Here is a 71,355-nt window from a genome sequence, read left to right on the forward strand (position 1 = left end):
GCCCGGGAGCAGGGCGCAAGCCGGGCCTGATGCATGGCCGGTACACGCCCTTGTGGGCAGACAGCTGTTCGAGACCGCTGCGAAGTCCAATTTTCCTTGGAGGCCCAGCTTGCTGGTCCTCAGCCCTGGTTCGGGCAGGAGATCAAAGCAGCTCTGGAAAATGGTCTCTGCGAGTGATCCAGAATTCATTCTCCTTCCCTGGGGGGACATCGGCTTCTGCTCAAGCCTGCCTTTCCCCATCATGACTTAGGGAACAGGTTGGTGGTAACAGCAAGTAGTGTTTATACTCACACTCAACAACAACCTCCAGCTCCCTCTGCTTTTCTCCGTGGTCTATTTTTTGACCTGTCATCTTTCTTAATGCCCATTTTGTGGGCGAGGAAAAAAAAAGTGTGATGGAAGAGAGGAAATTTAGGAGCAGGGAAGGCCTGGAAAACTGTCAAACTTCATATTTCCTCCTTATTTGAATCAACATTTATGTCCCTCGATGGGGTTTTCCTGCATATGCTTGTATAACTCCCTTTTAAAACAATTTTTGCTGTTTTTTCCTTTCCCTGCCCCTGGGTGAGTTATTCCAATGACTACTTTCCACCTCAAAAGAGGAGTCGTGGACAGGAAAAAAGTGGTCGTGTGGTCTGTTGGCTACAGCTCCAAGTGGAGCCAGGAGACTTTGGTTCTATTCTGAGCCTTTTTTGGGAACACGACGAAAGCGAGGGACAAGAGCCCTGCCCTTTTACGGGAGTTCCCGGGACCCTGTGCCAACAGGACGGAGTTGCTTCCTCCAGATCCAAAGGGGCTAGGAATTAGCATTTATGGAACACCTGCCCGGTGCTTGGAGGAGGAAACAGCAACCCACTCCAGTATTCCTGCCTGGAGAATCCATGGGGTCACAAAGAGGTGGACAGGACTGAACAGCTGAGCACATGCAATCAAGATAGGCCTCATGGAGGAAGTGATGTTTGAAGACCCAGAAGAGACATGAGAGGGACTTCCCTGACTGTCCAATGGTTAGGACTTCACACTTCCATAGCAGGAGCCAGGGTTTGATCCCTGGTTGGGGAATTAAGATCTCTCAAGCTGCATGGCCCAGCCAAAAAAAAAAAGAGAGAGATGTGAGAGTCAGATGGAGGAGGCTGATGTTTGAGGGAAGATTATTACTGTCAGAGGGAACAGTCAGGTTAGTGCAAAGGTCCTCTAAGGCCAGAGCTTGTCTAGCACATTTGAGGGGCAGCAGGGAGCCCACAGCGAATTTGAGATGTGTGATTTCTCTCCATACAGGGCCAAATAAACAACATCCAAAAGCGTGAGTGGAGAGGTCCGTTTATGAGGAGCTTCCAAACAAGCCAGCCAATTACAGAGTTTCCCCACAACCGCCCTCCTCTCAACCAGCTGTTTTGAACCCAAGGGTCCATGAACTTGGATGGGAAAAAAAATTATATCTTTTTTTTCACCAACCTCTTACTCGAATTTACCACTTCCTTCAATTATGAGTGTAGGCAACAAATCGAATAGTCTCAGCATGACCAGCTGTCGCCGCCACTGCTGCTCAATTGCTTCAGTCCTGCCTGACTCTGTGCAACCCCAGAGACGGCAGCCCACCAGGCTCCCCTGTCCCAGGGATTCTCCAGGCAAGAACACTGGAGTGGGTTGCCATTTCCTTCTCCAATGCATGAAAGTGAAAAGTGAAAGTGAAGTCGCTCAGTCGTGTCCGACTCTTCGAGACCCCATGGACTGCAGCCCACCAGGCTCCTCCGTCCATGGGATTTTCCAGGCAAGAGTACCAGCAACTGACACCAATAGGAATCATAGATATGTTCATTTCACGTAACAGGTGTTATAGATTATCCCCAAATGTCTTTGATGCTCATGACTTTGAACTAATGGTCATACAGAGCCTGCCACTAGCTCTTACGATTCATCGCAGTTACAAGCACATACGTTGTTGTTGTTCAGTTGCTAGTCATGTCTGACTCGCTGTGACCCCACCGACTGTAGCACGCCAGGCTTCCCTGTCCTTCACTGTCTCCTGGAGTTTGCTCACACGCATGTCCGTCACGCCGAGGATGCCATCCTCTGTCGCCCCCTTCTCTTCCCGCCTTCATCCTTCCCAGCATCAGGGTCTTTGCCAATGAGTCGACTCTCCGCATCAGGTGGCCAGAGGATTGGAGCTTCACCTTCAGCATCAGTCCTTCCAATGTTACTATAATACAAATGCAAATTTAAAACATCTTTTTTTTATTGTAGGATAATTGTTTTACAATGTTGTGTTGGTTTCTGCTGTACAATGAGAATCAGCTGTATATAAGTGTGTGTGTGTGTGTGTGTGTGTGTGTGTGTGTGTATATATATATATATATATAAAAGCTCCCCTGGTGGCTCAGACATTAAAGAATCTGCCTGCAATGTGGGAAACCTGGGTTTGATCCCTGGGTTGGGAGGGTCCCCTGGAGAAGGGAATGGCAGCCCATTCCACTCTTGCCTGGAGAATCCCATGGACAGAGGAGCCTGGCGGGCTGCAGTCCCCGGGGCCGCAAAGAGTGGGACACGGCTGAGCGACTGAGCACAGCATACATGTATACCCCCTCCCTCTCGAGGCTCTCTCCCACCCTCCCCACCAGCCCACCCTCTAGGTTATCACCGTGTGCTCGGCCGGGCTCCCGGTGCTGTGCGGCAGCTTTCCATTAGCTAGTCTACACACGGTGATGCTATATATCATCGCTGCTCTCTCGGTTTGTCCCACCCTCTTCTTGCCCTGCTGTGCCCACAGGACCGTCCTCTACATCTGTGTCTCTAATTAAAACATCTTTAATAATGATATTTCAATATATTTAGTTTCCTCTGTCATCCTACGCATTTCACTGTTTGTATCTCACATCATTCTGAGAAAGCCTGCATCAGCTGCCCTAAACTGCTAAAGGGGTTCAGGGCATAAAAGAGTTAAGACCCCTGATCTAAGTTGAATATCCTTGACAAGACAGGAAGCAAAAAAAAAAAAAAAAACAAATACATAAGTCACTACAGTTTCTTGACCCATGCCGGACCCATGCCAGGAACTTGTTGGACATTACCTCGTTTAGTTCCTACAGTTGCAAGGAGGATGTGGCTATTAATCCCATTTTAAAGTTGAAGAAATTGAGGTTCAAAGAGGTTAAAGTCACCCAGTTGGTCAGCAGGAAATCAGGCATTCAAACTCAGGGCTATTTCTAAAGTCTGTTAATTTCATCAAGACAAACTGCACAGTTACAGCCTAGACGCCCCTCTGAATCAGCTGTGTCATAGTCAAGCCGCAGTGTGGCGTTAGCTCGGAGTTTGGAGACTGGGGCTAGTCTCCTGGGCTCAAGTCCAGCCTGTGCTGCTTGTTTTACCTGTGACTTCAGGTAAATTATACTTAACCTGCCTTGGCCTTCACTTCCCTGTCTTTAAAATAAGGCACGATGGTGATAACAATACCACCAGCATAGACATGTTGTGGGGTAGCAAATGTCCAGGCGTACCCGGAATGTGGAAGGTGCTTGCTTTATGAGAATTTATTTTTATTAAGACCTCTGGCTCTAGAGAGAAATAGATTGGGTTTGAGTATTAGTACAACTAGCTGTGTGGTCTTGGCCAACTCATTTAACCTCTCGAGCTTCACTTCCTCCTTGTGTAAGTGGGGATCATATTATTTGCCTCATAGGGCAGATATAAGGATTAAATGAGATAATGAATATAGGATATTTAGATATTCACTGATCACTACAAGCAATCTCTAATAGCTACATCCTCAGTAAGTGCTCACATTAATTTATTTTTACTATTTTGTATTTCTTTTCAACCTCATCAATTCTCTCACTCCTTGTTCTTGTCTTTGTTAAGATTTCCTAGTCTCATTCCTTTACTCAAGGATTTCATGGGAAGTCTAACACAATCAACCTATTTATTAAGCTAAATTCAGACACGTATTACGCAAACATTTATTGAGCTATTACCATGTGCCAGAAGTGTCTGCTGCTGCTGCTGCTAAGTCGTTTCAGTCGTGTCCGACTCTGTGCGACCCCATAGACAGCAGCCGACCAGGCTCCCCCGTCCCTGGGATTCTCCAGGCAAAAACACTGGAGTGGGTCGCCATTTCCTTCGCCAGCCAGAAGTGTCTAGGCACATGGATACATCACTGAACGAGAGTCAAATGTCTTTACCCACAGCAGCTAGTATTCTAGAGTTTAGACATGCTGCCTCACATGAAATCCCCTTTACTGATTTGAAAGAAGGTGAGGTCGCTCAGTCGTGTCTGACTCTTTGCGACCCCATGGGCTGCAGCCTACCAGGCTCCTCTGTTGGTGAGATTTTCCAGGCAAGAGTACCAGAGTGGGTTGCCATTTCCTTCTCCAGAGGATCTTCCTGACCCAGGGATCGAATCCCGGTCTCCCGAATTCCAGGCAGATGCTTTACCGGCCGAGCCACAGGGAAGACCGCTTTGCTGATCGAGAGAGAATCAAATTAATATCTGACAATATTAACTTCATATCAGCCTATTGAACATAAGTCTGTGCTGCCTTCCTCTAGAAGACCCTCTCTAAGGTGGGCTCAGGGGCTCAGGGGCTCTCCCATCCCACCCCCGCCCCTGAGAACTATCTTCTCTCGACAGGCAATGCCCATTCACAGTTCCGTGCTTTTCACACGCTCGCCCCTTTCCAGCTGACAAACTCCTATTTGTTCTTTGGGGCCTGAGTCTAATGTTCACTTCTGACGAATACTGTATATCACTTATATATGGAATCTAAAAAGTACAACAGACCAGTGAATATAACAATAAGGAGGCAGACACAGATATAGAGGACAGACTAGGGTTACCAGTGGGAGGAGGGGAGGGGAGGTCAGTAAGGAGTACAAACGATTAGGTATAAAATAAGCTATAAGGACTTATTATGCAACACCAGGTATATAGTCCACAGTTTATAATAACTATAAATGGAGGATAAGCTTTGAAATTTGGGAATCACCATAGTCTGCAATTGTAACATATATATAATGTTCTACATGGGTTATACTTCAATTAAAAATATGTCCACTTCCTCCACGAAGCCTCCTTAGATTTCCCCATGGTAGCTGCCTACTCCACTTGAGCCCTCCAGGGGACATCTGCTCATTTTGCTGATCAGCCCCAATGTCTTAGTTGTCCTTTTGGGAGTCATCCCCTCTTTGCTTTCAGTCCAGTGGGCTGATCTTAACCCTACCTCACCCCTCATTCCAAGACTGAGCACATGATTAGGGCTAGCCAATCAGAGTATTCCATTCCCTTAGCCGCAGTCATTGGTTCAGGATGGACGTAACCCAAGCCGGACCAATGAGATTCAAGCCTGGGACTTTTTGTTTAAGCCAGCTCAAACTGGGTTTCTGTCCTTTGCAATCAAGACTTCTGCCTAGAACAAGCAATCTCTGAGTAGATTGTTTTCTCATCTCTCAGTTACCTTGTCTTTCACCCTACACTATGAAATAACCCAGGGCAAGGATAGGTTCTTTTTCATGAGATGAGCTGGGGTGCAAATCCCTTCAGACAAATGGCAGTTGACATAGTCCTGGGATGAGACTGTCAATAGATTCTTGTCTGTTCTATGTGAATGTGAACTGCTTGTGGCCCTTCTTCTTTTATTTATGTTTATTTATTTATTTGGTTGCACTGAGGCTCAGGGGCAGCTCATGGGCTGGGTTGATCTGAAGTATGTGGGATCTTAGTTCCCTGACCAGGGATCAAACTAGCATCCCCTGAATTGCAAGGCGGGTTCTTAACCACTGGACCACCAGGAAGGTCCCTGGCCTATCTTTCTGGGAAGGATGGAAAAAAACACATTTGCCAGACTCGTGACCCCAGACTGCGCCTCCGAGGCTGTGTTTATCGGCTGCAGCCACAGCCCCACCTCTGGCATAAAAGCTGCAGTTCGGTGCCACTCCTTGGTGAAGTCTGCAGGAGCCCAGAGTCACCTTCCAGGCTCTCTCTGGGTTTTGGAGAGAACACACTGGTGAGCTCACCCATCCCTGGAGATTAATCGCTCTCCGCTTCTCCTCGTCATTCTCTGTGCGTTGGTAGCTTCCAGCAACAGTGATCCCACTCCAAAATCTTTAAGACTCCTCGTATCCCATTCCAGTTCACTACCAGTGAAAAAATTCAAACCGCATCGTAATTGCACGCCAGAGGCGCCTGCTGCCCCACGGCCGCCACTGGCAGGGTGTTCGTTGCCAGGCAACTAAAGGGCGATCCAGGTCTAAAGTCCCATTTTCGTTTGCTTCCTGAGACCCCCTTCCAGGATCAACGGACCCAAGGCTGGGTTCTCTCTGAAGCGGATTCTAAGTCTGACATTTGCATGTAAGAAGTTTTGAGGAAAGAGGCTCTCAGGAACAAAGCCCACGAGCGAGAGGAACGGAACTGGGCAGAAGGAGAAGCTGCACTCCGATGAAACTGCTCGCAGGGCTGCAGCAGAGCCGCGGGGCGCTCCGGGGCGCAGCTGGGCCTTCCGACTGGCCCTGCCTTGAGGCGAGGGGCCTCAGGACTTACACTCCTTCCTGGATCGGTCACTGGATGCAAGATGCCTTTAGGAAGGGGGCTTGATCTTGGGCCAGGCACCACCCCGCCTGTCAATGTGCCATGATCCTGAACTGGGGGATTTGAGCCAACACCACTTCATCCTCTGTGGAGAGCCTGCATTTACATACGCGTGTGCCCATGCTCCATGCACACCTTACTCTTCACTTTTTATTTATTTTTCAATTTGAAGCACAGGTCATTTACAATGTTGTGTTGAGTTTCAAGTGTACAACAGAGTGATTCAGTTATACATAACTGAATATATACATAGATATATTCTTTTTCAGATGATTTTCCATTATAGGTCATTACAAGATATTGAGTATCATTCCCTGTGCTATACAATAGGTCCTAGCTGTTTACCTAGTTAAATTTTTTAAAATACTTATTTTTATTTATTTATTTGACTGCTCTCTCTGCTTAGTTGCTCTTTGCAACCCCATGGACTGTAGCCCACCAGGCTCCTCTGTCCATGGAATTCTCCTGGTGAGAATACTGGAGTGGGTTGCCATTTCCTTCTCCGTTATTTGATGGCAAGATCCAGCACTGTCTTAATTGCCGCAAGTGGGATCTTTTAGTTGCGGTGTGCGAACCCTTACTTATGGCCTGTAGGATCTGGTTCCCTGACCAGGAGTTGAACCCCTGACCACTGCATTGGGAGCAAGGAGTCCTAGCTACTGGGCCATCAGGGAAGTCCGGGCCTATTTTATACGTCGTGGCGCATGCATGTTAAGTTGCTTCAGTCGTGTCTGACTCTGTGTGGCCCCGTGGACTGTAGCCCCCCAGGCTCCTCCGTCCATGGGATTCTCCAGCAAGAATGCGGGAGTGGGATGCCATGCCTGCCTCCAGGGGAGCTTCCCGACCCAGGGATGCAAGGCTTGTCTCTTCTGCCTCCCGCACTGACAAGGTGGGTTCTTTACGAGTAGCGCTGCCTGGGAAGCCCATACATAGTAGTATGTATTTGTTAGTCTCAGACTCCTCGTTTCTCTCCTCCCATCACGTACATTTTAAATACTAGCCTCTTGTCATGTTTAGATGCTAAACATGTCTCCTTTCAGGCTGTCATCTATTAACTGTCCCAGTGTCATTTGTTGAGCAGGGTTCCTTAATCATGATATAACCAAACTAACAGATTGCCCTCCTTAAGGATTTGTCCTATTGCTTAGGTTAAAAAGATATTCTCTTACATTCTGCTTTTTCATTAATATATGTTGACCTTGACTGTTTAGTCCTTCCAGAGCCCACCGTGCACGTGGAGCAGGGTGTCGGCATCTTCTTTCTCCCTTTCCTTCTGTACAATGACAGCTTTCCCCACTCGTCTTGAACTCTCTGCTCTTCGGTTTCTGCTCTCACTGCGGTCTCAAGAGGCAACATCTGCAGAGATCACTGACCTCTTGCCATTTGTATTTCTTGGTTGTTGCAAAGTTTCCATTCAGCCGGCCTCTGTGAATCGCTAGGCAGTTTGGACCACCTCCTCCTCTTGCGGCTCTGTGTGTGCCCTTTCTAACTTATTATTTATCTATTCTTCCTCTGTCTCTTCCTCTTCGTTCATCCCTAGGGTTTCATTGACTTAACTTCCTCTTGCAGCCCCGTATAATTGGTGCAATTTAAGGCTCTATCCTGGTCTTTATGTTTATCCCTTGTAATTCCACGTTCTTTGAGAAATTCATCCATTTTCAAGATTTTAATACCTTCAAGTGGGTGAGACCCCTACTGGCAAATCCAGCCCTGACCTCTCTTGTGAATGCCAGTGACAAATTTCAAACTGAAAATTGGACTTTTCTTAGTCCATCTGAATTCAAATTAATCTTAAACATGAAAGTGATTTTATGTGATTTGCCTATATTTTATATGCTTCCAAATCCTCCAACATTCTGTCACAGTATCTTCCATAAACTAGGTCTTCACCATGTATTTATTCACTGCATAAGAGGATCTCTCATGTTTAGCTATCTTAAAAGTCAAAATTAAGTATTTTTATCCATGGTTCGAAAGATCAGAGTCACATAAACTTTCAGAGAAAAGCTCAGCCTCAAGTCAGCTTATCTCCTTCCTCTGGGACATGAGTGGCTGTCTCCTGGTTGATCACATCCTCCTATCTTTTTTTAAAAATTTACTTACTATTTTTTTGGCGTACTGGGTATTCTTTGCTGCATGAGGGCTTTCACTCGATGTGGTGAGCAGGGGCTACTCTCTAGCTGGGGCGCACAGGCTTCTCAGTGCGGCGGCTTCTCTTGTTGCAGAGCACGGGCCATCAGTGCTGTAACAGGCACTGCGCTGAATCTGTAGATTGCCTTGAGTTGCTCAGTGGCTCGGTCCCCAGCATTCCAACTCTTTCCGACCTCATGGAATGTAGCACCTCGGGCCTCCCTGTCCTTCACTATCTCCTGGAATTTGCTCAAACTCATGTCCATTGAGTCGGTGATGCCATCCAACCATCTCATCCTCTGTGGTCCCCTTCTCCTTCTGCCCTTAATCTTTCCCAACATCAGGGTCTTTTCTAATGAATCGTCTTTTCACATCAGGTGGCCAAAGTACTGGAGCTTCAGCTTCATCATCAGTCCTTCTGTTGAGTATTCAGGATTCATTTCCTTTAGGATGGACTGATTTGATCTCCTTGCGGTCCAAGGGACTCTCAAGAGTCTTCTCCAACACCACAGTTCAAAAACATCAATTCTTCAGCACTGTTTTCTTTGTGGTCCAACTCTCACATCTGCACATGACTCTTGGAAAAACCAGTTTTGACTAGATGGACCCTCGTCGGCAAAGTAATGTCTCTGCTTTTTAATATGCTGTCTAGGTTGGTCATAGCTTTCCTTCCAAGGGGAAAACGTCTTTTAATTTCATGACTGCAGTCACTGTCCACAGTGATTTTGGAGCCGAGGAAAATAAAATCTGTCACTGTTTTCATTTTCTCCCCATCTATTTGCCATGAAGTGATGGGACCAGATGCCATGATCTTAGTTTTTTGAGTTCTGAGTTTTAAGCCAGCTTTTTCACTCTCTTCTTTCCCCTTCACCAAGAGGCTCTTTAGTTCCTCTCCGCTTTCTGCCATAAGAGTGGTGTCATCTGCATATCTGAGGTTATTGGTATTTCTCCCGGCAATATTGATTCCAGCTTGTGCTTCATCCAGCTTGGCATTTCACATGATGTACTCTGCATAGAAGTTAAATAAGCAGGGTGACAATATACAGCCTTTATGTACTCCTTTCCCAATTTGGAACCAGTCCGTTGTTCCACATCTAGTTCTAATGGTTGCTTCTTGACCTGCATACAGGTTTCACAGGATACAGGTGGGTGGTATGGTATCTCCATATCTTTCAGAATTTTCCACAGTTTGTTGCAATCCACACAGTCAAAGGCTTTAGTGTAATCAATGAAGCAGAAGTACATGTTTTTTTTGGAATTCTCTTGCTTTTTCTATGATCCAACAGATGCTGGCAATTTGATCTCTGGTTCCTCTAGCTTTTCTAAATCCAGCTTGAACATCTGGAAGTTCTCAGTTCACATACTGTAGAAACCTAGCTTGGAGAATTTTGAGCATTACTTTACTAGCGTGTGAGATGAGTGCAATTGTTTGCCATTTCCTTTCATTGAGACTGGATTGAAAACTGACCTTTTCCAGTCCTGTGGCCACTGCTGAGTTTTCTAAATTTGCTGGCATACTGAGCACAGCACTTTCACAGCACCTTTTAGGATTTGAAAGAGCACAGCTGGAATTCCATCACCTCCATTAGCTTTGTTCATAGTGATGCTTCCTAAGACCCACTTGACTTCATATTCCAGGATGTCTGGCTCTAGGTGAGTGATCACACCATCGTGGTTATCTGGGTCGTGAAGATCTTTTTTGTACAGTTCTTTTGTGCATTCTTGCCACCTCTTCTTAGTATTTTCAGCTTCTGTTAGGTCCATATCATTTATGTCCTTTATGAGCCCATCTTTGGATGAAATGTTCCCTTGGTATCTCTAATTTTCTTGAAGAGATCTCTAGTCTTTCCCATTCTATTGTTTTCCTCAGTTTCTTTGCATTAGTCACTGAGGAAGGCTTTCTTATCTCTCCTTGTTATTCTTTGGAACTCTGCATTCAGGTGCTTATATCTCTCCTTTTCTCCTTTGCTTTATGCTTCTCTTCTTTTCTCAGCTATTTGTAAGGCCTCCCCAGACAGCCATTTTGCCTTTTTGCATTTCTTTTTCTTGAGGATGGTTTTGATCCCTGCCTCCTATTCAATGTCACGAACCTCCGACCGTAGTTCTTCTTTACAAATTAAGAATCCGAAGTGTCGAGTACCACCCTGAGGGCATCAAAGGAGCACTTTATAGTTGACAACAGCTCAGAACTCAGACTCTTCTGAAGGGAGGTTAGTTTTCACTTTTCAGATGAGGATTGAAGGAAAAAATGTCAAATGGGATCCATCCACCGTGAAGCCTTTCTATTTTTTAAGAAAAAGAAATTTATTTATTTGGCTGCACTGGGTATCAGTTGCGTCACACAGCAGCTTTGGTTCCAGTATGCGGGATATTGCTCCCTGATCAGGAATTGAACGCAGGCCCTCTGCCTTGGGAGTGTGGAGTCTTAGTCGCTAGACCGCCATAGAAGTCCATCCCAGCATGATGCTTTCAAGCGCCTGGGCCATATGTACACGCCGGCACAGGGATGAGACTCCACGCCGCCACAGCGCCCCGGTTTGCCTCGGGAGCCCTTCCAGACCCCTTGCTCGCGTCTTCTCCCTGCCGCTCCTCATTCAGACTCCCTCTGCTCCGTCCGGCCTCTTGCGATGTGCCCTCTCCTGCACTCGTCCCTCTGCTAGATGCCCCTCCAGACTCGACTCGCTCTCCCGGCCCTCGGCAACCTCACCAACCCAAGCCATGGCTTTGCCCTCGGCCCTTCCCTCTCCTGCCCTGCTCCAGGGGTAGGAAGTACCCCATCTGTGGGACGCTGGATGGGCCCCCCTTTCACCAGGACCGTGAGGGCCGTGGGGGCCGGCCAGGTTCAAGACGGCGGAGTAAAGCTGTTTCTCCCTACCCCATCTCTAAAAATCACTCAACAAGAAATGAAATGCAAGTGTGGCTTATGGAACCAGGAGACAACAGCAACCCCTAACCACACGAGGTGGAGTAGAAGCCAAGCACTCCAGCCGGTTCTGACCGCGGTGGACATCAGGTCGCTCTCTGAGAAGTATCAGGCTAGATCTTAACGACAGGGGGTTCCTCATATGCGTCTGTTTATTCCTGGAGCTTAGCATGGGACTGGCCAGGTCAACTCCTCTTAACACACTTGTTGAATGAATTACATCATTATATATATATATATATATATATATGTATGTATGTTTATCACGGGCTTTCCATAGGAGACACAGGTTTGATCCCTGGTCTGGGAAGTTCCCCTGGAAAAGGAAATGGCAACCCACTGCAGTATTCTTGCCTGGAAAAATTTCACGGACGGAGGAAGCTGGTGGGCTATACAGTCCATGGTGTTGCAGAGAATCGGACAAAACTTACTGAGCACAAATATATCATAAAAGCTATCAGCATGTGAAAGCATATTTTTCTCTAAAAAGAACTGTTAAGAAATGTTTACTACATTGCTGAGTAGTTTACATTGCTAACTGCCATTATTTCTATTAGCCAGAGGGCTCTTCTAAACCCACACATTAAGGAAAAGAACTGTAAGCAATTCCCTTGTCTTGATGCTCAGCGTTTCATTGCTTCAGGTATTTTTCAAAACTCATAAAATCTGCTCTTTCATCAGCTCGGTTTTAGTCTTTCATAATCTCGATATAGGAACTCAGTTCCTGCGGAGGTCAGGACTTGATCACTGCATTCAGCCCGTTGCAATCATTAGGAGCCAGGTAACAGCCCTGACGTTTAATATTTAATTGTTTTTGATCCATATTAATTAGTCACAGATGCACACTAGATTCCTATTTAATTAAATACTCTTGGGAACACATTGTGGGCTCAGGGATTCTAACCACATCAAAAAAGGAAATGTTCAAGTTTAAAAGTGGAGCCCTAGAGACATAGGCATCCATGGAAAGGAAATTCCAGATGTCTCACAACCTCTCTCTCTTCTCAGAATCAACCCTCCCACTTCCAGCCCCCTGGAATCTAAAAATCTTAGCATTTCTAATGAAAACTCCCAGACTGCAGCCTTCTCCACCGAGTATCTCTTGGAACGCCAGTTTGACCCGCTCTCCTGAATCATCCCTGTCCACACGCAAACATGAGTAACTTCTCCCAACCTAAGAAACCCGCCAGCAACTCCACCCCTTCTCAAGCTGTTGCTCCGTTCCTTTGTCCCTCCTTGGAGAGACGCCTTGAAAAGACAGCGTGCCCTTACTGTCTGCAATCCTCCCCCTTTTCTCTCTCAAATCCACCATCTTCACACTCTGGCTCCGGCTCCTCCGAGGAAATTGTCCTTGTCAATGTCATCAAAGCAACCCCCTGATGCTAAATCCAACGGCCAGTTCTTCATCTCCATTTGGCCCACTTAATCATGTTCTTTTTTCTTGAAACATTTCCCTCTGATTGGCTTCCAGAATACCGTTCTTTTTGGGTTTTCCCCCACTGACAGTTATTCCTTCTCATTCTTCTTTGCTGGTTCATCCTCAACTCCACAGCCTCTGTTAGAGTGTAGGGAGGGAGGGATAAATTGGTACACTGGGATTGAGACATACACACTACCATATACAGAATACATAACTAATAAGCACCTACTGTAGAGCACAGGGAACTCTGCTCAGGACTCTGAGATGATCTATATGGGAATAGAATCTAAAAAAGAGCACATATGTGTATATGTATAGCTGATTCACTTTGCTATATAGCAGAAGCTAACACAACAGTGTAAATCAATCAAAAATTATATGTACTCCAATAAAAAATTAATTCTGAAAAGGTGTTAAGAGTGCCACAAAGCTCAGTCCTTGGCTTTCCTTTCTCTCTGTCCATACTCTTTCCTTGGGTGATCGTAATTTTAAAAACAAAAAACAAAATTTTTTTTTTTTTTGCTACACCATGAAACTTGTGGGATTCTAGTCCCCCAGTGTTCTATTTCCAACACAATGATCAGAGTAGTCTTTGTCAGTCACAAATGAAATGGTGTCACTCCTCTTCTCAAACCTTCTATTGTCTTCCCAGCTCACTCAGAAGAAAACCAAAGTCCTTGCCACAGCCTACGAGGCTCTGTGCCCTCTGCTTCCACCCCCCTGATACCATCTCCTGTCTGCACACACTCTCCAGCCACACTGGGCCTCTCACAGGGTCACGCAGGCCCCCACCCCAGGGCCTTTGCACGTGCAGCTCTCTGTGGCTGCAAAACTCTCCCCACAGTTAACTTTCTGGTTTGATTCTCAGCCTTTCAGAGTCTTTAATGATGCTGGAGATGCCACCGTGCACTGGTGCCAAATTGAATTTCAGAAACAGAGTTTTGGATGAAGTAGAAAAGAATAGCTTTACTGCTTTGGCGGGGGCAAAGGGAAACACAGCAGGCTCCTGGCCCCCGGAAACTGTGTGTCCAAACTCCTGAGGATTTGATGAGGAGCTTTATAGCAACAGTTCAAGATCAGGGCATGTGCAGGGCCAGCCCTCCTCTCCTCTGGCCTCAGATCATCTTCTTGGCAAGCTTTTCTGCTTCCTTTAATTTTGCCTCAGGTAATTTCTTGACTGCTCCTCCCTTGATTTTGGGCTTTCCTCATAGCTTAGTCAGTAAAGAATCTGCCTGCAATGCAGGACACTTGGGTTTGACCCCCGGGTTGGGAAGATTCCCCTGGAGAAGGAAATGGCAACCCACTCCAGTATTCTTGCCTGGAGTGAACAGAGGAGCCTAGCAGGCTACAGTCCATGGGGTCGCAAGAGTTGGACATGACTTAGCAATGAAACCACCACCACCCTGGATTGGCAACTGTTTGAGTCTGCACTTTGGAACTCTGGGAAGGTCAAGAAGGCAGAAGGAAACCTATTTTCTACAAACAAGAAATGGGGGACTTGTATGCAGGAGGGCCCAACGTCCTGCTCTGTTTCAAACTTATGTGGGAGAGGAGCAAAGAGTTGAAGGGGACCGGAACCATTCTCAAATGGCTTTGAATGCAAAGTTAAGGAGCTAAGTGTTTATTCTACAGGCAAAGGTGTCCAAGTAAGAATCAAAGTCAAGTTTCCATTGAGAAATGTCTTCCAACCAGAACCTCTGAATCAGCATTTGCTCAGGGGGTCTAAATATGTCCACAATGGGAGCAAGAAAAACCAGCATTAAAAATATATATATTTATTTGTCTGTGTTGGGTCTTTGTTGCAGCCTTTGAACTCAGGTGTGGCATGTGGGGTCTAGTTCCCTGAGCAGGGATTGAACCCAGGCCCCCGGCATTGGGAGCACAGAGTCTTAGCCACTGGACCACCAGGAAAGTCCCAGAAACCAGCGTTGTGACAAAGGAGTGAAAAAGCTTAGAAAAATGTGTGTCCTTGAGAAGAATCTTCTAGGCCCTTTCAGGAAGTTGATGAGAGAAGGTGGTCTTCTCCAGAGTCTCTGCTTGAGAGCTTCTGTGCTTCATGATGTGGTAACTGGGGGGTTGAAAATGGGATTTGAAAACCAACAGGAAGAGCAGGGAAAAGTTGGCCTTCTCTTTTGGTGCTCTTGGGTCAACCCTACCTGGCTCAGCCTCTCCCATCTCTTGACAACCAATGTCGTGAGGTCAAGGAGGTCAGTGAATGTGGGAGCCACCACCCTCTGCTGGAGGGACTGGCCTCACCCCCAGTGCATCTCCAAATTCTGACCTGCATTTGGCTCCATGCCAAGAGTTCTTAGCCTTCTTTGAGAACCAGAAGAAAGCTACAGACTCAAAGGAAAAACAAGTGTACTCATACATAAAGATTTGCACAGAGTTTCAGGGATTCATAGAAAGACCCTTTGGTGAAACACAGCCATCAACCTCCCAGGTAAAGCTGTGCCTTTAGAAGCAGACACAGTGGGAGCGTATGCTGTGAGCTCAGTCGTGTCCCACTCTTTGCAATCCCCTGGACTGTAGCCTGCCAGGCTCTGTCCATGGGATTCTCCAGGCAAGAATAGTGGAGTGGGTTGCCATTTCTTCCTCCAGGGGATCTTCCCAACCCAGAGATCGAATCCGCATCTCTTGTTGTCTCCTGCACTGGCAGACAGATTCTTTACCACTGTGTCACTTGGGAAGCCCGGAACCTAAGAACCAATTTAGGGCTGAGACACTCTAGCTATGAAACAGGAGAGAAATTTAGAGGCTACCCAGTCTACTTTTTGTCAAAAATGCCCCCTTTCTCCCATTGTTTAGAAGTATTTTCTCTACCAAAGAGATTGCATTGATCAAGAAAGCCTTTATGCACTCCCTAATCTTTTTTTTTATTAACCCATAAAACAGACAAGTGATATCCAGTTACACAATAATGGATGCGTTCATATAATCCAGGTCAAAATCAAAGGGAACTTGACATTGAATTGGTCAGGGGAGCTCTGTTGTCGAAAGATGTTGGAATGATTTTGGTTGGTCCTTGAAATATTAATATTCAAGCTATGCTGATTACACCTATGCCAACAGTCACTCAGTTACATGCTTAAATCCAAACGAAATCGGTGATGCTATCTGTCTTAAATTCACGATCTCCTACACATTCATGTCAAATGCAGGTTATGGCAGAAAACGCACCTTCCATCACACGTTTTAAAACGTTCCTGCAGACTCACTCTAAGGTCAATTGAAAAAAATAATGAGCACAAAGCTGTGATTAAATCCGCCCTAGTTGTTATTCCTGGGCTTCACACTGGGAGCCTCTGGCCTTTAAGGCAGGACCATGTGAGAACATGGAGCACCAGCTGAGCACCTCTGAGCACCTGGTGTGGATAGTGTTGAGGAGGTAAGCATGGAAAAGGCTGCCTTCATTCACTCAAGAACTAGTCATCAGATGGCTCTAATGTAGGAGACGCGAGAAGAGAATGGCGACCCACTCCCGCGTCCTTGCCCAGAGAATCCCATGGACGGAGGAGCCTGGAGGGCTACAGTCCATGGGGTTGCAAAGACTCGGGCACGACTTAGTGACTCAACAACAGCAATGCACTGGCCACTGCAAGGGCACTGAGAACATAAATGATCATGAAACGAGGGAAGGCCCTGCTTTCGTGGAACTTACTATCTGGTGGGAGAAGCAGGGTTGGGTGATGGGGGCAGAGAAGGGAGAAGTAAATAAGCTCGGAAGGAAGCAAAGGAGGTGGGCAGAGTTAGGTAGAGAATGGAGGCTGGGCAAGGACCTCTCAGAGGTTTAGGATCAGGGTCCTGGCAGAAAACACATGGTCCATTCCAGCTGGGAAGTGGAGGAGAGTTTGTAAAGTTACTATTTACTAAGCGAGAGGACTGGTATAACACCCTGGGGTTAGCAGCAGTGGGAGCCCCCGCAAGCCTTAGGCCGAATGGTAAGAGCGGGAGAGAGCTGATGGGGACGGAGGCGCGCGTGCTGGGAGCTGCTGTGTCTACATGGTCTCCAGTTAGTGGCAGAGGAGCCTGGCATCCAGCTCTCACGATTCCCAATCTAGTGTATTTCCCTGCTAGTTTAGATTGCTAGGGGTGCTATAACAAAGAACCATAGGCTGGCTGGCCCCAAACAACAGGGATTTACTCTCCCTTAGGTCTGAGGGCTAGAACTAACTCAAGGTGTCAGCAGGGTTGGTTTCTTCTTGGAGACGCTGAGGTAGACTCTGTTCCACGCCTCTCTCCTAGCTTCTGGTGGTTGCTGGCAATCCTTGGCGCTCCTGGGCTTGCAGCAGAGAACTCTGATCTCGGCCTCCATCATCACATAGCCATCTTCCTTCTCTATCTACCTGTCGCTGTATATATCTCTCCCTCTTCTTATAAGGACACTAGTCATTTTAAATTTGGGGTTCCCCTTATCTCATTATGATCTGATGTTAACTAACAACATCTGCAATGATCCTGTTTGCAGATAAGGTCATATTCTGAGGTTCCAGGAAGGACATGAATGTGATGGGGAGACTATTCGTCCCAGTACACCTGCTTCGAAGGTAGAAAGCGTTAACTCTGCAAAGTGTCTCTGTCATCTTCTCTTCTCCTTCAGGGAACCCTTTCATTTAATTTGAAGCCCCCATTCCTGCTATATGTTCAGAACATATGGTCTGGGAGCTTAGTCGCTTAGAAAAGCAAGGATGACACCCATGAGGTGTCACTACACACCTACCAGACAGGCACGTGTTTTAGGGTATAACCTAGAAAATCAATTCTTGTGCCATGTAACCCAGCAATCACACTCTGCCACATATCCCGACAAAACTTTACTTCAAAAAGATACATGCACACCTATGCTCTTAACAGCACTATTCACAGCAGCCAGAACATGGAAGCAACCTACGTGTCCATCAACACATGAATGCATAAGGAAGGTCTAGTGTGCGCGCAATGGAATATTATTCAGCCCGCAGGAGAACCAAATAATGCCGTTTGCAGCAACATGGGTGAACCTAGAGATGACCATGCTAAGTGAAACAAGCCAGATAAAGACGAATATATATTACTCATATGTGGAATCTAAAAAGTGATACAAATGAACTTATTTCCAAAACATAGACTCGAAGATATAGAAAACAAACATATGGTTACCAAAGAGGAAAGTGGGGAGGGATAAATTGGGAACTTGGGATTAACAGAAACACACTACTATATATAAAACAGATAAACAACAAGGACCTACTATATAGTATAGGGAAGTATATTCAACATCTTATAATAACATAAAAGGGAAAATAATCTGAAAACAATTCATATATATATATATATATATATATATAATTCCAGCATATTCGCTTGTGATGGTTTAGCTGCTAAGTTGTGTCTGACTCTTGCAACCCCATGGACTGTTGCCCACCAGGCTCCTCTGTCCATGGGATTCTGCAGGCAAGGATACTGGAGTGGGTTGCCATTTCCTTCTCCAGGGAATCTTCACAACCCAGGAATTGAACCCGGGTCTCCTGCACTGCAGGCAGATTCTTTACCGACTGAGCTATCAGGGAAGCCCCAGGGTATTTATATACATATAACTCCAGGGACAGTTAGAACTGGACATGGAACAACAGACTGGTTCCAAATAGGAAAAGGAGTATGTCAAGGCTGTATATTGTCACCCTGCTTATTTAACTTCTATGCAGAGTACGTCATGAGAAACGCTGGGCTGGAAGAAGCACAAGCTGGAATCAAGATTGCCAGGAGAAATATCAATAACCTCAGATATGCAGATGACACCACCCTTATGGCAGAAAGTGAAGAGGAACTAAAAAGCCTCTTGATGAAAGTGAAAGAGGAGAGTGAAAAAGTTGGCTTAAAACTCAACATTCAGAAAACGAAGATCATGGCATCTGGTCCCATCACTTCATGGGAAATAGATGGGGAAACAGTGGAAACAGTGTCAGACTTTATTTTGGGGCTCCAAAATCACTGCAGATGGTGATTGCAGCCATGAAATTAAAAGACACTTACTCCTTGGAAGAAAAGTTATGACCAACCTAGACAGCATATTGAAAAGCAGAGACATTACTTTGCCAATGAAGGTCCGTCTAGTCAAGGCTATGGTTTTTCCTGTGGTCATGTATGGATGTGAGAGTTGGACTGTGAAGAAAGCTGAGTGCTGAAGAATTGATGCTTTTGAACTGTGGTGTTGGAGAAGACTCTTGAGAGTCCCTTGGAGTGCAAGGAGATCCAACGAGTCCATTCTGAAGGAGATCAATCCTGGGATTTCCTTGGAAGGAATGATGCTGAAGCTGAAACTCCAGTACTTTGGCCACCTCATGCGAAGAGTTGACTCATTGGAAAAGACTCTGATGCTGGGAGGGATTGGGGGCAGGAGGAGAAGGGGATGACAGAGGATGAGATGGCTGGATGGCATCACTGACTCGATGGACGTGAGTCTGGGTGAACTCTGGGAGCTGGTGATGGACAGGGAGGCTTGGCGTGCTGCGATTCATGGGGTTGCAAAGAGTTGGACACTACTGAGTGACTGAACTGAACTGAACTGAACTCCAGGGAAAGATTGAAGGCGGGAGGAGAAGGGGACGACAGAGGATGAAATGGTTGGATGGCATCACCAACACGATGGATATGAGTTTGAGTAGGCTCCAGTAGTTGGTGATGGACAGGGAAGCCTGGTGTGCTACAGTCCATGGGGTCACAAAGAGTTGGACACGACTGAGCAACTGAACTGAACTGAATTTACATATATATATATATATATGCTTCCCCATGGCTTGGTGGTAAAGAATCCACCTGCAATACAGGAGATGCAGGTTCAATCACTGGGTCAGGAAGATCTCCTGGAGGAGGGCATGACAACCGACTCCCGTATTCTTGCCTGGGAAATCCCATGGACAGAGGAGCCTAGCAGGCAATTGTCCATAGGGTTGCAAAGAGTTGGACATGCATATATGTGTATATATTATGTATGTGTATATATGTACATATATGTACCTGGATCACTTTGCGGTACACCTGTAAATCAACATACTTCAATTAAAACAACACATAAAAAATGAATTGTGGATAGACTCTAATGGAATATTATATAGCGACGAATCGAGAATGGGCTGTACCGACAATAACGCAGATAAATAATGAGCAAAAGAAGACAGACTATATGATTCTTTTTGTGTAAAGTTCAAAACTAGGCAAAATTAAATCACATTGTTTAAGGATGCCTAATCAGGCTACATCACTTAAAAGCAAGGAGGGACTTCCCTGGTGGTCCAGTGGTTAATACTCTGCAGGGGTCATGGGTTCAATCCCTGGTTGGGGAACTAAGATCCCACATGCTTGGTGGGGCCTGGGTGGTTGGGGGAGGGGGGAAGAATAACACAGAAATCAGAATAGTAGTTATGTCTGCTGAGAAGGAGGGATATGACCTGGCAAAAGACACCCCAGAGAGAGGGCTTCTGAGGCACCAGTAGAGTTGTTTTTACAATAATGTGTTGCTGCTGCTGCTGCTGCTGCTAAGTCACTTCAGTCGTGTCCGACTCTGTGCGACCCCATAGAGGGCAGCTCACCAGGCTCCCCGATCCCTGGGATTCTCCAGGCAAGAGCACTGGAGTGGGTTCCCATTTCCTTCTCCAATGCATGAAAGTGAAAAGTGAAAGGGAAGTCGCTCAGTCGTGCCCGACTCTTAGCGACCCCATGGACTGCAGCCTACCAGGCTCCTCTGTCCATGGGATTCTCCAGGCAAGAGCACTGGAGTGGGGTGCCATCTCCTTCTCCGACAATAATGTGTTCCAGTATATTTATGCTGTAGGCACGTTTCTGTATGCTTGTTATATTTCACACACACACATGTTTCAAGAGAGAAAGTGGGGAGGACAGCACCTGGGCTTCGGAACCAAATGAGGAAACTACTTAGTAGCTTTTCTGACTTTGAAAGTATTGCAGAAGGGGCAAAACGACACAAGAGCCCTCTTGGTGGTGGTGGTGGTTCAGTTGCTAAGTAGCCTTTGACTCTTTGCACCCCATGGACTGTAGCCTGCCAGGCTCCTCTGTCCATGGGATTCTCCAGGCAAGAATACTGGAGTAGACTGCCATTTCCTTCTCCAGGAAGACCCTTCTTAGAGAAAGAATATATGAAACAAAAAATGCAAATCGCCCTTTAAGAAAGGAATTAGACTTTAATTGAAGGGGAACTGAAAAAAAAATACTGGAATATAAAAGGCTTTTATTTATGCAGGTGCGGTGCTATAAAATATTTTAGTTTGTGTTGTTAATGAAACTGGATTTACAACCTAGTAAACCAAACAAAGAGCTTATGTTTAGTTGATTAACAGTTGGGGTTAAAATCTACTCAACTTTTTTCCACGTTTTTTCTATTCAATGTAAAAAGGTATTGGCTCTCCTACTGTGAAATTGCTCTCATATAAGACTGTCTTTACCAATTTGAAACGCAAACTTCTATCTTTGTGAAATTTGCTCCATACAACTGGGAGAAGTTCTAATGATGGTAATAATAGCTTGTACAAAGAATTCCAATTAGGAACCAAGCAATTCTTTAGGCAGTTTGTAGTTGCTAAAATGTTTGGACATGACACTATCATCCTTTGATGACTTCCTTACTTCGTGATACAAGAACAGATTCCAGGGTCATCTGGAATTTTTCCGGCTTGAACCCTGAAGCCTCGGTTATTTTCCCAAGGTGACCTGGGTTCTTTAAATAGAGAATGGTATTTAGAAGCCAAGATCTAGGCTTGCTTATTGCTACTGGTGTATCATCGTTTTTAGGCCCTCTCAGCAGATAGGATTGGGAAATACATAGGATCAGGAAACACACGTTTTTATATCTCTCTCTATTTTAAAAAAGCACAGTTATTCTGCTGTGTCTGGTCTTCGGTGCGGCACATGAGATCTTCATTGCGGTGCGAGGATGCTCTGGTTATGGCACAAGGGCTTAGCTGCTCCATGGCAAGTGGGATCTCAGTTCCCCAGCCAGGGACCCTTGCACTGGAAGACCGATATTTAACCACTATACCACCCTATCTCTATTAAATACAGTGAGTTCATACGGATACTCTCAGTTCCAATCCAACAGCAAAATATTTTCAAGCTTTTTTCATGTTTGTAACTCCCTGCTCCAGCATTGAGAGATCTACTTTTAATCATTTTGAGTATAACTAAATTTATATTGAGTGTATTTGCTGAGGTTTTTTGTAGTGATGTTCTTAAAAAAATTTTTTCCCCACTTGATCTTTTTTCTCCAAAAACTATAAAAACTCCAGAGTCTTCATTTATTTTATTCATTCAACCAACATCTATTCATCAAACAAACACTATGTGTCACATAAGGTTCTAGGGCTGGGGATATAGCAGTGAGCAAAGCATCATATTGGGAGAGGGACCGCGGAAAGAGAATAACAGATACAAACTAGGAAAAAGCTGGAATCTGAACCCAGACAGCCTGGCTCCAGAATTCTCGCTCTACCATCTGCCTCTGATTGCTTTCGTAATTTGCTCTCGACCTTCTACAAAAGTTTACAGCCCTCTTGAATCCAATAAATGCGTCTTCAGCTTCTAAATCTACACACTGCAGAGCCTTGTGCATCTCCCACATTACCTAACGTCTCTGAGACTCAGTTTCCAAATCTTTGAAAATTAAGATACTAAAATCACTTGCTGTGAGGACAAATGAAAGGACATGAGTTGCCTGGTGCTATCTGCAACACATCAGGGATGCGGTGAAGTTAATTTTCCTTTTCTTTTTCAACACAAATACTGCACTACAAAGCTCCCCCAGAAAAGAGACTTTGTTTTCTCTACCTCAATCAATCATTTATATATTCATTCTTACATCCATTCAAAAAGCAGTTATTGAAAATCAATATATACTAGGCTCTCTGCTGGTCGTCAGGGATATAGAAATGACATTGGCCCATTCTCAAGGAGCTCATAGTCACATCCAAGAGTCATACAAACAATTACCACACAATCTGATATGCTGCTCAGATGAGGACTGGATGAAGAGAGGTCATGGAAGAAGGCTTCCTGAAAGAAGGGGCCCTGTCACAGCAAGGACTACTAAAACAGTTCTGCTCTTAAGGATGCCAAGAACAAACGAATAAGTAAATGAGTGAATGAATTCAATTCAGCTCAAAAAATATTTCTTAGAAGCTCCTACTGTCCAAGGCCTTGTGCTCTGAATTGGGAGTGTGCCGATGAGCAAGGGGCAACTCAGGCCTTTAAGGAGATTCCAGTTTTAGTGGCAGATACAAATATCTATCAACAGGTGTTTCAGTACAATGTAGAGACTCCATGGGCCAGGTGAGCTCCTGCCGCAGTAGGGAGGTGGAGGGAGGCTCCAGGATGTATTAATGAGTGCAGGGGTTCTCTAGGTTTCCTAAAATGAACTCACTGAAGCTTGAATATAACCAGTAGATGAATAGGGGTCATTGACAGCTTCTAATCAGAGGAATGAAAATGAAGTGTTAGTCGCTCAGTGGTGTCTGACTCTTTGCGATCCCATGAACTGTGGCCCGCCAGACTCCTCTGTCCACGGAATTCTCCAGGCAAGGGTATTGGGAGTAGGTAGCCATTCCCTTCTCCAGGGAATCTTCTCGACCCAGAGATCCAACCTGGATCTCTCCCACTGCAGGCAGATTCTTTACCACCTGAACCACCAAGGAAGCCCATAAGAAGAACAAAAGGATCAAATCTGTATTTGTCGGTAGGCTAGAGGAAGGAAACGGGAAGGGAAAACTAAAGGACCCCGGCGAAGAGGCTGAATTATGAACAGGAAGGTTGATCAGGAGACAGAATTTAGCAAGGCTCGCAATTACTTAGGGAGAATATGTAAGGATTGACGGCACTCCAATGAACCAACACTCCAAGCAGCTGGGAGAGGAAGCAACCCGCAACGGCCCTCTGAAGAGGAGTCAGAGGAGGAGATTTAGCAGAGACTGGTGTCCTGGGAGCCAAATGAATAAAGAGAAGGCAGCGACAAGGAGGATCAAGAACGAGAAAGCGGCTGCGTCCAATGCCGTACAGAGGTCACAGGCGTCCCCCTGGTTTGGCAATAAGTGACCTTTGCCTGGGCAATTTCTGTGGTAAGAGGTGACGGCGGGAGCTCCACGGCAATAAATGAGGGAACGCGGGAGGAGAAAAAAGCCAAAGTGAGGCGACGAATGAAGAGACCCTAGCGCGGTGCCCTCACTCGCCCTGGGGAATTTCCAAGGCCGGAGTCGGGAGCTGGTGTAGTGAAAGGAACCTTCCCAGACAGGGCTCTGGATGCCGCCTAGGAAACCTGTCTGCCTCGCAACCCTTAGGTAGGCGCAGCTCCAAGGTCAGGGTCACCTCAGGCCTCTGCCACCCGTCACCTTGACGACCAACTGCCAAAAAAAAAAAAAACCCGGAAAGAACGGAAGTAGTCAGATCATCTCGCGATATCTGGTGCGCCGGCGCCGTCAGCCTTCCGGGCTTGGGACCGGCGGCCGGCTATCGCGAGACTTGCCTGGGGGCGGTGGGGGAGGGGCTCTGAGCGCGGGGCCCGACGGTCCGGAAAGCTGGAGCGGCTGCTGCTGGCGGGGGAACATGTCGGAGTCAGAGCTCGGCCGGAAGTGGGACCGGTGCTTGGCGGACGCCGTCGTGAAGATAGGTGAGGGGCTCCTCGTCGTGTCCGGCGGGCGCCGCCGGGAGCCCAGTCGTCGGCTCTAGGGCCCGCTGACTGGGAGGGTGGAGGAGAAGCCCCGTGAGAGGTCCACTCGGGGGGTGAGAGGTCAGGCCGTGCGGCCTGTTCCAGCCACTCAGGCCGGGGCTCGGGGCCCCCGGGGCCCAGGTCACTTGAGCGGGCTGGGGGACACGGGCCATAGGAGCCTGGGGACGCTGCCCAAAGTGGAAGGGGTGCAGCTGCGGCAGCCCCGAAGAAGTGGGGGTCGCGTCGGCAGGCGGCCGGAGAGTTGCGGGGCTCTGCGAGTGGAAGCGGCGTGTGCAAGGGCACAGGGGCCAGGGGCTGGGGGTTCTCCCTGGGGTCACGGCTCTCTGAGGCCACGTTCCTCCCCTGCTGAATTAAAAATGCCTGCCTAGAAGGTCATCTGTAACCTTTTGTAGATTCTGCCAGGCCTCACGTGGGTCGCTGCCATTCCCAACTTGGAACCTGATTTATCAGCCTCGGAGTAGTTTGAGGCCTGAAAGCGGGGACATGAGTGCCGTTCATCTGGAAGGAGAATTGACTTGGAAAGTTAAGATGCCGATTGATCCCTTTTGAGCCCGTCGTGTCACTCGTGTAGCCTTTCACATGCGCTCCGTGACGACACAGAGTTAAAGTCAGTGCTCGGAGGGGAGTTCAGTTCAGTCGTTCAGTCGCTCAGTCCTGTCCGACTCTTTGCGACCCTGTGGATTGCAGCACGCCAGTTCTCCCGGTCCATTGCCAACTCGCGGAGTTTACTCAGACTCAGGTCCATCGATGCCATCCAACCATCTCATTGTTTGTCGTCCCCTTCTGCTGCCTTCAGTCTTTCCCAGCATCAGGGTCTTTTCTAAGGAGTCAGCTTTTCAACATCAAGTGGCCAGAATATTGGGAGTTTCAGCTTCAGCATCAATCCTTCCAGTGAATATTCAGGACCAGTTTCCTTTAGGATGGACTGGTTGGGACTTGGAACCTGATTTATCAGCCTCATAGTAGTTTGAGGCCTGAAAGCAGAGACATTAGTGCTGGTCATCTGGAAGGACAATTGACTTGGAAAGTTAAGAGGCTGAGTGGTCCCTTTTGAGCCCGTCTTGTCACCTGGTGTAGCCTTTTAACATGTGCCCTGTGACGACATGGACTGTGAAGTCAGTGCTGGGAGGGAAGAGGAGAACTCTTGCTGAGTGCCAGACTCTGCTCAGTGTGCAGTGAAGGAATGTGATCAGGGCCTGGTGGTGGTTTAGTTGCTCAGTTGTGTCTGACTCTTTGTGACCCCATGGACTTTAGCCCGCCAGGCTCCTCTGTCCATGGGATTTCCCAGGCAAGAACACTGCAGTGGGTTGCCATGCCCGCTTCCAGGAGGTTTTCCTGACCCAGGGATCAAACCCGGGTCTTCTTCATTGCAAGAGAATTTTTACCAACTGAGCTATGAGGAAAGCCCATTAATCAGGGCCCAATCAATGGCAAAGTTGGGAATTTAACCTAGGTATTTTGGCTTTACATCCCATGCTTTTCTTCATTACTTTTATTACCTGAATTTTTTTGTATGAAAATCTTAAAGCAAAGAGGATTTAGGATTGTGCTCTTGAATGAAAATATTGGAAAAGAAATAAAACTGTAAGCAGGGATGTTTCCTGGTTTATTCACTGTTGTAGCTTCAGCCCCCGGAAGAGTGCTTAATAATGTTGAGAATGAGTCAGTAAGTGAATTTATCGCAGCTTTCAGTTCACCACTTACCAGCTGTGTGATTTGGGGCAAGTTATTTAACCTCTCTGTGCCTGCTTCCTAATTTGTATTGAGTAAATTGGCCATAATATTATTACTGTCTTACAGAGTTGTTTTGAGGATTAAATGAGTGAGTTTATGTAGAGGCTTAACTGTGAAATGGGGATTAAGACAGATTTACCTAAAAGGATGCTGAATGTTGAAGGACAGAAAAGCATACAAGGTATTTGCGCAATGCCTGGCACTTACTAGGTAGTCAGTAAATAGTGATAGTAATAATTGTTCATGTTAGTACTATGCCACTGATGATCAGGCTTCTCAGGTGGCTCCGTGGTGAAGAATCTGCCTGCCGACATAGGACACGCAGAAGACGTGGGTTCGATCCCTGGGTCGGGAAGATCCCCTGGAGGAGGAAATGGCAGCCCACTCCAGCATTCTTGCCTGGAGACTCCCATGGACAGAGGAGCCTGGAGGGCTACAGCCCACGGGCTCGCAGAGTTGACCCGACTGAGCGACTGGGCATGCACACACACTGCTGGTCACTGGGGCGGTGAGTAGTGTGTGTCAGTCGTGAGCGGGACGTTGTGGGAGTGGGGGCGTACCAGGTGGAATAATCAAATGAAGCATGGAGTGACGCTCAGCTGTGTCCAAGTCTTTGCGACCCCGTGCACTATACAGTTTGTGGAGTTCTCCAGGCCAGAGTATTGGAGTGGGTAGCCTTTCCCTTCTCCAGGGGATCTTCCCAACCCAGGCAGCGAACCCAGGTCTCCCACGTTGCAGGCGGATTCTTTACCAGCTGAGCCACCAGGGGAGCCCAGGTGAAGCGTGGTGATATGTAAGTACAGATGGAAATTAAAATGGGTTATTCCAGTTCTTTGCTGTAGAGCTGTTACTATAAATCAGGTAAGTGCAGTGGTAGGTTGGGAGAGATGGGCCTTTAGCAGAGCTTTGGATAATAACTTGGATAGTTAGGGGGAGTGGAAGAACTTGCGCAAAGGCTGGTTAAACGTTTATGGAGGACGAAACAGGCACGGAGAGGTTAGGTGGCTAGAAGTGAGGAGCTGGGGTTAGCTCCCTGGGGTTCCGATTGCAGCACCCACTCCTCCCTAAAGAAGGCTGGCTTGAGTGGAGTCAGAATTGTGAAGTCTCATAGGGAGATTCACTTTTTCTTGAAGCTTTTTGAGTTGCCTTTGGCTTTTTCACATGCATTCTGCATATTCACCACCTCTGTCTTAAAAATCTGTTACTTTCTGCTCCCAGGGCTCAGTAAGTTGAGGCTGGTGGGCAGCCGTGAGCTAGTTAACACATACATACTGAGCTGTGGGCCAGCCAGTGGGCAAGTAGAGGAGCAGAAGGCATTTCACTGCCCTTAACAGGGAACTGATGTGATGTGAATGGAATTTTGGTATGATTGTTCTGGCAGTGTTTTATACAGAACAAATCAGAGTAGAAAAGGCTGCGAATGTGAAGTTAAAAGTATGAACTGTTAGACCAGAAAAGAGTGGGTATATTCGGAGAAACTTCACAAACTTTTCCCTCCATTTATGGAATGGAGATAGTAATACCCGCCTCCTAGGCCAGCACAGTGCCAGGTACATACCAGAAACTTAATAAATGCTGTTTTCTTTATCTTCTCTCCAACTGGGTTAACTTTGTCACATTCCGTTTCTTATAATAAGGATGACTCCAAGGTTAGAACTTGGTTGATGTCATTGATCAGAAATTGGAAGTAAAGCAGGAGGGTGCATGTGCGCCTCACTCCACTCAGTTACATCTGGATCTTGGTAGTGATCGTGTGAGGTGGCAGGAGAGAGCCTGGAGGGAGAGGAAGAGCTCATAATTTCGGTGGTCTTTCTGCTTACATGATTTGAGAGTGATAATGAGGTTGAGAGGAGGTTTTTTTTAAAAAAGGATTTTACTTATGTATTTTTGGCTGCGCAGGGTCTTCACTCCTGCGTGGGCTTCTCCCCACTTGCCGTGAGCAGGGGCTGCTCTCTAGCTGCCGTGTGCGGGTCTCCTCCTGCAGCGGCTCCTGCTGCGGAGCTGGGCTCGAGGGCGTGCAGCGTCCGTTTCGGCACGTGGGCTCGAGGTCTAGAGCGCAGGCGCAATAGTTGTGGCGCGAGAAGTTGTGGCGCGCGAGCTGAGTTGTTTCGCGGCAGGTGGAGTCTTCCCGGATCAGGGGTCGAACCCACGTCTCTTGCACTGACGGGCGGACTCCTTACTACTGAGCCGCCAGGGAAGCCCCACGAAGAGGTTTTTAATTTTGACGGAGAAGCTGAGTTCAGATTTTGAGGCGCTATCCCTTAAGGAATGGGCTTCGAGTAAGGGCATATGAGAAACGCAGAGTGGAAGTGTGATTCTGGGAGGCTTCCGTCTAAGCGGATTGGGACTGGGGGCTGGGGGCAGAACGCTCTTCTGTCGGGAGTGCTTCAGTTCTTGTTCCTATAGGCAGTGAGATTAGAGAACTCTTACTCAGGGAATGGCAGCCTGGCATAAGATAGAGGTTTGGTAGAAGGCGTAGGTAGGGAAGAAGGGCCAAGGCAGGCTTTCAGCTGCTTGTGGATAATTTTCGTATTTTCTGCCCTGAAAGGGACTGAAGGGAGGTCACGGTGAACGGACAGCTCCCTTGGTGAGCACTTCTCCATTTGGCACCTTCTACCTAAGTATTTTTAATCTTTTCCCACTGGTTTGCTGGAAAATGAATGTTTTATTGTTTTTTTTTTTTTTTTATGTTTTTTTTTGCCATGAACTGTTGTTGCTTTTATCTGTTTTTATTGGAGTATAATTGCTTTACAGTGTTGTATTAGTTTCTGCTTTACAGCGAAGCGAAGCGAATCAACTATACGTGGGCTAGTATCCCCGCCCTCCTGCCCCTCCCTCCCCCAGCCCCACCCCCGGGTCACCACAGAGCCCCCAGCGAGTGCCGTGTGCTGTGCCGCAGGTTCCCACTAGCTGTTTTACACAGAGTAGAGTGAAAAATCGGAGAAGGCAGTGACACCCCACTCCAGTGCTCTTGCCTGGAAAATCCCAGGGATGGAGGAGCCTGGTGGGCTGCAGTCCTTGGGGTCGCTAAGAGTCGGACACGACTGAGCGACTTCACTTTCCCTTTTCAGTTCCATGCATTGGAGAAGGAAATGGCAACCCACTCCAGTGTTCTTGCCTGGAGAATCCCAGGGATGGGGGAGCCTGGTAGGCTGCCGTCTCTGGGGTCGCACAGAGTCGGACACGACTGAAGGGACTTAGCAGCAGAGTGAAAAATGACTGTTTGCATTGCTCGTGTGTAGCCTAGATATTGTACAGCTGAGTTAAAGAGCTCCCATAAGAAAAAAAATAAAAAATAAAAAATAAAAAAAAAAGAGCTCCCATAAGGATGTACTTTAGGCCCAGGTTTTTTAAAAAAAACTGTTCTTCAAGGATTTACTCTGAACCTTGAGTAATGGTCTCATATAAATTGTCCTATAGTAAGAGCTACTTTTTTTTTTTTTATAAATACCCCCTCCCTTTCCTATCATAGGGAAAACAATTTTATTTCTCCCATATTATGAATGTAAAATACCTATTTATTTGTGTATAATAGGGGTGTGTGGGGTAGAAAATTTCTAATGCGGTCTGACCTGGTGTTCACGAGGCTGCTGAATCAAGGAAGCAACGCGCACACCTCCCTGTAACAGGCGCAGTAGGCCGTCGCTCATTGCACATCCGTTTCTGTCTTCTTTCTCACCCTTCCCCGTTGGCCCCGCGCTCATCCCCGGCACTGCCACCCGTGCGCATTGTCTGGTTTATCCATCGCATCACTGATTTTTCTTAATAGCTCGTAGCACCATCTGAAAGTTGCGGTCTGTTTCTTTATTTGATTGCCCCCCTACCCTAGAACGTGAGCTTCACGAGAGTCAGAGACGGTTTTGTTCACTGTTGATCCCCAGCCCCTGGCATGCAGGAGGCAAACAATAATTACTGTTAAGTGAATGACACGCATTGCTGAAAATTTTGTAGACTCTCTTCTCTGCCCATACTTGCTACCCAGTATGTTTATTAACTGAATGAATTAGCTCTTAAATTTTAAAAGTCCAAGTAAAATCGATTTCATATGAATTTCTGCCAGTGCACACTTTGATCACATGTGCTTGTACTCTTGGAACTTTCACCAACTTTTAAATTTCATTTGTAAATTAGTGTCAGTGATCTTAATAATGAGGTAGTGTTAGGAATATTCGGGACTAGTCAACGTAGAAACGTAAACCAGAGAGCACTTTTTTATTTAAACAAGGAGAGGGTGGTGTTGGTTTAAGTGGTAGTGCCAAAGCCTTATTGCAGGAAATGAAAAGGGAGTGAAGAATATTACATTTTATGAATAGCATGTTCCGTTAGTTTTGTGTGAATGCATCATTAACGGTTTTTGCTAATTTTGTGGATTTATTTTTAAGTTTTATCAGATTTATTGAACGCTCTGGTTTTCTTCCGCACTTGGCTCACGAGCTGTGGCACTTGTTTTTCTTGTACATTCTAAGTGGTTAGTCTTGTGTGCGCCCTCGAGAATAAGACACCCGTTTTGCTGGTGAGCCTGGCAGGCATGCACAGTGCTCATATCAGAGTCTCAGTAGCTCTGGGACGGGGCTGACGCCCTCACCTTGTACCTGTCACTCTCGACTGGACAGGAGGGTCTATTTTCTCTTTCCCAGTGAAAGTGAGATTGTAGGAGATGAGAAAAGTCAGGGTTATGAGACGTCTGGAGGTCCTTCCTTGCAAGTTGAGAATTTCTCGGCCCTGAAAGTGTAAGTCATGGCAGCGCTGTTGTTGCCCTCAGGCCTGTTACAGCTCACCCTTGAGCGCAGAAGGCTGCGCTGGCAGACTGTGACCTCGATGGTCCGTGCTAGGGCCCCAGATTTGCTGGGGAAGCTCTGGGGAAAGTCTCCTTCCGGCACTTCATGATGCATTTGGAGGCCAGACTCCTCTGTCCACGGTATTTCCCAGGCAAGAATACTGGAGTGGGTTGCGTTTCCTCCTCCAGGGGATCTTCCTGACCCGGGGATTGAACCTGGGTCTTCTGCATTACGGGCAGATTCTTTACCATCTGAGGCACCAGGGAAGCCTCTTTGGGGCCCTGCGGAATCCTTAACCTGCCTTGAAAAGCTGTCGCGCTGGCTGTGGTTCCTCCTCCCCCGCCATTGCGCCCCGCTGTGAGACCAGAGTAAGGAATATCTAGTGCCTAGTCCACATATGGGCTGGGAAACCCCAAAGAGAGGAAAGAGACATCTTGCCTGTGAAAGAGGTTTCCCAACACCCTAACTTTCCTGAAAAAGGCTGTCCTTGGAGGCCGGTTGTGTAAAGCATAAGGAAAAATGCGCGCTGTGGACATTTATAGGCAGCCCCTAGAATGTATTCCTTTTAATGGACTGTGATAGCCTTCACACGCTTTTCCTTTTCTTTTGCTTGATTTTTTGCATTAGAAATAAAAGTACCATTGAGGACCTCTCTGTGCCTTAGTTTCCTCAGTTACAAAGTGGTAGTTGTTACAGTAAGGATAAAGTGAGATAACCTTTGCAGAGCAGTTGGTACATTACCTGTACTTGATAAATACTTGCTGGAGGCATTGAATGAAGGATAGCGATCGTAACTTAAAATAATGAACACATTTGCTCTGAGTGTGAACACTGTGGGTGGTATGGAAGTCTGACAATCGGTATTTCAGTTTATATATGTAATAGTAATTATTAATGTATATGTCCCCAAACAGTTTAATACCAGGCATTGTGGAAAGTCCCACCCTTCCTGAGGAATATGAAAAGCAGGTGGTGACATTGGAGTTCAGTCTTACAGAATATGTAGGTGTTCAGTAGGTGGAATGGGTGGAGGTCTGTATTTCAGGGCTCAGAAACTGTCCAGGAAAAGTCCCAGAGGAGAGAGAGGCTTTGGCTTTTTCCGGGAATGATGATAATGACTGCTGTTTATTGAGCACTTGGTGTGTACCACACAATGTGATAAGCTTGTAACATTATCTCATTTAATCTTCATAATGTTGTGAGGTGTTTTCCCATAATTTTTTTTATTGTGACAAAATGCACATAATGAGATTTACCATCTAATGGGACAGGTAAATTAGGAATTTGAGATTAACATATATACATATTACTATATACAGTGTAAACAACAAGATCTTACTGTATGGCACAGGGAAATATATCCAATATCATGTAATAACCTATAATGGAAAAGAATCTGAAAACACACACATATGTCTAAAACTGAATCACTTTGCTGTATACCTGAAACTAACACATTGTAAATCAACTTGCTTCAATAAAAAAAATTTTTTTAAATTTTACTTTAAATAAAAAACTTGAAGTTTACCATCTTAAGCTCTTTAAGTGTCCCATTCAGTTCAGTTCAGTCGCTCAGTCGTGACCCCATGAATCGCAGCATGCCAGGCCTCCCTGTCCATCACCAACTCCCGGAGTCCACCCATTCTCTCGTCCATCGAGTCGGTGATGCCATCCAGCCATCTCATCCTCGATTGTCCCCTTCTCCTCCTGCCCCCAATCCCTCCCAGCATCAGTCTTTTCCAATGAGTCAACTCTTCACATGAGGTGGCCAAAGTACTGGAGTTTCAGCTTCAACACATTCCTTCCAAAGAACACCCAGGGCTGATCTCCTTCAGAATGGACTGGTTGGATCTCCTTGCAGTCCAAGGGACTCTCAAGAGTCTTCTCCAACACCACAGTTCAAAAGCATCAATTCTTGGGTGCTCAGCCTTCTTCACAGTCCAACTCTCACATCCGTACATGACCACTGGAAAAACCATAGCCTTGACTAGATGGACCTTTGTTGGCAAAGTAATGTCTCTGCTTTTGAATATGGTATCTAGGTTGGTCATAACTTTTCTTCTAAGGAGTAAGCGTCTTTTAATTTCATGGCTGCAATCACCATCTGCAGGGATTTTGGAGCCCAAAAAAATAAAGTCTGACACTGTTTCCACTGTTTCCCCATCTATTTTCCATGAAGTGATGGGACCGGATGCCATGATCTTCGTTTTCTGAATGTTGAGCTTTAAGCCAACTTTTTCACTCTCCTCTTTCACTTTCATCAAGAGGCTCTTTAGTTCTTCTTTGCTTTCTGCCATAAGGGTGGTGTCATCTGCGTATCTGAGGTTATTGATATTTCTTCCGGCAATCTTGATTCCAGCTTGTGCTTCCTCCATCCCAGCGTTTCTCATGATGTACTCTGCATAGAAGTTAAATAAGCAGGGTGACAATATACAGCCTTGACGTACTCCTTTCCTGATTTGGAACCAGTCTGTTGTTCCATGTCCAGTTCTAACTGCTGCTCCCTGACCTGCATGCAGGTTTCTCAGGAGGCAGGTCAGGATGGTATTAAGCGTGTTTCCCCGTGTTGTGCTGTTGATATCATCGTCCGCCTCCACGATGCTTCACCGTGTGACGCTGGCCCTCTGCCCAGCCCCTGGCAACCGCCACTCTGTTTTCTGTCTCTGTGATCTTGACTCCTAACTACCTCGTGTTACTAACCAGAATCTGACAGTCTTTGTCTTTTGAAGATTGGCTTATTTTGTGTTAAGGGCTTCCCTGGTGGCTCAAATGGTGAAGAATCTGCCTGCAGTGTGGGAGACCCAGGTTCAGTCCCTGGGTTGGGAAAATCCCCTGGAGAAGGGCATGTCTTCTACCCTCTCAGTATTCTTGCAGGAGAATTCCATGGAAAGAGGAGCCTGGCAGGCTACAGTTCGTGGCATCGCAAAGAGCTGGACACGACTGAGCGACTCACCCTTCCACCACTTCACGCTGAAGTGCTGCACTCAGTATGTCAGCCAGTTTGGAAAGCTCAGCAGTGGCCACAGGGCTGGAGAAGGTCAGTTTTCATTCCAGTCCCAAAGAAGGGCATTGCCAAAGGATGTTCAAACTAGCGTACAGTTGTACTCATTTCACATGCTAGCAAGGTTATGCTCAAAACCCATCCAAGATAGAATTCAGCAGTACATGAACCAAGAACTTCCACATGTACAAGTTGGGTTTTGAAGCAGCAGAGAAACCAGAGATCAAATTGCCAACATCTGTTGGATTGTGGAGAAAGCAAGGAAGTTCCAGAAAAGCATCTACTTCGCTGACTGCTAAAGCCCTTGACTGTGTGGATCACAACAAACTGGAAAGTTCTTAAAGAGATGGGAGTACCAAACCACCCTGCTTGTCTCCTGAAAAACCTGTATGTGGGTCAAGAAGCAACAGTTAGAACCAGACATGGAACAAATGTCTGATTCTAAATTGGGAAAGGAGTATGTCAAGGCTGTGCGTTGCGACCCTGCTTATTTAACTTATGTACAGCGTACATCATGTGAAATGCCAGGCTGGAGGAAGCACAAGCTGGAATCGAGATTGCCGGGAGAAAGATCAATAACCTCAGACATGCAGATGCTGCCACTCTAAAGGCAGAAAGAGCAACTCAAGAGCCTCTTAATGAGGGTGAAAGAAAAGAGTGAGCAAGCTGGCTTAAAGCTCAATATTCAGAAAACTAAGATCATGGGATTCAGTTCCATCACTTCATGGCAAATAGGTAGGGAAAAAAATGGAAACAGTGGTAGATTTTATTTTCTTGGGCTCCAGAACACTGCAGATGGTGACTGCAGCCACGAAATTAAAAGACCCTTGCTCCTTGGAAAGAAAGCAGTGACCAACCTAGACAGCACATTGAAAAGCAGAGACATCACTTTGCGTACAAAGGTCCGTCTAGTCACAGCTATGGTTTTTCCAGTAGCCATATATGGATATGAGAGTTGAACCATAAAGAAGGCTGAGCGCCGAAGAATTGATGCTTTTGAACTGTGTTGTTAGAGAAGACTCATGAGAGTCCCTTGGACTGCAAGGAGATCCAACCAGTCACTCATAAAGGAGATCAAGCCTGAATATTCATTGGAAGGACTGATGCTGAAGCTGAAGCTCCAGTACTTTGGCCACCTGATGCAAAGAGCTGTTTCGTCATGCTGGGAAAGATGGAAGGCAAAAGGAGAAAGGGACAGCACAGGATGAGGTGTTTGGATAGCATCACCAACTCAGTGAACATGAATCTGAGCAAACTCAAGATAGTAGCAGACAGAGAAGCCTGTGCTATATAGTCCATGAGGCCTCAAAGTGTCGGACACAACTTAGTGTCTGAACGGCAGTAGCAGTTCTATTTTGAATTGTTTGAGGATCTGCCATACTATTTTCCAGAGTGACTGTACCATTTTATATTCTTAGCTACACTGTGCATGAGTCCCAATTTCTTCACCTCCTCAGCAATACTTGTTTTCCTTAAAAATTTTTTATAGTAGCCATCATAATGAGTGTAGTGTAGTATCTTATTGTAACTTTGATGTGCATTTCTCTAATAATTAGTGATGATGAGTGCATCTTTTCATACGGTTATTGGCCACTTGTGTATCTTTGGAGAAATGTCTGTTTGAGTCCTTTGTCCATCTTTGAATTGTTATTATTGCATTTAGGATTTCTCTATATATTCTTATATTAATCCCTTATCAGATCTATGATTTGCAAATATTTTCTCCTGTGTATGTGGAATGCCTTTTGCCTCTGCTCTTATCTTTTGGCATACAAAATTTTAAAATTTTTATGATGTCCAGTTTGTCAGTTTTTCTTGGTTGCTTTTGGTGTCTGAGCAGCAAAAAAAAACCTCTATTTCTCCTCTATTCTCATACTCATGGTTCTTCTAATGTTGGATGTATGGGTATTCCACACCAGGCTATTCTCTGACACTAGCTGGGTGTTCCATAACACAATTCAATTTTGACACTAACAAGACAGCACAGAGCCTCTGGGCTCAAGGCTTAAGCCCCTGAGCGTCTCACTTCAGATGCTAGTCACAAGTCCAGATTGTTACTGGTGCTTTTGACTGGCTGTGAATCATAGGTTCCCGTGCTTCCCTCCTAGTCATCAATAACTTGTTAAGAGTGGCTCATAGAACTTGGGAAAACAGTTTACTTACTAGGCTTCCCTCATAGCTCAGGTGGTAAAGAATCTGCCTGCAATGCAGGAGACCTGGGTTCGATTCCTGGGTCAGGAAGATGCCCTGGAGAAGGAAATGGCAACCTACTCCAGTGTTCTTGCCTGGAAAATCCCGTGGACAGAGAAGCCTGGTGGGCTACAGTCCATGGGGTTACAAGAGTCAGACACAACTTAGCGGCTAAACCACCACCACTAGATTACCAGTTTATTACCAAGGATACTAAAGAATATGAATGAACAGCCAGTTGAAGAGATGCCTTTGGCGAGGTCCCGAAGGGTCCCAAGCACAGGAGTTTCTGTTTCTGTCAAGTTGGCTGTACTTCCCTCCTAGATGTATTTGCCATCCTGGAAGCTTTTAGAACCCCATACTTTTTGAGTTTTTCAGACGCTTCATCATGAAGCCATGATTAATCATTAACTTAGTCTCTAACTCTTCTCCCCTTCTTGGAGGCTGAGGGCTGGGGCAGAAAATTCCAAGGGTGGCCTGGACTTTCTGGTGGTCAAGCCCTCATCTTGAAGCTATGCAGGAGCCCACCAAGAGTTGCCTCATTATAGCAAAAGACACGTCTATTGCCAGGAAGTTCTGAGCAATTAGGAGCTCTCTGCCAGAAGCTGGAGGCACAGACCAGTGTATTTATATATATTTTACTATGATATCATATCCCAGAAATCATTGCCACATCCAGTGTTGTGACACTTTTGTCCTATGTATTTTTTTGCATATGGATATCTGATTTTCCCAGGACCGTTTGTTGAAAAGCCAGGCCTTTCCCCACTGAATAGTTTTGGTACCCTTGTCAAAAATCATTTGACCATTTATGTTCTTGTTGTGATCTGTAGCCCTTCAGGCTTCTCTGTCCATGGAATTTTCCAGGCAGGTATACTGGAGTGGGTTGCCATTTCCTGCTCAGGGGGTTTTCCTGACCCAGGGATAGAACCCACGTCTCCTGAATCTCCTGCATTGTAGGCAGACAGACTCTTTTACCCCTGGGTCGCCTGGGAAGCCTTGCCCATGTGTGCAGGGGTTGTTTCCAGGCTTTCTGGCCCGTTGATCTCTCTGTCTTTGTGCCAGTACTACACTGGGTTGGTTGGCGGCTTTGTTTTTACTGTGCTGTTTGACTTGTGGGATCTTAGTTCCTTCACCAGAGGTTGAACCCAGGCCCATCAGGGAAAGTGCTAAATCCTAACCACTGGACTTCTAGGGAATTCCCAGTACTGTGCTGTTTTTATAATGGTAGCTTTGTAGTAGGGCTTCCCAGGTAGCTCAGCTGGTAAAGAATGCGCCTGCAGTGCAGGAGACCCCAGGTCAAATCCTGGGTCAGGAATTTCCCCTGGAGAAGGAATAGGCTGCCTACTCCAGTGTTCTTGGGCTTCCCTGGTGGCTCAGACGGTAAAGAATCTGCCTGCAATGCGGGAGACCTGGGTTCCATCCCTGGGTTGGAAGATCCCCTGGAGGAGGGCATGGCAGCCCACTCCAGTGTTCTGGCCTGGAGAATCCCTGTGGACAGAGGAGGCTGGTGGGCTACAGTCCACTGAGTCTCAAGAGTCGGACGTGAATGAGTGTCTAAGTACAACACAACACAGCTTTGTAGTAAGTTTTGAAATCAGAAAATAATGTCTCCTGGTTTGTTCTTTTTCAAAATTATTTTGGCTGTTCAGGGTCCCTTGAGATTCCATATGAATTTTAGGATGGGTTTTCTGTTTCTGTAGAAAATGTTGAACGTTTGATTTCAGAAAGAGCCCTGCAGTAGCATGAGGAGAATGAATTGGGAAGGGCTGGAGAGAGGGCAGGGGATGGGCTTAGTATACTATTGCAAATTCTTGTCAGAAGCAACGTGATGAGAGGTTAGAAGAGCTCAGATCCAAGATGAGGGCAGGAGGAGTGAGACAGAGGCGATGGCGGCAGTGCAGCAGCAGTGTTTACAGAACTTGATGTGGCGGTTCACGAGCCAGAGTCGGCAGGGCTGGCGGCAGACCTGTGTGAGTGGAGAACGGAGCTGCGGTTGACGATCAGGAGCGGCAGGAGGGGAGCGAGCCCAAGTAACATTTTGCAGTTAATTTATTCCTGATATGTCTTAGATTTGCCTCTGGTTTTATATGCAGCTCCGTCAACAGAGATGGAAGTTACTGCTGTGTCATTGTTCATCTTCATGAAAAGAAAGGTTTTGGCCTGTTCCTTCCTTGCTAAGAAAGTATTTAGGACAGTAAATGGTTCAGCAGCTAAGCTACTACCTTAGAATTATTCAGCAGTTTTGTGTGTTCATCTGATCAAGTAAAAGTGTAGTTAATTGTTTAAGACCATTTTAATGTTAAAAAATATACTGAAAGAAGCAAGTGATTGGATAGTCATGGAAAAAGAAAGCAAATTATTGTTTTTCTTTAAGTATCAGTTCATCTGATAAATGTGGGTTACCACAAAATATTGGTGGCTCACCAAAAAGTGCCTTTTGGTAGCCTGTGTTTGCAAGCTGATCCCTCTCCATTTCATGGAGTGATATCAGTTAGGCTAAACTAAAATACTTTAAAGGCTTTTGATTGTTTATAGGTTTGGGTTTCAAATTAGTACATGTTAATTGTTGAATTAGTAGTCGTATTTTGTTTGTTATATGTATTTCTAAACAGTGTTTGGAAGCAGGAATCCTTTTTCCATTTGCGGCAGCATTGTGAACAATGGAACGTTGTGATCTTGCTAGAGGAGAATTTTTTGTTAGTATTGTAGAGTAATGTAATTAGGCCCTATATGGAACTCGAAAACAGATTTGAATTTTTGTTCTGGCTGTGGTTTTATGCTTTCCTAAAATGTGGCCTGAAACAGTTTATTAGTAAATATGCTGAATTGCTTTTTCTGGCAAGTGCATTTCAGTATCGAATCCAAGTAAAAATACAAATATTTACTTACAAAAGTCGTTTGGTGTGGTAATAATTTTACCATGGCCATTGACCCACTAGTGAAATGTTAGGACATTACTAGATTGGATCCTGTTTATTTAAAGGCCGAGAGAGGGGAGAAGAGAGGAAGCTAACATTAATTGAGTACCTGTTATGTGCCATCAGACTTGGCATGCCATCGTACTATCCTGTTTTTACTCTCCTAGCAGTTCAGTGAGGAGGTTTATTTATCTCTTGTTCCAGCAAGAAAAATAATGCTCAAAGGTACTTGTAGAAATTGAGAGATTCATTCAAAAAATCCATATGAAAATGTAAACAACCCAAAACAAAGCAAAGAGACTTTTTATTTTTGGCCATGCCAGGTGGCATGGGAGATCAGGGATTGAACCTTGTGCCCCCTGCAGAGAACATGCAGAGTCTTAACCACTGGATAGCCGGGGAAGTTCCCAAAGCGATTTTTTAAAGAGAAACAGTTGGAAGACTAACATCACCTGATATCAAGACTTACTGTGAATCTTGAGTAAACTGGACGGTGTGGTGTTGGAGAGAGGGATGCGCGTGTAAATCAGTGAGGTCAGCTGGTGTCTAGGAGGAGACCTGTGAGTGTGCGGTTGGCTCATTGTCCGTGCACTTGCGGCTGTGCCGGGTCTTGGCTGCTGCACGGGGGCTTTCTCTGGCTGTGCCACATGGGCTGAGTTGCTCCATAGCACATGGAACCCTCGTGGGCTAGCGGATTCGTCACCACTGAGCCAGCAGGGACGCCCGGTCAATCTCATTCTTGACAAAGATGCCAAGGCAGTTTAATGGGGAAAGTAAAAACTTTTCAACAGATTGTGCTAGAGTAACTCTGCATCCACATACAGGGAAAAAATATACCTCATTATCGTACATAAAAATTAACTCAAAGATCACAAAGCTAAAACTAGATAATTCTAAAAGAAAGCATAGGAGAAAAATCTTTGTGACCTTGAATTCAAAAATTTTTCTTTAAAAAAATTTTCTTAGATCACAGTAAGCAAAATCACAAAGAAAAAAATTATATGCTGACTGATCAAAATTTTAAACTTGCTCTTTGAAAGACATCATTAAGAGAACAAAAAAGTTGCTTGTTTCAGAATAAATAAAGAATTCTTAAATTTCATCATAGCAGTAAGGAGATAATTCATTTAAGAAAATTGGTAAAATGTTTGAAAAGATTCTTCACAAAAGAAGTTATACTAATGGCAAAAAAAAAAAAAGAAAAGAAGTTAACATTAATGGTGTGGGGATGTGCAAATTAAAATCATAATGAGATACCACTATACACTGATTAAAATAGTTTAAAAGACTGATAACATTAAGGGTTGACTAAGATATGGAGTAACTGGAATTCTTGTGTACTATTGATGGGAAGGTATAATGGCAAAGTCACTTTGTAAAACTGGTAGTTTCTTATAAAGTTAAACATACCATCCACTCATTCTACTCCTGGATATTTATTTACTCAGGAGAAATGAAAACAAGGTCACAAAAAGTCTTGTATATGAATGTTCATAGCAGCTTTATTCATCATACCCCCAAGTGGAAAGAACCCAGATCTCCATCAACAGGTGAATGGATTAGCAAATGTGAACCATCCATAGAATGGACTAGTCACTAATGAAAAGGAACATACATACAGAACCATGTATCCAGCAACATATAGACATTTCAAAATCATTATGTTGAGTGAAATCACACAAAAGAATATGTATTGCATGATTCTGTTTCTGTATAAAATTCTAGAAGATACAAACCAGTCTGTAATGACAAAGTAGGTAAGTGGAAAAGGGTAGAGAGAAGGCTGGACTGCAGAGGGTCACAAGGAAACGGGGATGATAACCAAAAAAAAAAAAAAAAAAGTGAAATGAAAGCCAAAAGATGAAATATACCCAGTGTTTGTGCAGATATAAGCAACCAGAACCTTAGACTCAGCTTGTGGGAGTATGAATCAGTGTGAACACTGGGAAACTGGCGGTATCTCCTAACACTAACTCTGTGCATCTTATGACAGCAGCTCCATGCCTCGGTGTGTGCCCAGCAGACATGCGTACGTGTGTTTACCAAGTAACTTACACTAGAACGTCCATAGAACTTAACTGGGCATAATAGCACCCACTGGAAGCTACCCAAATGCCCGTCAACAGAATGGGTTAGTAAATTGTGATACTATGTAATTGAATACAGCAGTGATAATGAGCAGACTGTATCTACTCACAACCAGTGGTGGGCCAGAGCTCATGCTCTGAGACTCTGTTTATGTAAGTTTAAAACCAGGCAAAACTACCCTGTGCTTTGAGAAGTCAGAATCTGGTTATCCTCAGATGGAAAGTTTGGACTAGGAGAGCCCAAGGCAGACTTCTGGGGGTGTTGGGTATCTTTTGTTTCTTGCTCTGGTTGCTGGTAACATGGGTGTGTTTAGTCTATGAAAATTCATTGAGTGGTACACTTAATTGTGCAGCTTTATGTATATATGTTATAGTTCATGAAAAGTTTTAAACAGACATGTACTGTCACAGAAAGGTGTCCTGATAATCGTAAAGTGAGAAATGTAAATTTTAGAACATCTTGTGTGATAAATGATCCCACTTATATAAATGGAATGATAAACAGTAAACTTAATCCAGATTACCTCTTGGGAGTAATAATGGTGCTTGGTGGGGAGAATCATTAGCTTTGTTGTAGTTACGCGACGTTGCTTCAGTCTTGTCTCTTTGTGACCCTGTGGGCCATAGCCTGCCAGGCTTCTGTGCTTGGAATTCTGCAGGCAAGAATACTGGAGTGGGTTGCCATGCCCTCCTCCAGGGAATCATAATGTAAGCAAATAAACAATGAGAACAGTTTCTGTTCAAAATATTTATTGGGCTGAGTTGGTTCCTGTAGTTGAGGCTTGTGAATTTGTTGTTCAGTTGTGCCTCTGACTCTTTGAGACCCCATGAACCACAGCACGCCAGGGTTCCCAGTCCTTCACTGTCTCCCAGAGTTCGCTTAAACTCATGTCCATTGAGTTGGTGATGTCACCCAACCATCTCATCTTCTGTCGTCCCCTTCTCCTCCCACCTTTAGTCTTTCCCAGCATCCGGATCTTTTCAAATGAGTTAGCTCTTCGCATCACGTGGCCAAAGTGTTGGGAGTTTCAGCTTCAGCATCAGTCCTTCCAGTGAATATTCAGTAATCGTTAAATAAATATGTTAAGTCTAGTTTTGTATTTAATAGAGTAGTTTAAAGTGAAAATCTCTCTAAGCTTCCCACTAACTTTGAAATTACATTCAGTTCAGTCACTCAGTTGTGTCTGACTCTGTGACCCCATGGACCACTGCACGCCAGGCTTCGCTGTCCATCACCAACTCCCAGAGCCTACTCAGACTCATGTCCTTTGTGTTGGTGATGCCATGCAACCGTGCCTATCAATGACATTTCTCCTTGATTGACAGGTTAATGGGCTTTGTTCTTGTTGGATGTGATATCCCATTGTTGGCTTTCTTTGGTTGGCCCCGCTTGAATAACTTCAGTAAATCCATAGACTTATAGAACTATCGATTATTAGAGCTGGTAGGAACTTGAGGAGTTCATTTGGTCTAGTTTTTTTTTTTTTTTTTTTAATATTTAATTATTTATTTTTGACTGTGCTGGACCTTTGTTGCTGTGAGGGTGTTTTCCCTGTGGAGGCACCCGGGCCTCATCGCGGGGCTCCTCTTGTTGTGGAGCGGGGGTTGCAGGGCGCCAGGGCCCCACAGTCGCGGCTCCTGGACTCGGGGCCACGTGCCCGGGCTTAGTTGTGCGTGTCCACGACATGTGGGGTCTTTGTTCCCTGACTATCAAGTGAACCCGCACCCCCTGTGTTAGCAGGCCGGTTCTTAACCACTGGACCACCGGGGAAGTCCTGAGAAAGTGAAGTGCTGTTTAGACAGGGGGATAGAAATAAGAAATAAGGGAAAAATAGAGCGTGCTTGTTTTGGCAGCACATACGCTAGTGATGCAGAGAAGATTAGCATGGCCCCTGAGTAAGGATGGCACACAATTCATGAAGCTTTCCGTCTTTCAAAAGAGGGGGAGGTGCAAATTAGAAAAAAATGGAGAAGAGTATGGGAGATGAAAATATGGTCAGTCTTCATGGATGATGGGGAGTGAGCTGTGTCTGGGAGCGAGGGCGGGGGGTCACAGTGTGGTCCAGGTGCTTGTCTAAAATGAGAGCCCACCACCAAGTTGCTTCAACTGTGTATCTTCAGGGAGAATTTTAAACCTTTCTGCTTAATAGTTAGCAGCATATATGGGAGGAATTGAAATGCATCTCGTCACTTTTTACTTCAATTTTTTTATCCAACCTAAACCTGTATTAGGTTGCTTCGGATAATTTGTAATTATTGTAACACTGACATAATTGTTGATGGGTTTGTAGATCTACTTTACTTTGGCAGATGTTTATGAGTTAGAACAAATGTTTCTGATTGTCAGAACCTGCACATATAAAGTACTCAAATTCCTGTTTGATAGGTAGATTTTAAATGATTAACTGAAGCAAATGATTTGAGCAGCATAATTCACTTTTTACTAGGAAGGTAGTCCTAAGAAAGCTGCTAGTTTCTTGGCATCATTTCAGGTGACTAAATTGAAGTTAACGAGTTGTAGGAATTTTTGTTTTAACCATTTCCGCCTAAGCCTGTATGTGAGCTCACAATATCCCTCTCTAATTAGAAGTAAAAACACAGTACATTACCGCTCTAATCTTATGTTGTCCTGACATTAGAATAAATGCTACTAATCATATGCTTTCCCAGAGGAGATTGGCTGTGACCATTGAGAAAAACCCCAGCGTTTTCCCCCTTGTTCAGCTGCAACTTGAAATTCATTTTGTTTCAGCTCATATCTTTTGGAAGACTTTTCTTCTTCACTCAGTATATGAAAACTAAAATTTTTATTTCTCAATGTATGCAAGTCCAGTGATTTGGAGAGGTTTATTTATGGAGCTTTGTAGATTATGATGTCTTTAAGAAAGACGGGTGTTGTTTAGTCACTGAGTCGTGTCCATCTCTTTATGACCCCATGGACTGCAGCACGCCAGGCTTTCCTGTCCTTCACTATCTCCTGGAGCCTGCTCAAACTCATGTCCATCGAGTCGGTGATGCCGTTCAAACATCGCATCCTCTGTCGTCCCCTTCTCCTCCTGCTGTCAGTCTTTGCCAGCATCAAGGTCTTTTCCAGTGCGTCAGCTCTTCACATCAGGTGTAGAATACTACTGTAATAGAAAGTCAGCTGGGTGCTGTTTCCTAAACCTCACAGCCTTGGCCACCCTGAGAGAACCAGATTGAACAGCAAAGATAAAGTTGTTTGCTCATGGAAGGCCCCGGAATTCAGGCAGGTCATTCCTGCACTTCTGTGAGTGCTGATCTGGGATAGTCAACAGCAAAGAAAAAGTTGTTTGCTCACGGAAGGCTCCGGAATTCAGGCAGGTCATTCCCGCACTTCTGTGAGTGCGGATCTGGGATAGTAGTCACCATTGGCACCAACAGTATGTTAAATGCAAAACCATTGGTATGTTTGAAAAATAGTTGACCCCCATTTCCATCTCTGTGTATCTCTGTCCATGACTTAGCTAAGGATTCCTTAGCTAAGAATCATCAGTAAGTGTGGTCACTCCCACTTCTCAGAAATTCCTAAGCCGGTCAGAGTCCTGCTTTAACCTGTCCTGCTTACCTTTAGTACTGTCTCTTTCATTTCTGCTAAGCATGGAGTACACAAAGGAGAGAGGGGTGCTGAGGAGAGACCAAAGTATGTAAGATCACAGTTTTCAGGCAGATGGCAGAGAGGAGAGAATCTGAAGCCTGGACCTAGCTCCCGCCTGGGTTACTGTCTCTGTCTTTGATGGGCTTTTTCAGATCTGTCCTCATTGCTGAGTGGGCTGTTGTAAAGTACACATCTGATACGTTGTTTCCTTGCTTAGCTTCTGTCACTGCTTCTCTGTGGCTTGTAATAGAGACCAAGATCCTTCAGCTCAGTTCAGTCGCTCAGTTGTGTCCGACTCTTTGTGACCCCATGGACTGCAGCACACCAGGCCTCCCTGTTCATCACCATCCCATGTCCATTGAGTCGGTGATGCCATCCAACCATTTCATCCTCTGTCGTCCCTTTCTCCTCCTGCCTTTAGTCTTTGCCAGCATCAGGGTCTTCATCAGGTGGCCACAGTATTGGACTTTCAGCTTCAGCATCAGTCCTTCCAGTGAATATTCAGGACTGATCGCCTTTAGCATGGACTGGTTGGATCTCCTTGCTGTCCAAGGGCCTCTCGAGAGTCTCCTCCAACGTCACAGTTCAAAAGCATCAATTCTTCGGCGCTCAGCTTTCTTTATGTTCAAGATCCTTAGTTTGTCATCAAAGACTGTCTTGCTGTATCTCCTACCTCACGCGTGGTCATTTGGCAACCGGGAACTCCTTGAAGTCTTCTTCTTGTCGCCTTCTCTCCCACTCCCTCCTCTAACCCTCTGGGTGGCTTGGGTGCCCTTCTCAGTGCCTCTGGCTAGAATCTGACTTTAGATCCTCTCTTCTCTGCCATCTGCATGAAAAATGTGACCCTACCTACTTTGGTCTCTCCTCAACACCCGTCTCCCCTTTGTGTATTCCATGCTGAGCAGAAACAGCACCTCCTGTTTCCTCGTTGTACCTTGTACATTGAGTTTCTAATTATCAGTTGATTCCAACAGTAGACCATGAACTTAGTGTGGAAACTTATTTCCTGGGGCCTAGCGTAGTGCCTGGCACACAGTGGGGGCTCAGTTCGTGTAGTGAAGGAAAAGCCCACGCAGAATGTTGGCTTGGATGAATTTTGGAAGGTTGTTTCATCTCCTTTGGTAAGTCGTGATGATTATTATGGTTTTCACGTCTCTGAGGAGGCCAGAGGAACGTGGCAACTGAAGATCAGGTCTCTGGAGTCGGACGGCCTGGGTTCCAGTCCCAGACACACGTGACCCGAGGCACGTTACTTCACCGTTCTGTGTCTCAGTTTCCAAGTCTGTAAAATGGGGCTAATAAGAGAAGCTTATTAAATGTGAAGGTTAAATAAGATAATTAAATCCTGACGTCTAAGTGCTTAGCAAATACTCTTCACTTTATTTGATATCGTTTGGTGTTCATGAAAACATTGTAGATACTGCATTTGTATAAATCAAGTTATATTCTAGCTTTATTAAGGGAATTTTGTATTAAAATGTTATTTGATGACTTTTAAATAGCACCAGTGTTTTTATAATTATCCAGGTAGAAGTTCTCTGCATTTTCTTTGACAGCCTTCCCTACTGCACCCCCCAAAACCCCAGATACACATACACACACTTAATCAGTTGTTAAATCCTGTAAATTTTGCCAACAAAATGTCTCTTCCTTTCCAAGTAATCCTGCACACCTTAGTCGGATGACTCTTCCTAAAGCATAGCCTTTTTTAAAAACTCTTCAGGGAAGCCCAGCCCATTGGATTAAGTGCCGTGCAGACTCCTTGGCCCACCTCCTGGTGCTTCAGAGGCTCTGTCCCTCTCCAGCCTCACCTCCTGCTCCCAGGGGCTCGCCTAGAGCTTCGGCATGGCAGCCCTCCCGCGTCTCCCCACTCGAGCCCTGCTTTTCTGCAGCCACTGGGTGGGGGTTGTGTCCCCCACCTTAGCTCTGGCTGTTGAAAGTCTACCATTTAAGGCAACTGAAATGCCACCTGTTTCTTGAAGATTAAAAAAAAACAACAGCAACTTCTCAGCTACACGTGTCCCCGCCTTCCTGTGGACTGGCAGCACTGCCCCTCTCTGAAAGACAAGATTGGCTTTTGATCAGTTTTCTGGGTACCTAACTTGTTACTCCTTCCTGAGCCCAAGCTTGCCAGGGAAGAGACTGTCTTATTTCTTATTCTTGTTGAACCCAGTATTCTTCCTTTTTTTTTTTTTTTTTTGCCAAGTTTACTTATCATTTATTTTCATTGGAGGCTAATTCCTTTACAGTATTGTGGTGGTTGTTGCCATACACTGACATGAATCAGCCATGGGTGTATCTGTGTCCCCCATCCTGAACCCCCTCCGACTTTCCTCCCCATCCCATCCCTCAGGGTCGTCCCAGTGCACCAGCCCTGAGTGCCCTGTCTCGTGCATGGAACCTGGACTGGCGATCTGTTTCACATATGGTAATATACATGTTTCAATGCTGTTCTCTCAGATCACCCCGCCCTCGCCTTCTCCCACAGAGTCCAAAAGTCTGTTCTTTACATCGTGTCTCTTTTGCTGTCTTGCATATAGGGTCATTGTTACCATCTTTCTAAATTCCATATGTATGCGTTAATATACTGTTCAGGTGTTTTTCTTTCTGACTTACTTCACTCTGTATAATAGGCTCCAGTTTCATCCACCTCATTAGAACTGATTCAAATGTATTTTTAATGGCTGAGTAATACTCCATTGTGTATATGTACCACCGCTTTCTTACCCATTCGCTGCTGATGGACATCTAGGTTGCTTCCATGTCCTGGCTGTTGTAAACGGTGCTGCGATGAACATTGGGGTACACGTGTCTCTTTCAATTCTGGTTTCCTCGGTGTGTATGCCCAGCAGTGGGATTGCTGGGTCATAACGCAGTTCTATTTCCAGTTTTTTAAGGAATCTCCACACTGTTCTCTATAGTGGCTGTACTAGTTTGCATTCCCACCAACAGTGTAAGAGGGTTCCCTTGTCTCCACACCCTCTCCAGCATTTATTGCTTGTAGACTTTTTCATAGCAGCCCTTCTGACCGGCGTGAGATGGTACCTCATTGTGGTTTGGATTTGCATTTCTCTGATAATGAGTGATGTTGAACATCTTTTCATGTGTTTGTTAGCCATCTGTATGTCTTCTTTGGCGAAATGTCTGTTTAGTTCTTTGGCCCATTTTTTGATTGTGGACCCAGTGTTCTTGCCCTTCAGTGCTCAGTAAGTATTTGTTCCTGAAATGCTTTTTATGGGAGCAGAATACATTTATAATTACTGTGTGCAATGCACTGTTCTTCCCAGCTTTTTATACATCTTATGTTGTTTCATCCTTGCTCTTCTTCCCCAGTTATAGATAGGCACTGTTAGTATTCCTGTTTTCAGTACAAAGAAGCTGTTGCCTAGAGAGGGTATATAATTTGTCCAAGAAAGGGACACACCACTAGTAGGTAACCAGTATTCTCAATCCTGTTTAACCTGTTTTACCCCCAAATCTACATAACACTATAGCTGAAATGTAACCACTGTGTATCCACTACCTACTTTTTGAAAAATAACACTACATACTCCCAAGAAAAAAGAAATTTATCCCTAGTGCTTTCTACCTAATAAATGCTAATAAATATAGGTTAAGTAAATGTATAAGGAAAAGAAACTATTGGTTCTTTTTCTCTGTTGATTTTTCATTTGGATCAAGAAGGAAACCACATAACAGCCATCACGATGCATACACGGGGTGCCATGAAGCCTTGTTTCCTGTTGACTGTCCCAGGGATGAGACTCCAGTTACTGAGGGCTGTGGGAGGGAAGGCGCTTCTCTCTCCAGCCAGTGCCCAGAAGGAAGCGCCTCCCAGCTTGACTTGGTGCCTGTTTCTCCTTGATGCTAAGTAATCTGGGGGAGTTGTTGTCACTCTTGATAAATCGGACATCTGTGGTGTCTGTTGTTTTCTTGAGGGATTAAAGAGTCACACAGTCATAAATTACCCATGCAAAGCACTACAGTCCAGAAAATCCAGAAAAACACTTTGTTGTGCCATGTAACAGTAGACAGTCTCCCTGCAGCTCTTCTGACTGACCTCTCCCTGAGTTTTTTCTCTGCCAGTAGAAAAGAGCCACACCGTGTGGGTTTGCACTCTGGCTTAGCTGTGTATTCTTGGGCAACTCGCTTAACCCTGTTCTTACGTTGCTTCCTCTTCTGTAACTGAGGATCGTAATACACCTCTTAGGCGGTTCTGTGGTTCAAATGGAATAATACCTGGAAACTCTGGTACATCAGTGCCTGCTGCTGCTGCTAATCGCTTCAGTCGCGTCCGACTCTGTGCGACCCTCTGGACAGCAGCCCACTGGGCTCCTGTCCACAGGATTCTCGGCAGGGACGCTGGAGTGGGTGCCGTCTCCTCTCCATCGTCAGCGCCTGCCACTCTATAGATGCTAGTGCCTCAGCAGTGCTAGTCACGCAGTCGTGCCCCCTCTCTGCGGCCCTGTGGACTGTGGCCTACCAGGCCCCTGGCCAGGCAGCTCCCCAGGCAAGAGCACTGGAGCAGGTCGCCATGCTCTTCTCCAGGGGAGCCCCTGACCCAGGGATTGAACTTGGGTCTCCCGCATTGCAGGCAGATTCTTCACCGTCTGAGCCACCAGGGAGCCCCAAAGCACCCCTTCCTCCCAAAAAGTCCAATGCAAGGCACCTACAGTCCATGGGGTCGGTGACAAAAGTGTCAGATACGACTTAGTGACTAAACAACAGTGGTGGCATCTTTGATTGTGTTTGAAACTTAGTGATTCTGCATTTTCCTCAGTGTCCCTTTAATCATTAGTCATCAGAGCTGCTTGCTTTCCCGCATCCTCTGCCCACATGTGAATGAACTGTCGCTTCTTTTGTGCATTCTTGGAAGCCACGCAGCTGTCGGAGTTCTGAAGGCTGCATCGTGCGCTGTATGCTCTCATTTAAAAGGACCCTTGTCGCCAGCCGGCGCCTCTGGAAGCAGCACACGAGTGCTGTGACGGCTCCCACGTGTACCTTCCTTGTCTTTACTCCTTCCGGCCACTGCTGTACTTGTTCTGATCAGAATCCTGCCAGTTGATGTCCACCCTAGAAGCTCCTGCAGATGCTCCGGCCTCTGTGTCATCTGAGAGGCCAGGAAGGCTAAGGGCGTTCAGTAGCCACCTTCTTAGCCTGTTTCCCACACACCCTGCAGCAGTGTTGCCGCGTGAGAAGCTGGTGAACACAGACCACATTTACCATCTTGGGGCCGTTGGCCTGGCACACTTTCTGGGTTAATTCACATGACTTGGCATTTATACATGGACACCTGGGACAATCTGTCTTTGCCTCAAAGGATTAAGTAACACAGTTTGGAGTTGACTTAAAACTATTTTTTCCCTCTCATAAATTGGGCCCTGAGCATCTTTCATAAATCAGGAATGTTTCTTGGAAATGTAATTCTCGCTAAACTCAGTCCCAAGGGTACTTTCCTATAAAAGCACATTTTTGTTTGTTCTGTCATAACAAATGCGTTTGATGATTGTAATAGAAATGTAATAGAAATGAGTGTTATAGAAACATGATTGAACAGGAAAGAACACCCATTATAAATAGGTCAGTTTGATACTAATCCATGTGCAAAGCATAAATATAGCTTTATTAAACACACGACAGCTCTAGGAAAATGTTGTTTAAAGCAACATGTTCTAGTTCAGCAGTGAGTCTGAAGGAATCCCCTATTTTGTTTAAAAAAAAAATGTATTACTATAAACAGTTGCTAATGCCTGTGAAAAAAAAGTCAGCTATGCAGAGTGGATAAAAAAGATTCCAGTCTTCAGCTGTGGTTCACCCACAGTGCGATCTTCCTGTGGAGTTGTGTTTTAATGGAGGGATTAACTCTTATGTTTCACTTTTGACATCTTTTGAGTGTGTTCTTAGAGAGGTAGCAGACCTTACTACCATTTACTGAAGTCTGTGTCAGACTGCAGATACCTTACATTGTCCTAAGACCACGATGCTCGTAGACGAGCACGCTGCGGGCAGGTGAGGCCAAAGCACTCACCCTGAGGTCAGAGGGCTGGCCAGTGAGGACGGCCCAGGGCTCTGAACTGGACCTGTCTCCCAGCAGCATCAGTGCTCTTGCATCACACGCAGTGGGAAAGTAAGTCTCTCAGATTTTGGAAGCTGTATCTCTCCGTCATTTAAGAATTGTTTGGCATATGGCTCCTAGACTCTTAAAAACTTGCTTGTAATTGCTGTAGTTTCTCATATTGATAAACTGCCAGTTGAATATGGTACTTAAGTGTTTGCTATTACATCGTGATTTGGTATACAAAGTAAAATGGTAGATGTAGATCAAAGATTTAGCGTTGATAAACTACACATTGGACTTAGGAATTTAGGAGCTTCGTTTAAAATGCTGATAAGCTGGAGTGAGATCTTAGTTATATAGTCAGTTATTGATAAATGAAAGGTCTTGGTCTTCTTTCCCCTATGGTCAGTTTTTCATGGACATGTTTTTTAAGTGACTTTCTGAGGATTTTTTTTTAACGCTTCCCCAGCAAATTCCTCAATTGAATGTTCGTTGACAGTTACAACTTCTACAAAATTGATTCCATAGGAACCTTTATTTCTCCAACTTGTTCTGCTTAGGGACTAACATCCAAAGTACATTTCTGGGATTTCCCTGGTGGTCCAGTGGTTTAGATTCCATGCTTCCACTGCAGGGGGCCTGGGTTCAATCCCTGGTCAGGGAACTAAGGTCCTGCCTGCCTTGTAGGATAGCCAAAAAAAAACACACCCAAAACATTTATACCTCAGGACTGCAGTCAGATTATGTGGCCTGCTGCTGAATTCTTGCTGGTTATGTTTGCTTTCTCAGTATTTCAGTGAAGTCAGGCTTCGTGATACGTGGCATGGTGACTTGTCCATATGTCACAGTAACGGCCGTCAACATAGATTCCCCACCCCGGCCCCCCCACCCCCACACATGGGGCTTGGGATGTGCACTGGTATACTGCTGTTAGTTGTTATTCTTTTAAATTTGTTATAAAATCCGCTTGGGCATATGATGGGGCAGTATTTTTTTATGTAGTTAGTGGAGTGAGTTCTCTGTTGTTTTGTTCTAAAATAGTATCAGATGAACTGTTAAGGAGTTACTTCTTTCCAAAAATGTGTGTTTATCTACTGGCCCGTTTTATGATGTCCTTTTGGGCACTAAACGTGCATTAAAGGGCCGGGTTAGATTGATTCGGAGCAATTTCTTTTTGAAAGAATTTGTGCCAATTCTTTTTCCTCTTCAAAAGAAATGGTTTCAGAGCATGGGCTTCTTGCCTAATGTCAATTCCATAAGGCTTCTCTGTTTTGGGGTGGTTTTTCTTTCTGCCTTGTTCTCTGCCTTCCCCTTGGTGGATTTTGCCATTAGGAAGATGTGTACCCGCAATCAGGCATTTCTTTACTTTAGAGTTATTTGTCATTCCAGACAGCATGGGCCAAAAGAACAGGCTTAAAAGGGGAGGCAGAGTTATATAAATTTTATTCATAGTTAAATATTTGCTTCCAGGGAAGGTGAAAAATGCTTTGTGCTTTTTCCTCTGGCTTTTTTCTTCTAAGAGAACTTGAAATGCAACAACAAAAAAGAAGTGGCCAAAGGCTGAGAGGACTCTCCTCTTTTTCCATGTTGGTTTGTTTTTATTGTAAGACAAACCTTTCATGTTTTATTGTTACGAAGTTTAAACCTGGCCTAGAGGTGCCAATCTTTAGTGGAAACAGCTGCGGAGTTGGTGTCCCCTGATCAGGTGGGACTTTCTTTGAAGCAACATGTTGCCTTTTAAAAGAAAATTGAGCATGTGAGAACTTGAACCTGTGAAACTCATCAGCAGTTCCACCATTGTTTATCTCTTAAATAACCGAGATAGCTAACTGAAAGTAAAACGTTGGCATTTAAACATCAACTTCTGTGTTACTTTTTCTGAAGGGAACAGACTTGGTATTTTGTGTCTTAAAAATATAGAAATGGAGAAAAAAAATCACTCATAAGAACGGAAGATGTTGCAGCTCAACTTAGGAGCATAGAGTATGCTTCTGCTTCAGGCTAGTCTGAACTGATTTTGATCCCAGTTTATATACTTGCAAGGAAAGGCCTTTAATAGAGCTTCCCTGGTGGCTCAGGTGGGAAAGAATCTGCCCGAAATGTTGGAGACCCGGGTTCAGTCCCGGGGTCAGGAAGATCTCCTGGAGAAGGGCATGGCCATCCACTCCAGTGCACTTGCCTGGAGATTTCCATGGACAGAAGAGCCTGGGGTCGCAAAGAGCCAGACACGACTGAGTGGCTGACACACACACACCCACACCCCTTTAATAGTAGCAGAATTGAAGTGGTCAGGCATAGACCTGAACTTAAATGAAGTCTAGAGAGGAAAGATTTTCTCCTTTGTCCTGGTTGGTGTGAAGCCTTTCTCCTCTTTGTGGCCGAGTGATAACTGGTAGCAGTGGCTTTAGCATTGCTCTTGATCTACTGCTAGGAAAGGTTGAGCGTCAGAGAGCTTTCTTTCCTTGGGGGAAAATAGAGACAGGCATGGAATCAGAGGGACAAGGAAAGTGCTGAAATATTTTCCTTTTGGGCTTTTGATTTGTTTGCCAAAAAATTGCCTTCCAGATGGAGAAGACCAAACGCTCTGATTGTGAGCCATTGTGTTTGTACTGGCCTACCTCCCCATCCCACTGCCTGGTTTGAAATCTGTGGGCCAGTCCAAATTCTTTACCTCATTTTCTAGGACCAATTTACTGTCTTACTCATCTTCCAGCTGCAAGGGGGTGAGGCAGGTTACTTTGAAATGGAAGCCCATGCCATTTTAGAAAATCAGGCCGCAGCAGATTCTTGCTGGGGAGCGCCAGTCACGATGGCCGCGTCTCTGAAGTCCTTGCGGCACACCTTCCAGGTAGACTTGTGTCTGTGACATGTGCGGCGGGCGCAGCCTGGGGACGGCTCTGAACAAGCCCAGCTGGCCCTGTGTGGGCTTGTTGCTGCCCTGGTTGCCTAGCGTCCTGGGCTGTCGCATGAGAGGCACACTTTGGTTTTGGCTAAATCCTGCTTCGCTGGCAGTAGGAATCTCGATGCCCCAGTCTCCCTTGGGAGGCATCAGTTGTTCAGGGGTTGGCACTGGGAGATCTCGTGGCTTTGCAGTCTAGCAGACTCGGGCCCAGTTCACTGCTCTTCCGCCGACGTGTGCTTGAACAAGTCATCTTCTGCATCTGGAAACGGGGGGTGGAACCATGTCAGGCTGCTGTTTGGTTTACAGGGATTTTTGGTGGAGTAGGGAGGGACTGTTGGGTACTCATGGGAGAGACTGGTGTTTGTTCCTTTCCCTTCTCTTTATGTCAGCCTGGAATAGGTTAACCATTGTGGTCTGTAAACTGACAGGTTTTCCGTCACTTCATTAAACTGCATGGAAATTGAGATGACATGAGAGATCTTCAGATGTTGCATTTTAAAGCTGGGCCACAGTACCTAGTGCAGGGCCTGTCGGACAGTACAGAGTAATGGTTTTTAACTAAAATTCATATTTTTATAGGATACAGTCATAGGAAGGAAACGCATCATGGCCACATGTAGAGGGTAAGAGAGGATTATCAGAACTCACTCTGGGTAATAACATAGACACTTTGATCAGGCCAGCATCAGCGGGATTGTTACACAGGTGAACAGAAAAGGTGTGGGCTAGCTTACTTGCTTAAGATGAAGCTCTCTGTATTTGGAGCAGAAGGGTCAGGTTTGCTGGCTGAGAGTACTCTGAGTGTTCACACTGCCTAGCCTGCATCCATGGTTGGACAGGGAAGAGGCAGGTGAGAATCGGGGCCTTTGTGTGGGGCTTAATCGTGAAGAAGTTTGTCAGGGCTCTGTTGGACCATGGGGCAGACACGTAGTAAAGAACATTAGGATACTCTGAAAAGCCTGAAAACAATCGTCTGTCAAGTCTGAGGGAAAAACAGGCCTTGGCTCTCTTCCTTGGCATGTGTAACTTTACTTTTTTGATAATAGAAAAATAAGTTTATCTCGAAGCTTGGGACATGTGTCTCTACAGTATGTGAGATGATTTTTTTCCTAAAGTGTTACCACAGGTAAATGTTTTCATTTTAATCGTTCTGCATTCATTTAAAACGTGCCTTATTAAAAAAAGTATAGCTGGCACTCAAATCTGTGATTATAGATACTATTTAAGTTTAAGTTGAATTTGTATAATTAAATATATTCATTAACTTTTTTTTCTTTTTTAAAGAAAATAAATTATGACCATATCAATAGAATGACCAAGGTTGAGAAAGATTGGTCAAAATGAGAATTTAGCTTTTTTTTTTTGGCCCCAAGCTTAAGGTTCCTGTGAAGTTTGATTTAAAATTAGGTATTTAAAGTTTTTTCTTTCCACCAGATCATTAAAACAGGGTTGCATTTGTTTTTTCATCTTGAAAGATGGTGGTTAAAAGTGCCCCGTAAGTCAGCGAGGAGAGGGGATTGGCGTCCACGCTTGAGGGTGTGCTTTCCCCGTCTGGACACTCTGACTTGTGACAGCAGCTCCTCTGGATCGCTCCTTTCCATCTTCCTCAAAACGTCGCCATCACTCAAAGTGCTGGCACAGCCCGGGGAGCTTCCCGCTGAGGGCGTTTACCTGACGTGCCGGCCGTGGCGTGCCTGGGGAAGGTGGCGCGGGAGCCCGAGGTGCTGGAGGCTGTCTGCAAGCTGTGCAAGAGGGTCTTTTCAGAACTGTCTCCTGGCTTGTCCCCCCACCCCTGGGACTCGTCTAGACAGAATGAGGGAGAAAGTTCTTATCCCCTGGTGGGGCAGAGGGGACCACAGGCGTAGACAGAGTCTCTGACAACAAGAAGGAAGTTAGAAACGAGAAACTCGTCTCTCTACCAAGTTAAAAAAAATCTGTCTTGTAGATGTTTCCATTTGTGAAATGTTCCTTTTATTTTTGTCGAGTTACTGTTAAGGTGTTTAACATGTTTTTCCTCCCTCTTTTGTAGGTACTGGCTTTGGATTAGGACTTGTTTTCTCACTTACCCTCTTTAAAAGTAAGTGTGCCTTCCTACCTGTGTGCATAACGTCCTCGGGTACGCGTGCGCCTGGCAGGGACACAGCTGGAGGTACGGCCTCCTGGCTGCCAGGATCCGTGTATGGGTTTAGGTAGGCCGCTGTAAAGTGAGCTAGACAGAGACTATAGGTGCAGAAGAGGCCAGAACAGGGTGGGCATCTCCAGAATTCCCCGGGCATTAAGTCAGGGTGCCTGATATCTCAAATATGATATCATTAAAAAAAAAAAAGCCTGTATTTTATGCCAGTGAGTCGTTTGGCCAAATCTACACTCTCAAATAATTCTAATTAGTTATTTTTTTTTTTCTAAAGCAGCTTGAAAACGAAAGTCCTGCTGGTAATAAAAAGGAGTGGACCTGAAATAAATAGGCTTTTTGGCCAGAAATTCTCCTGAGCAAAGGGCAGGCAGTGTCCCTTTCATTTGGTGGAAGAACTTCTGAAGTTTGGCTGTTGAATAGAAGCCATAGGGGTCACTGTGACCTCTTTCCACGAGGAACTGGTGGGGACTATACAGCTGGAGAGTCCCCGTGAGCCAGTGCTGGTGTGAACTCATCACCTACGGCATTAGCTTACGTAAACCTTGTGACTTAGTAGAATCCAAGTATGTAAATACTGTGAAGTTCTTACATACTTTAAAAATTCAAAGACCTTACTGGTGTTGTTTATGATAAGTTTTAAGAGTTAGTTGAAATGAGCAGATGGTTAGAACTGCCATAGGGACGTTAACAGGCTCAACTGTGTCTGCTGTTTTCATTTGCGCCACTCACTGAGACTTCAAGCCTAGCAGCATGGGCCCTTAATCGACGCCCTCCCCTGGGCTGGTGGTGAGACACTGCCGGAAGCGTGGTGTGTGCTGAGCGTTCACTGAACCCTAAGCAGATGTGTTGAAGCCAGAGGAAAACTTTATTTTCTCCTCACGGTTCCCTCTTGGGGTTTTCCTTTTCTGCTCACCAGGAAGAATGTGGCCATTAGCCTTTGGCTCTGGAATGGGATTTGGAATGGCCTACTCCAATTGTCAGCATGATTTCCAGGCTCCGTACCTTCTACATGGAAAATACGTCAAAGTATGTACAGAATTGATACTTCTCTTTCTTCCTCCTGCCTCCTCAGAGAATTCTTTAGAGCGCAGATAAATAATAAATATGATAAATGATAAATAAACTGAGGTCTTTGTGGCACCACTGAGCTCGTAAATGAATCATCGACTTGAATCATGGTGCAGTAAAGCAGATTCTTATTAAATTCTCCTTTCTGTAGGCAGCACTTTTGTTCAGGATCTCAGAGTGCCCAGTAAACATCTCAGGCTAAACACATTCAGGCTAAACCTAAAGACTTCTGAACTCAGTCGTGCTTCTACTTTCTCCTGAAGAGGGCACGTTCTTGACTGTGAGTCCCGCCCGATTCTGCTGCAGTCTTGTCTACAGATGGGTTTCAGTGATGAAACAGGATGCGGAAGGTTAACACAGGCCTCAAGTGAAGGACATACCATGTCTCCTAAAGTTTCTGTGCACAGCAGCCTCCGGACGGAGATGCTGTTTGTTTTTGTATCCTTGGGGTTTGGAACAAAGTAGGTGCTCAAATAAATGTAAAATGAATGAAGTAAGTTGTATATCTTATTAGACGCGCTGATGGCCTCGGGCCTCAGGCTTACTAAGGCATCACCGTTACACAGCACCACTTTCATGAGGAACTCCTTCTCGGGACATGCAGAGCCGTCTGCCTTCTTGCTTAACCCTGAGCTAGAATCACTGCTCTGGGCTGCAGCCGGGGCCAGGGGAGAGACCCCAGAAGTCAGGACACCCCCACGTGTGCTTCCTGGGTGCTCTGGAGTTCTTCCCTTCTTTTATCACTTAATGAGGGTGGTAATTTCTGCCTGCTGGATTGCTGTGCAGATTAAATGTGAAAATGTCTTCAAGCTCTGAGGTGCTATATAAACGGAAATATGGGTTATTACAGTGGAGGCCAGCCAAGAAAGGGTGACTGACTCGTCCATTGCTCCACCGTACTAACAAGCAGGGCAGAGAATGGGGTACAAACGAGCGTCCCAGCTTGGTAGCTCCTATCTGAGAAGGTGCGTAGACTGCCAGCTGCCCACTGGCTAGCCTGTGTGGGCCTGGGGAGGGGACTGGGAGCAGGGGAGGCGGGAGAGCCTCGTGCTGGCAGGCCCTCAATGGTTGTGACCCACCCCTGCGCCAAGGCCAGGGTGCGTGCCCAGGGGCTTGCGTGGGCGGAGGGCAGCTGCAAAGCACCAGCGCCGACCTTGGGCAGTTTCTCTGCTCCCGGCTCCTCCCTTTTCGGCTGCAGCTGAGTCTGGAGGACAGAAAGAAACGGAGAGGAGCTTTAGGTCTTTTAATTGTTTGAAATGTTTTCATTGTTCCAAACTGAGTTGTCATGGATAAATGGCTCAGGGGTGATTATATGTGTGTGTATTTAATGGCTGGGAGTTACTGTGGAAAATGCTGTTAGAGGTTTTACAGCCTCGTGCGTGCTGCTCCAGCGCAGCCTGTAACTTTATCTGAGCTCGAGTCTGTGCCTCAATGTTGTCAGCCTCTAGTCTCTGAAGAGAGGAGCAGGACCGCGGCCTGGGGCTTTCCCAGTGTAGTCGCAATATGGGGTGACGATTGCTGAGCGCCTGCCACGCCCCATGGGCCATGCTGGGTGCTTTATCTTTCTGTTCCTTCTCGAGACCTCTCCCAGGAGGTCTGCGACGGAGGTTTGATGACCCTCGTTCAGCAGATGAGAAAACTGAACTTTACCGTTAGGAACTTGCCAGAGCTCCCAGCGTTAGTAGGCCGTTTGATTGCAGCGCTGCGCTCTCTCCAGCCGCCTGGGGCCCGTCCTTTTGGTGGGCGTTAGCCTGGAGGGCTGGAGACGGTCCTGTTGGGAGTGGGACCCGTTTGAAGCAGATGCCCGTAGGGCCCTGTGCGCCTGCCCCGCAGCGGCCGGTCAGAGGGGCTCGGCAGAAGGCCGAGCGTGCCTGCTAACGGGGTGTCCTTCCTTTCCAGGAGCAGGAGCAGTGACCCACGCCTGCGCACACCCCAGTGGGGGGCAGGAGAGGCCGCGCTTACCCCTCAGGAGCACTGGAGCGCCCGGGTGAGCTGGCACTCTCCGTGACCGCGGCGCCAGCAACGCCTTCAGCTCCAGCACACTGTGTACGTGTTTGGAACCAAGTCTGTTTCTTGTTTTGTATTTTCTCTCTGGAAATTGCAAGGAGATGGTCTTAAAATAAATAAATTAAACTAAAATCGGCAGCCCAGCGCATGGCCTGCATTTCTTTGCTTTTGGTCTGTGAGCAGAAGGAGTCTGTCTGAACTGCCAACAGCTGTAACCGCCTGGTCCCAGCCTCTCTCAGCGCCTTCCTGGAAGCGCAGCCGTGGTGCGTTCCTCCCCACTCGCCCTGTGAAGTGTAGTTTTCAGCACTGCTTCCACCTCATAAACCGGAGCTTGGGGAGCACGGTGTGTTGTCCGAGGAAGACGATGAGTGTCCAGGGGAGCCGCGCTTGCTCTGGCTGTTAGTTTGTAGAGCCGGTGTGTCGTCCTGACCACTGGACCCGGCCAGCCCGTCTCGGCCGTGTCTGCTGTGCTGGGGTCAGGCAGCCGGCCGTCTTGGCAGGTAGGGAGCCTCACTGTGCTGGTGGCTCACCCCATTGACGTCACGGTTCCTCTTCACTTCAGCGAGCTCGACGCCCACTGGCCGGGCCTCGGCACTGGGGGCTTTGGCCTGGGGACTGGGGAGAGGTCTTGGTTTGCACGGCTGGCCGGAAGGCCGCATGTGGGGTTGATTTCATCTTCGTGTAGCACCAGGAGGCCAAGGATGGAAGGGCCACTGCTGCTGCCCCTCTGTGAGTTTGCCCCTTTGGTTTCACCGGAATCAGGAAGGCTCGACACAAAGCGGGTACTGTAGCAGCTTGTTCTGAGAACATGCAGAGCCTCAGAAGTTAGGCTCTCGTATCTTATTTCTCTCTATTAATGAAATGAAGATGGGGAGGACTTGATCCCACTTGTCCCTTTAAATGTTGACTGACCATCTACAGTGAGCTCAGTACTGTTACAGGCAGTGGAGATAAATGGATGAAAGACAAGACACAGGCCCCTTCGAGGAGCTGAGAGTCTGATGCACAGACAAACTCTTTTGACGTTCGATGAAGAGGGGTATAGACAAAGGGCAGCCAGAGCGAAGGAGATCCTCAGGATGGCCTGGCAGAGGAGGAGGGAATGTGAAGTTGATTGGACCTGCCAGACATGAAGAGAGGAAGGTAGCTTTTGCAAAGGCTCAGAATCACGGCGGTGTGTTTTTTTGTTGGGGAGCCACCAGGAAGTCAGTTTCACCAGAGTGTGCACGGTCCGGAGAGGTATGGGGCACGCGGTGAGCGTCAGGGCAGAGTTGGGGTCTCTACCAATGGGGAACGCTGATTAGTTCTTGCAGGTATCACAGTGAGCAGATTCAAGGCAGAACCACCTTCTCCCTGCTTCCTTCCTCAGCCTTCACCCCAGCTCCCTTCCCAGAAAGGTGTGCTGCACTCTGGACCACAACAGGCAGCAGAGGGCCCCCTCAACTGTCCAGGCTCCTCTGTTCTCCTCTGCTCTTCATTTCTGTGGGTCAGTTGACGCTCACGGATGGGCTGGACCCCAGGACTGTGGGATCTCGGCTGCCGCCTTCCACAGCCATTCTGCTGCTTCTCGCTTTGCCCTCGTCATTCCGTGATTGAGTGTGCTCCATTGCTTCACTCCTGTCTGACTCTCTGCAATCCCCTGGACCGCAGCCTGCCAGGCTCCTCTGTCTTGGGATTTTCCTGGCAAGAATACTGGAGTGGGTGCCCTCCTCCAGGGGATCCTCCTGACCCAGGGATCAAACTTGCGTCTCCTGCATTGCAGGCAGATTCTTTCTTCTCTTAGACTTGTCATCTCCATACTTGCTTTAAAAGTTACTATTTCCCCCGTCCCCCCAATCTTCCCATCTTTATTCAGGCAGAAAGAATAACAGATCCCCTTTCCAAAAAAGACAAAAAGAGAAAACACGCCCACTAATTCTCCAGATATGCCAGAAGAAAACGGAGAGGAAATGGACGCTGGAGTCCGACTTCTCTGTCTCATTAGTTGTTGGGTTTTAGGCATTTATTCGCATGGATCCCTTTGCCCGGCATCTTGGAAACACCACCCATGTGTTTTGAGAGACTGAGCTCTGGGGGGCAGTAGTTCTGGGCAAAGGCCAGCCAAGGGACACACTGGCTGTCTGCTCTCCCTGCTGAGCACTTTGCCTTCCCGCCTTGTGGCTCTGAGCAGAGATGGGGCCCCACGCACACTGCTCCATCTCGTCCTGTCTCCCTGCCCCCGTCTCAGATCAGCCTGCAGAAAGTCCCAGCACGCTCGCAAAGGCTCACCTTCTGTTCCACTTAAAGTTTCCTTAGAAATCCACGTCCCCTGGGGCCCTGTTCCCCTGTGGGCTTGTGAAGCTTTGTTTCCCGCCTGCCCTCCTGGAACCAAATACCAGGGAAGCCGTGGGTTTGGGGAGAGAGCGGAGGGGACCCCGCTGGGCCCAGGACACCAGGACGAAGCTGCGGCGCCCCAGAAGCGGCCCGTCCTGCCAACACACACACACACACGTGGTCTGAACTTGACACTGTGTGATTGGGCCCAGAACAATATGCATTTTGAACTCATTTACGTGAATGACTTTGGCGTTTGGGGACCCACTGGGGGAACCTTTATCAGGCTGCATTGGTCTTGTGCAGAAGTCTCTCTTTGTTCTGAGAAGTGGCCTCGGAACACACCTTCTTGAGCTGCCTCCTAGACTGTCATCCCCTCTCCCGTTTCAAAAGATCTACAGATGCAGTCTTGAAATCCTGCAGGAGAGGCAGACGTTGAGAATGAAGGAAATAACCTATGTACTTCTGCTTTTCCTTTTCCCAAACCTCACCGTTTACTTTTTTTTTTTAATGTAACCAAGCCATAATTACATTTTACTTGTCGTGGTTCAATCTGATTGTATTGTTGAAGGACTATTTTTGAACCTGCCCAAATAAACTCTGCCAAGTCTCCCCACAAGGGTCTAATGGGGCTGGAGCAGCCTTCACCCCGAGTGGTGCTGAGACAGACCATCTCCTGTTGCGTGCTTTCTGATTACAGAAATGCCAAGGGCTGGAAGGGAGAAAGTGGGAATTCTCAGTACCGAAAGGAATGTTAAATTTAGAATCACCAGCTCATCTGGAAGCCATCACCACTCTTAAGTGTGCCGCAAGCACCATTTCCCCTCAGACACCACCAGGGGTGATGTCAAGCTTAACAGACCTGGGCAGGAGCGGGCAGACAGGGCTCACCAAGCGAGTGTGAGAGTCAGGGTGACCGCTAAGGCGGTCAGGCGCCACAGGTGGGGTCTACATGAGAAGAGCGGCAGGGTTCCCAGTCGACAACCTGGGTCCAAGTTCCTGCTCCACCACTTAGCTGGATGTGACTGGGAGTCGGGGGGCCGGGGCTCCTCAGTCTCTTCGAACTTCAGTTTCCTCTTCAATAAAGAGGAAAAGGTCATCTCTACCTTATAGGCACTGGGGGTCAAATGTATATGCTAACAGGAGTATCCAAAAGGGGGTGCTGCTATTTGAATCAGTACAGAGTGCATGGTGTTACTGGTAGGTAGTCAGGGGGCTGTTCTAAAATGCTGCTGCTGCTGCTGCTAAGTCACCAGTCATGTCTGACTCTGCAGTCCCATAGATGGCAGCCCCCCAGGCTCCCCCATCCCTGGGATTCTCCAGGCAAGAACACTGGAGTGGGTTGCCATTTCCTTCTCCAATGCGTGAAAGTGAAAAGTGAAAGTGAAGTCGCTCAGTCGTGTCTGACTCCTAGCGACCCCATGGACTGCAGCCCGCCAGGCTCCTCCATCCATGGGATTTTCCAGGCAAGAGTACTGGAGCAGGGTGCCATTGCCTTCTCTGGTTCTAGAATGAAAAGGGCATAATGCTTGGGCTCAGGGAGTTGGTTCTTAGAGTGAGATCTGAGGGAGAGAACAGGTATCTCCGATGAGTTCCTGGTAATAAAGAGGCTGAAAATCGTTGGAAAACAACGCATCTTCATGCACCAGTATCCGTGTCTTCATCACTCTACTCCACCCAGACGCCCCTGAACGGGAAAAGCCTCCTGAAACTCCACCCGAGCTTCTCAAAGGCCAGGGTCACTGAGCACACGGCCTCAGTGCTAGACCAAGAGGCGAAGGAGGGAAATGGCCACTGAAGAAAATCAGGGGGACCCGAGAGCTCCAGGAGCTTCTGCTGCGGTAGGAAACAGGACCGCATTCGTCCTGATTCCGCATTCCGGGTAACTGGCTTCAGTTGTGTGATCCTCACTTAAGGGCACTCAGAGCCAGTAGGCATAAGTGGAGGAAGACGACATCAGGAATCCTGGAGGAATTCAGGAGTGGGCAGAAGCTGAGTCTTTAATAGGGAAGAAACTGGGACTAGAAAAAGGAGCTCATTATCAACTGTCAGTCATCTTTATTCCTGGTCTAGCTAGTCTGAGCCTGGCAGAACATAATTTGATCACTTCAAATGAATATATAATAATATTTTGTATTTATTGGGCACCTGCTCTGTGCTAGTCATTATTCTAAGGCTTTCTGTACATTGTGATGCTTGCTTTTTACAACAATCCTGTGAGAGAAATACTATTACATTAATTTTATAGATGAAGAAACAGGTTTTGAAAGGATAAGTTCACTTGTTCAAGGATAAACAGCTAAGAGGTGATACAGGCAAGATTTTTACCTGATTCCAGAACCCAAACACTTAACTGCTCTGCTGTGCTGGTTGAAAGCTCTTTAAACTGGAAAGAGTCATACATAATCTGATACAAACCTGATGGAATTAGTTGAAAGTAATCAGAGTCATCTGCATATCTGAGGTTATTGATATTTCTCCCGGCAATCTTGATTCCAGCTTGTGTTTCTTCCAGTCCAGCATTTCTCATGATGTACTCTGCATAGAAGTTAAATAAGCAGGGTGACAATATACAGCCTTGACGTACTCCTTTTCCTATTTCCTGTCCAGTTCTAACTGCTGCTTCCTGACCTGCATACAGATTTCTCAAGAGGCAGGTCAGGTGGTCTGGTATTCCCATCTCTTTCAGAATTTTCCACAGTGTATTGTGATCCACACAGTCAAAGGCTTTGGCATAGTCAATAAAGCAGAAATAGATGTTTTTCTGGAACTCTCTTGCTTTTTCCATGATCCAGCGGATATTGGCAATTTGATCTCTGGTTCCTCTGCCTTTTCTAAAACCAACTTGAACATCAGGGATTTCACAGTTCACGTATTGCTGAAGCCTGGCTTGGAGAATTTTGAGCATTACTAGCATGTGAGATGAGTGCAATTGTGCGGTAGTTTGAGCATTCTTTGGCATTGCCTTTCTTTGGGATTGGAATGAAAACTGACCTTTTCCAGTCCTGTGGCCACTGCTGAGTTTTCCAAATTTGCTGGTATATTGAGTGCAGCACTTTCACAGCATCATCTTTCAGGATTTGAAACAGCTCAGATATGCAGATGACACCACCCTTATGGCAGAAAATGAAGAGGAACTAAAAAGCCTCTTGATGAAAGTGAAAGAGGAGAGTGAGTGAAAAAGTTGGCTTAAAGCTCAACATTCAGAAAACGAAGATCATGGCATATGGTCCCATCACTTCATGGGAAATAGATGGGGAAACAGTGGAAACAGTGTCAGACTTTATTTTGGGGGGCTCCAAAATCACTGCAGATGGTGACTGCAGCCATGAAATTAAAAGACGCTTACTCCTTGGAAGAAAAGTTATGACCAACCTAGATAGCATATTCAAAAGCAGAGACATTACTTTGCCGACTAAGGTCCGTCTAATCAAGGCTATGATTTTTCCTGTGGTTGTGTATGGATGTGAGAGTTGGACTGTGAAGAAGGCTGAGCGCCGAAGAATTGATGCTTTTGAACTGTGGTGTTGGAGAAGACTCTTGAGAGTCCCTTGGACTGCAAGGAGATCCAACCAGTCCATTCTGAAGGAGATCAACCCTGGGATTTCTTTGGAGGGAATGATGCTAAAGCTGAAGCTCCAGTACCTTGGCCACCTCATGCGAAGAGTTGACTCATTGGAAAAGACTCATGCTGGGAGGGGTTGGGGGCAGGAGGAGAAGGGGACAGCAGAGAATGAGATGGCTGGATGGCATCACTGACTCAATGGATGCGAGTCTGAGTGAACTCCGGGAGTTGGTGATGGACAGGGAGGCCTGGGGTGCTGCGATTCATGGGGTCGCAAAGAGTCGGACACGACTGAGCGACTGAGCTGAACTGAATCAGAGTCAGTGTCATTGAGTTTAAACTGATAAGAACAAGTTGATCCAATTTGAAATTAGCTATATTTGTTAAAAATAATTCCTATGTTTATTAGTCAGAAATACAGTTGTCAAGAAAGGAGGTAGTCTTAAAAGAATAAAAACAATATAATTGTTAATCAGAGCTTCAGGTCAGTATTATTGATGAGTTTTGCTAAATCCTTGCACGTATAATAAAGCATCATGCTTTTATTCATTGATATATCTTAACAACTAGAAACACTTTTGAATTCATCTTGTTTTTGGCTGTGCTGGGTCTTCGTTGCTATGCATGGGCTTTCTATAGTTGCAGTATGTACGCTTGTTGCAGAGTGTGGGCTCTAGGCATGGATGCTCAGTGGTTGCCGCTCCTGGGCCCTGGAGCACGGGCTCAGCGGTTGTGGCGCCTGGACTTAGTTGCCCCAAGGCATGTGGAATCTTCTCGGACTAGGGATCAAACCCATGTCCTTTGCACTGGCAGGCAGATTCTTAACCATGGGACCATCAAGGAAGTCCTCAATTCGTTTTTTTAAAAGACATTATTTGTAGACAGTAACATGCACCCCCATCACTAGGTAGAAGATGGAGGCCCTTTTACTAATGTGTAGTGGTGATATTCTGGAGAAGGAAATGGCACCCCACTCCAGTGTTCTTGCCTGGAGAATCCCAGGGACGGGGGAGCCTGGTGGGCTGCCGTCTGTGGGGTCGCACAGAATTGGACACGACTGAAGTGACTTAGCAGCAGTCGCAGCAGCAATGGTGATATTCACTGCCTTTATGGTTTACTTTCAAGGGGTTAAATTTATTTTTATAAGTTTTGGTTTTGATTCTGTTTTACACTTAGAGAAAAGTTGGGAAAATAGTGCAAGGAGTTCCTTGGTGCCCTTCACCCTTGTTTACCGGTTGCTCACATTGTTTCTTTTACCATTCTTGATGTGTGTGTGCAGAGTATTTTTTTGAGCGGAAGTTGGAGATATGCCCTGCTGCTGCTCCTGAGTCGCTTCAGTCGTGTCGACTCTGTGCGACTCCATAGACGGCAGCCCACCAGGCTCCCCCGTCCCTGGGATTCTCCAGGCAAGAACACTGGAGTGGGTTGCCATTGCCTTCTCCAATGCATGAAAGTGAAAAGTGAAAGTGAAGTCGCTCAGTTGTGTCCGACTCTCAGCGACCCCATAGACGGCAGCCCACCAGGCTCCCCGGTCCCTGGGATTTTCCAGGCAAGAGTGCTGGAGTGGGGTGCCATTGCCTTCTCTGGAGATATGCCCATTTACCCCTAAATACTTCAATGTATGTTTTCTAAGAATAAGGATATTTTCATGGAACCATGGCACAGTTATCAAAATCAGGTGATTAACTTCAGTACGACAGTACCTAATCCATGACACATGCTCAGATTTTGTCAGCTGTCAGAACAATGTGTGGTCTCTCTGTCCCCCCAGCCTGGGGTCCAGTGCGGCATTGTGTGTTACACTCCGTTCTCCCGTCTCTTTCTTTGATCCAGGACAGTTCGTCAGCCTTTGCTCTTGATCTTGACAGTTTTGAAGAGTGCAAGCCAGTTATTTTGCCAAGTGTTTCTCAGTCTGGGTCTGTCTCGTGCTTCCTCGTGATGAGACTCAGGTTTTGCAGTTTTGGCAGCAATGCTTTGGGGTCCTTTTCAGAGCATCACACCAGGAGGCAACTGCTGGTCCGTTTGTCTCAACATTAGTGATGTGAACTTTGGGCGCTTGGTTAAAGTGTTTGCCTGGTTTCTTCCCTGTAAATCTATTATTTTTCTCTTTTGTAATTTATGCATAAGTTGTGAGGAGATACTTTTGAAGCTGCTCCTTATCAAACGATCAGAGTTTTAGCATCCGTTGATGGTTTCCTAAGTTCACTATTCCTTATTATTTGACATTCTCTGAGGAAAGAACTTTCCCTTCTCCCTCCTGTATTTGATCGTCAGTTTATATCAGCGTGGTCTTGCGGGTCCTCATTAAATTGATTGTTATAATCCATTACTGTCAATATTCGTTATTCAGGTTGTCCAGATTTGTCTAATAGGAGCTCTTTCAATCTGGGGCCTATATCTTTTGACATCTAGCCCATTCTTTTCCCTCATTTGCTTTGCCCCAGCCAAGGAGCCGGCCGTTTCTCCACGCAGCCCTCGTTCCTTTTGGAGGAGAGTGGTGGTTGGAAAGCAAGCTCAGTGAGTGCGCCTGCTGCCGCCGGTGTGCCCTTGCTCCTGGGCCTCCCAGCAGGCGGCGCTGTGGAGGAGGGTGTGCGGGCGCCGCCTCTTTTGCTCTCTCTCTGCATGTCTTCCCAGTGTCTTGTCATTCCTTGCTTATCCATCTCTTGTCTGTTGCCTGTCAAGACCTAGAGTACGTTTTCATTATCAGTGTATTTATGGAATAGTTTCATCCTTAGTATGTTTCAGTTAGGGGCTTTCCAAGTGGGTGGCCCAGTGGGCATTTCCACGGGTCCGTGACTTGCAACTGGAAGGAAGGCTTCCCCAGATTCTGACCACAGAGCACCCCCTGTTCTCAGCCGAGCCTCCTCCCTGGGTCGCCGTGTGAGCGTGAGCAGGCCGCGTGACCGCTCTGGGCCTCCTTGTGACCGTTGTCACGGTCCCTGCCTGACACATGGTGTGCGTGTGAGGTCAGGCATTCTGTTGCTGAGGAGAAGAGTGAAAAAGCGGAACGCGATTCTCTTATATAATCAATTGTGTAACAAATTACGATCAAAAGGCTCACCCTCCTTCACCCTGGAGGGCAGGCCATTGTGACATCGCCTGACAGACTCTCACAGAAACTAGAAGGCCCACCGCTGGCCCAGACTTGACTGCCTCTTCTCCACGGAGGGCTCCCTGGGGGCTCAGCTGGTCACGAATCCGCCTGCAGTGCGGGACACCTGGGTTGGGAAGATCCCCTGGAGAAGGGAAAGGCTCCCCACTCCAGTAGCCTGGCCTGGAGAATCCCACGGACTGTATCGTCCAAGGAGCCGCAAAGACCTGGACACGACTGAGCGACTTTGACTTTCACTTTTCTCTCCATTGTGGACTTCATGGATAAAACCCAAGTTCTGCTTTTTTTTTTTCTCTTTTAGCCAGGCAAAGTCCTCTTATCAAGGAATAGCGAGGTAATTCTAGACCTTCCCTTAACCTATATAGACACCTTCTTGAAGAGCAGGAGGGAGAGCCATGGGAGGTGAGACACAGGACATGTCCATCAGCGTCCACATCTCAGAAGGTTTCTTAACTTCTCTCCCTTGGCCCCAGAAAGCAGCCATGCTTCTTCTTGGCCCAGACCTGCGATCTGTAAAGCGTCGGTTCGGCTGAGGAAGGGGGCCCTCGGTGATGGTTCTCACCCTGCCAGGATCTCTGCCCGCTCTTCCGGGGGCCTCCCGGCCCTCAGCCCCTCCCCCTCCTGTCAGGCTGACTCAGTCTAATGCATGTTGCTTCCTGTTCACAAGTTTCCAGTGGCTTCCCAATAATGAGCAAAGTATCGTTCCACGTTTCTTAGCCTAGCATTGAAGGTCCTCCACGTGGAATCCGCCTGGCAATGCAGGAAACATAAAAGACGAGGTTCGATCCCTGGGTCCGGAAGGTCCCCTGGAGGAGGGCGCGGCGGCCCACTCCAGTGTTCTTGCCTGGAGAGTCCCATGGACTGGGGAGCCTGGCGGGCTGCAGTCCATGGGGTCACACAGAGGCAGACACGGCTGCAGCGACTGAGCACGCACATGCCTCAGTCTCATCTGTAAATGGGAGCAATCATGCTGATGCCCGTCTTAAAAGTTACCGCGGGAGCGCACGAAGCTCCTTTCCCGTGGTGCTTGGTGTAGGGTCGTCTGAGACTGTGTTATGATTGTTGCCCACTTTCCATCCATTCTCCACCTGGCAGCCTGAGCGCTAAACTGGATTGTGTCCGTCCTCCACTCACAGCCTTCCGGGGCCTTTTCACCCCACTGGATAAAAAGCCAGAGTCCGCAAAATGGACTCTGGGACCCTCTCCAAGGCCATTCTCCTGGGGCCAGCCTCACCTGCCGGTCCACCAGCTCCCTGCTTTTCTCTGCAGCCTTTCTGTCCCCGCTGTGTGTGAGCACACTGGTTGTTCCCGCTCTTCCCCCAGGGTCCCCACAACTCGCCCCCCTCACCTCCTTCCAGGCTTTATTCAGCGGGTCCTCCTTAGGGAGGTCCCCCCAGACTGCTCTGGGTTTTGTAACCCTCCCCCCCCGCTCCCGCCCCCACCCCACTTCTCTGCGTTTCCTCTCTGGCCTTTATCACAGCCCCACAGATTGTATCTTGACCTAGGTATTTTGTTGGTGGTCTGTCTCCTCCTACCAAAATGCAAGCTCCCCGAGGGCAGATATCTTTACCGTTTTGGAGAGATTTTGTTTGGTTTGGTTGGAGGCTTTTTGTTTTTTTCTTTTTTCTAACTGCCACATCCTTAGTACCTGAATAGAGCCTGGCACATAGTAGGCACTGAACGAATATTCATAGAAAAACTGAATGTTAGTCTATTACCTCTGTTTCAGTCGTGCTGGTTATCTGTTCCTGAAACACGTTTTTCCTAGGAGTGACAAATGCATTCAGACAACATGCATTTATTTCACAAGCCATCAGTATCCCTTTTGGTGACTTCCCAGAGGAGCTCTGTTAAGAAGGATTCTGAGGCTGGGACTTCCCCGGTGGGCCAGTGGCTAAGACTCCGCACTTTCCATGCAGGGGGCCCAGGTTCAATCCCTGGTCAGGGAACTAGATCCCGCATGCCACAACTGAAGATGCCGGGTGCCTCAGCGAAGGCCTGACATGGCCAAACACACAAATATTTAAAGAAAAGAGAAAGCACCCTGAGGCTGCTTCTGGGCCAGCCCAGAAAGTGTGTGTTAGCGGCTGCTGCTGTGGTGCTCTGGGGCTCTGAGGGGGGCGTGTCTGTCCAGTGCAGATCAGTGTCTCCAGGGGCTTTCCTTCTGAGTGTGAACTGCTTTCTCAACCGGCCCAAGTCCTGCTCACGCCTCGAAGCCCTTGTATAAACGCTCATTCGTCCAGCAAGCCTTTCCCAGGCAGACCAGCCCCCCACCCAGGCTACCGCCTCCTCTGAACCCTGTGGCCTCATGCTGGGCAGCTTCCTTGTCAAAGAACTTTTCCTCTGCCCTCTACTTCCCAGCTCTGTGTGTCTGCCCTTCTTCCTTCTAGGGCAGGCTTACACTTTACTCTGTCTTCAGTTCCTGGTGCTGTGCTAGACACTTAGTAAGTGGTCAAATATACAGATGTGTAATAATACGTATCAGTGCAGGTCAGGCGCTCAGTCGTGTCCGACTCTGTGACCCCATGCACTGCAGCACGCCAGGCCTCCCCGTCCATCACCAACTCCCAGAGCTTGCTCAAACTCGTGTCCATCGAGTCGGTGGTGCAATCAACCATCTCATCCTCTGTCGACCCCTTCTCCTCCCGCCTTCAATCTTTCCCAACATCAGGGTCTTTTCCAGTGAGTCAGTTCGTTGCATCAGGTGGTCAAAGTATTGGAGCTTCAGCATCAGCCCTTCCAATGGATATTCAGGACTGATTTCCTTGAGGGTGGACTGGTTGGGTCTCCTTGCAGTCCAAGGGACTCTCAAGAATCTTCTCCAACACCACAGTTCAAAAACATCAATTCTTCGGCACTCAGCTTTCTTTATAGTCCAACTCTCACATCCATACGTGACCACTGGAAAAACCATAGCCTTGACTAGACGGACCTTTGTTGGCAAAGTAATGTCTCTGCTTTTTAATATGCTGTCTAGGTGGGTCATAGCTTTTCTTCCAAGGAGCAAGCGCCTTTTATGTATTGTTTTAATCAAGACTTTTAAGGACGTAAATACCAAACTCCTTCAAATCAGCTTAAGATTGTAAGACACTGGAGAAGTTCAGAGAGTCCA

At 46.5% G+C, this 71,355-nt stretch overlaps 1 protein-coding gene and 1 pseudogene across 1 annotated transcript; both read left to right on the forward strand.

Moving 5' to 3' along the window:
- Window positions 1-22,329: 22,329 nt before the first annotated feature.
- Window positions 22,330-59,396, forward strand: MICOS10 (mitochondrial contact site and cristae organizing system subunit 10). Its single transcript, XM_040229436.1, has 4 exons — window positions 22,330-24,697; window positions 56,074-56,121; window positions 57,095-57,204; window positions 59,146-59,396. Exons 1-4 carry the CDS (start codon window positions 24,634-24,636, stop codon window positions 59,158-59,160), a joined length of 237 nt encoding a protein of 78 aa, XP_040085370.1. The 5' UTR covers window positions 22,330-24,633; the 3' UTR covers window positions 59,161-59,396.
- Window positions 43,307-43,404, forward strand: LOC120855185 (annotated as a pseudogene).
- Window positions 59,397-71,355: the final 11,959 nt, after the last annotated feature.

The sequence above is a fragment of the Oryx dammah genome, unplaced genomic scaffold (genome assembly GCF_014754425.2).
Source record: "Oryx dammah isolate SB20612 unplaced genomic scaffold, SCBI_Odam_1.1 HiC_scaffold_27, whole genome shotgun sequence".
Classification (NCBI taxonomy): Eukaryota; Metazoa; Chordata; class Mammalia; order Artiodactyla; family Bovidae; genus Oryx; species Oryx dammah.

Bases quoted from the DNA above. Each gene is read 5' to 3' on its own strand.
- MICOS10 (XM_040229436.1), top strand. From the start codon at position 24,634: ATGTCGGAGTCAGAGCTCGGCCGGAAGTGGGACCGGTGCTTGGCGGAC. The intron at 24,698-56,073 runs GTGAGGGGCTCC...CCTCTTTTGTAG, and splicing joins GGACGCCGTCGTGAAGATAG to GTACTGGCTTTGGATTAGGA. The intron at 56,122-57,094 runs GTAAGTGTGCCT...TCTGCTCACCAG, and splicing joins CTCACTTACCCTCTTTAAAA to GAAGAATGTGGCCATTAGCC.